The sequence below is a fragment of the Mycena indigotica genome (genome assembly GCF_014461135.1).
Source record: "Mycena indigotica strain 171206Taipei chromosome Unknown Mind.scaff0006, whole genome shotgun sequence".
In the NCBI taxonomy this organism is placed as follows: Eukaryota; Fungi; Basidiomycota; class Agaricomycetes; order Agaricales; family Mycenaceae; genus Mycena; species Mycena indigotica.
Window position 1 is genome coordinate 507,845 of NW_023503005.1, and position 69,584 is coordinate 577,428.

At 51.9% G+C, this 69,584-nt stretch overlaps 13 protein-coding genes across 13 annotated transcripts; 9 read left to right on the plus strand and 4 right to left on the minus strand.

Moving 5' to 3' along the window:
• Positions 1-3,992: 3,992 nt before the first annotated feature.
• MIND_00667200 (MPN domain-containing protein) lies at positions 3,993-6,499 on the plus strand (the record flags this gene model as incomplete). Its single annotated transcript, XM_037363390.1, has 8 exons — positions 3,993-4,304; positions 4,354-4,490; positions 4,542-5,234; positions 5,291-5,346; positions 5,393-6,057; positions 6,105-6,226; positions 6,275-6,377; positions 6,434-6,499. The coding sequence occupies 8 exons, from the start codon at positions 3,993-3,995 to the stop codon at positions 6,497-6,499; spliced, it is 2,154 nt and encodes a 717-aa protein (XP_037219034.1).
• Positions 6,500-20,220: 13,721 nt separating this feature from the next.
• MIND_00667300 (NAD-binding protein) lies at positions 20,221-20,787 on the plus strand (the record flags this gene model as incomplete). The annotated part of the gene is made up of 4 exons (XM_037363391.1): positions 20,221-20,291; positions 20,341-20,352; positions 20,393-20,592; positions 20,642-20,787. 4 exons carry the CDS (start codon positions 20,221-20,223, stop codon positions 20,785-20,787), a joined length of 429 nt encoding a protein of 142 aa, XP_037219035.1.
• An 894-nt stretch (positions 20,788-21,681) lies between these two features.
• Positions 21,682-22,920, minus strand: MIND_00667400 (Protein kinase; the record flags this gene model as incomplete). Its single annotated transcript, XM_037363392.1, has 1 exon — positions 21,682-22,920. Exon 1 carries the CDS (start codon positions 22,903-22,905, stop codon positions 21,682-21,684), a length of 1,224 nt encoding a protein of 407 aa, XP_037219036.1. The 5' UTR covers positions 22,906-22,920.
• A 791-nt stretch (positions 22,921-23,711) lies between these two features.
• MIND_00667500 (uncharacterized protein) lies at positions 23,712-25,231 on the minus strand (the record flags this gene model as incomplete). Its single annotated transcript, XM_037363393.1, has 5 exons — positions 23,712-23,764; positions 23,821-23,878; positions 23,929-23,973; positions 24,018-24,458; positions 24,512-25,231. 5 exons carry the CDS (start codon positions 25,229-25,231, stop codon positions 23,712-23,714), a joined length of 1,317 nt encoding a protein of 438 aa, XP_037219037.1.
• Positions 25,232-25,295: 64 nt separating this feature from the next.
• On the plus strand, positions 25,296-26,546 carry MIND_00667600 (uncharacterized protein; the record flags this gene model as incomplete). Its single annotated transcript, XM_037363394.1, has 3 exons — positions 25,296-25,660; positions 25,714-25,963; positions 26,010-26,546. The coding sequence occupies 3 exons, from the start codon at positions 25,296-25,298 to the stop codon at positions 26,544-26,546; spliced, it is 1,152 nt and encodes a 383-aa protein (XP_037219038.1).
• Positions 26,547-26,955: 409 nt separating this feature from the next.
• Positions 26,956-28,235, plus strand: MIND_00667700 (NAD-binding protein; the record flags this gene model as incomplete). Its single annotated transcript, XM_037363395.1, has 8 exons — positions 26,956-27,020; positions 27,071-27,122; positions 27,173-27,347; positions 27,401-27,416; positions 27,466-27,525; positions 27,569-27,659; positions 27,709-27,814; positions 27,859-28,235. 8 exons carry the CDS (start codon positions 26,956-26,958, stop codon positions 28,233-28,235), a joined length of 942 nt encoding a protein of 313 aa, XP_037219039.1.
• A 139-nt stretch (positions 28,236-28,374) lies between these two features.
• On the plus strand, positions 28,375-30,734 carry MIND_00667800 (Cytochrome P450; the record flags this gene model as incomplete). The annotated part of the gene is made up of 14 exons (XM_037363396.1): positions 28,375-28,719; positions 28,773-28,816; positions 28,873-28,954; positions 29,006-29,076; positions 29,121-29,135; positions 29,200-29,209; positions 29,258-29,555; positions 29,604-29,662; positions 29,714-29,774; positions 29,833-29,850; positions 29,901-29,911; positions 29,958-30,140; positions 30,192-30,468; positions 30,523-30,734. 14 exons carry the CDS (start codon positions 28,375-28,377, stop codon positions 30,732-30,734), a joined length of 1,686 nt encoding a protein of 561 aa, XP_037219040.1.
• A 12-nt stretch (positions 30,735-30,746) lies between these two features.
• On the plus strand, positions 30,747-31,720 carry MIND_00667900 (uncharacterized protein; the record flags this gene model as incomplete). Its single annotated transcript, XM_037363397.1, has 3 exons — positions 30,747-30,818; positions 30,869-31,097; positions 31,155-31,720. 3 exons carry the CDS (start codon positions 30,747-30,749, stop codon positions 31,718-31,720), a joined length of 867 nt encoding a protein of 288 aa, XP_037219041.1.
• Positions 31,721-32,943: 1,223 nt separating this feature from the next.
• On the plus strand, positions 32,944-34,787 carry MIND_00668000 (uncharacterized protein; the record flags this gene model as incomplete). Its single annotated transcript, XM_037363398.1, has 6 exons — positions 32,944-32,960; positions 33,010-33,782; positions 33,832-34,055; positions 34,113-34,129; positions 34,176-34,350; positions 34,398-34,787. 6 exons carry the CDS (start codon positions 32,944-32,946, stop codon positions 34,785-34,787), a joined length of 1,596 nt encoding a protein of 531 aa, XP_037219042.1.
• Positions 34,788-34,987: 200 nt separating this feature from the next.
• MIND_00668100 (uncharacterized protein) lies at positions 34,988-36,763 on the minus strand (the record flags this gene model as incomplete). The annotated part of the gene is made up of 7 exons (XM_037363399.1): positions 34,988-35,225; positions 35,283-35,601; positions 35,650-35,779; positions 35,836-36,075; positions 36,125-36,309; positions 36,356-36,461; positions 36,518-36,763. 7 exons carry the CDS (start codon positions 36,761-36,763, stop codon positions 34,988-34,990), a joined length of 1,464 nt encoding a protein of 487 aa, XP_037219043.1.
• Positions 36,764-37,653: 890 nt separating this feature from the next.
• On the plus strand, positions 37,654-39,135 carry MIND_00668200 (uncharacterized protein; the record flags this gene model as incomplete). Its single annotated transcript, XM_037363400.1, has 6 exons — positions 37,654-38,331; positions 38,381-38,461; positions 38,683-38,812; positions 38,858-38,902; positions 38,959-38,998; positions 39,045-39,135. The coding sequence occupies 6 exons, from the start codon at positions 37,654-37,656 to the stop codon at positions 39,133-39,135; spliced, it is 1,065 nt and encodes a 354-aa protein (XP_037219044.1).
• A 917-nt stretch (positions 39,136-40,052) lies between these two features.
• Positions 40,053-41,501, plus strand: MIND_00668300 (uncharacterized protein; the record flags this gene model as incomplete). The annotated part of the gene is made up of 6 exons (XM_037363401.1): positions 40,053-40,586; positions 40,635-41,066; positions 41,111-41,155; positions 41,203-41,243; positions 41,415-41,426; positions 41,483-41,501. 6 exons carry the CDS (start codon positions 40,053-40,055, stop codon positions 41,499-41,501), a joined length of 1,083 nt encoding a protein of 360 aa, XP_037219045.1.
• A 3,454-nt stretch (positions 41,502-44,955) lies between these two features.
• Positions 44,956-46,536, minus strand: MIND_00668500 (uncharacterized protein; the record flags this gene model as incomplete). Its single annotated transcript, XM_037363402.1, has 3 exons — positions 44,956-45,823; positions 45,870-45,962; positions 46,172-46,536. The coding sequence occupies 3 exons, from the start codon at positions 46,534-46,536 to the stop codon at positions 44,956-44,958; spliced, it is 1,326 nt and encodes a 441-aa protein (XP_037219046.1).
• Positions 46,537-69,584: the final 23,048 nt, after the last annotated feature.

Genomic DNA, 69,584 nt, shown 5'->3' on the forward strand with positions numbered 1-69,584 from the left:
AATCGAGTACCTCGGAGTCATCATCTCCCACAACCACGTCGAAATGGACCCCGTCAAGGTCGCAGGCGTCTCTGCTTGGCCGACTCCGGAAAACAAGAAGGACATTCAGCAGTTCCTTGGGTTCGCTAACTTCTACCGCAGGTTCATTCGGGACTTCTCGACCCTTGCGCGCCCTCTTTTCGTGCTCACCAAGAAGGACCAGCAATGGACTTGGGGCGACGCGGAGGCCTCCGGCGTTCCAAGCGATCAAGGACGCGGTCACCTCGGAACCGGTCCTGGCGATTCCGGACGACGCACGGCCTTTCCGACTTGAGGCGGACAGCTCTGATTATGCGACGGGGCGGTTCTTTCACAATCCGCCCCGGACGGGAAGTGGCACCCTGTAGCATTCTATTCCAAAAGCTTAAATGATGTCCAGCGCAACTCACGAAATCCACGACAAGGAGATGCTGGCGATCATCCGCGCACTCGAGGAGTATAGACACTTCCTCGAGGGCGCCGCGCATCCCGTCGAGATTTGGACTGACCATAAGAATCTGGAGTACTTCAGGAAGACGCAGCACCTCAACCGGAGACAGGCCCGCTGGTCCCTCTACCTCTCCCGGTTCGACTTCACGCTGCACCACAAGCCCGGCCGCGACATGGGCCGACCTGACGCCCTCTCTCGGAGACCCGACCACGGAATCGATTCCGACAACTCCGACGTCGTCCTTCTGCGGCCCGAACTCTTCCATGTCCGCGCTCTCGAAGGTGTTTCCGTTTCCGGCCCTGGTTCTGAACTCCTTCGCGACATCCGCGATGCCCTCTCCGGTGAGCCTGACTTAGAGGAGCCCGTCGCACTAGCGGCCCGGCAACTCCTAAGGGTCCAAGGTCAAGCTCGAGGCCCCCGCTCCTCGCGCTCCGACGAGTGGGCTGTCTCCGGTGGTCTTCTTCACTTTCGTGGGAAGATTGTCGTACCTAAGGATAAGGACCTCCCGGAGACGCATCATCGAGCTCTGCCACGACACTCGAGTTGCCGGACACGCTGGTCGCTTCAAGACCTTGGAGTTGGTCTCCCGGAACTACTGGTGGCCTCAGATGTCTCGCCATATTGGCCGGTACGTCGCGACCTGTGACTTGTGCTGTCGCACCAAAGCACTCCGGAGACTGCCCCACGGAGAGCTGCACCCGACGGAAACGCCCCCAGAGCGTTGGCATACCGTCTCCGTCGACTTCATCGTCGAGCTTCCGGAGGCCCATGGGTACGACGCGATCATGGTCGTCGTCGACACCCTTGGGAAGCGTGCCCACTTCTCGGAGTGTCACACCACGGTCGACGCAGTAGGGGCGGCTCGCCTCTACTACCGGAATGTCTGGCGCCATCACGGGACTCCGGAGAAGTACGTCTCCGACCGCGGCTCGCAGTTCATCGCGGACTTCACCCGAGAACTCTGGCGTCTAATCGGCATCAAGCCTGCCACGTCCACCGCGTACCACCCGCAGACAGACGGTCAAACAGAGCGCGTCAACCAGGAGCTGGAGCAGTACCTGCGGATCTTTACCAACTATCAGCAGGACGACTGGGATGAGCTGATTCCGGCCGCGGAGTTCGCCTACAACAACCACATTCACTCCTCCACGCAACAAGTCCCCTTCATGACGGACACGGGACGACTCCGCGCATGGGCTTCGAACCCGGAGTCCGTTCCGCTATGGAGTCCGTGAACGAGTTCCCGACCGGATTGCCACTGGTGTTGCCGAAGCCAAGGCCGCTCACTAAGGCCAAGGAGGAGTACAAGCGCTACTACGACCGGAGACGCACTCCGTCTCCGGAGTTTAAGGTTGGCGACCGTGTTTGGCTGGATGCCTCTGACATCAGGACGACTCGCCCCTCGGAGAAGTTCTCCCACCGCCGCCTCGGACCGTTCAAGATAGTCGCGGAGATCAGCAAAGGTGCCTACAAGCTCGACCTCCCTCCGCGCTACTCGAAGCTCCACCCGGTCTTCCCCGTCGTCAAGCTCGAGCTCGCCCAAGACGACCCCTTCGACGGACGCCCCGGCTACGACCAGCCCCCTCCGGACCTCGAGGACGGAGTCCCGGGTGGGAAGTAGAGGAAATCCTGGACGCAAGGGTGAGGTATAAACGGCTGAATTACCGTCAGATGGAAAGGCTACGACGCGTCGCCGCGACCAGTGGGTCCGCTTCGACCGCGTCTTCGCCCGGAGAAAATCGCGGAGTTCTATCGTAAGTACCCTGGCAAACCACGGCACATCGCCTCTGCAACCTTCGACTCGATTCCATTCCGGTCTATGCGTCGGGACGCCGCATTCAAAGGGGGGTGATGTCAGGGGAACCTCCCTTTCGGCCCCTCGGAGACGATTCCGATCCGGTCCGACTCCGGTTCCAACTCCGGTGATCGCATCACCGCCTCCGTCAGGCGCATCGCCGCCCCGCCTGGCGATCCCCCTGGGACCTGGCCTGCGACATGGCGCAGGCATACTGCACGGAGCAACGATCAACCTTGGCGCGTCAAGAGCGCAGTATATAGTTCCGCTACCTAGCAGGCGGACCCTTAGAGTTTCTTCTCTTTGGATCCTCCCCTGCTAGGTCAGCCTCACTTGTATTTGCTTACTTCTATTCACTCTTTGGATCCTCCCCTGCTAGGACCTTGATCTCAGGCCTCCGGGGTTGCCCTTACACCTCCTTCGGACCCTCCGAACGCATCCGAGGCGCATCCGACCGGCGCCCCCTCGGACGCTCCGACCCACCCCGACCATCGTCCACGGCCTCCTTCGCCCGCACAATCACCGATCCGTCAAGACCCTCCCAACGATCACCTTGGGACAGAGCCTGCGACGCCGCTCAGGCCTTCTGTGCCTCTACGTCGGCAGTTACGGACGACCAGTATATAGTTGGCGCCCTAGCAGGCGGACCCTTAGAGTTTCTTCTCTTTGGATCCTCCCCTGCTAGGTCGGTCCCTCCGTGTATTCCCGTAGCTTTTATTCACGCTTTGGATCCTCCCCTGCTAGGCTTTCGTCGGAGTCTCCAGGGTTGCCCTTACAATAAGATGATAACCCTTAACCTTATTAAGCCCTTAACATAAGATAATGATAAGCCCTTATCATGGACAAGATTTATGATAAGGCCCTTAATATGCTTAATGATCACATCACACCACTGAATTCTCACCCCCCACCGGTACTACTGTAGGTCAAAATCTGGCAAGCAAAATAACACTGTGCTTCCCAAACACCTCTACTGGGCTCCTGGCAACTCTTCACAAGCTCTTTTCCAAGAATACAGTCAATCCAATATAAACAGAGCAGGCTATGTGCTGCTGTGCAGCTCTTACACAGGAGGAGGGCTTATGGAACTGCTACAAGCTGAGTACAGTGGGAAGAAGCTTGACAATGGTGCACTTGGAGGATCTGGGGATGATTTTGATGGCTGTACATAGCTACACAAATAATATTTCCCAAATAGGAAATTACTTATTAACACCCTTAATTATGGTATCCTTATTAAGACTTATCTTGATATTAAGGCCTTACCTTGCAGGACTGCCCTTATTAATTGACAACACTGGATCATTCGAGACCAATACGACCGTCAATCGGTCATCGGGTCCGCCCAACCGAGGAGGCGCTTTGTGTACGTATGCCGTCGGCACGGAGTCACCAATGGTGCTGTAATCGTTGTTGCTTTTATATACTGTATAATAATATAGTTGGTTTCTAGTAGCATCTCTCTTCCAATGAACTTGTTTTCGGATTACAGTTGAGAGGCTCTTTTATCCTCGAACTGAACTGGCTTCATCCCAGCCGTATCAACCGATAAGATTGTGGCTGTTGTGCTGCGATATGCTGTGTTTGTGGGTATGTGTGACAGATCGTGACTCTCCAGAATTTGGCCACAACGGCGTTCGTCATTCCCAACTCAATCCACTCGCATGTTCCCAGACTCACAGCTTATTTCCGTGCTGTAGACGCGTGGTCACCTCACTCTTTTCATCCATGCCATCTATCCGACCTGCGACGATCGCTGAGCTTGCGGCAGTCTCTAAACCTTCCCCAGACAACTCGCAGCCGCTGAAATACTATCTGCGGCTTGCGGAGACCCACAAACGGGCGGGAAGGACACTTGCTTCTGCCGCCGGAACCGGCCCGACGACCACCAACCCGACGGGCAGCTACGATGTTGGTCTCGATCTTGAGAGGTCGTTTATCGAGTTTGCGAAGGCGGCGACGCTCATCGTGGACAATATCCCTGGCCACAGAGACTATGCCCAGGAGTTGACCGAGAAACAGAAGTCTAATTTAAGCGCGGTGAGTCGATTAGGTGGCGGTTTGATCTGTGGCGGCTAACGATGAGCAGAACGGGCAGGACCTACTCAACTTGCTTGGTCGTGTGAGGACTACACTAGTGGAGCGCTACGAGCGATGGAGTCAGAGTCCTGCAGCCAGTGCGCCTGACGCGAAAGACGCGGTACCTATGTTTAAGCTATACCCTTCGTGTGTTCTCACAATTTCTACCTTCGTTTCACATGCTAATAAGAGGGGCAGACCAGGGAGCGGACCACCACGACCAGCACCGCAAATGAAGGCCAGCCAGGAAGCCCATCTAGAGGCGCAACGACAAATGGCTGAGGAAGCTGCAATGTGGAAGGCCCAAAGGGAGGAAGCGACAAGGAAAGATGCGCAAGAAGGAATTGTTTATGAGGACATTGCGAGGCGGATGGGTGATGAGTCAAAGAGGAGGGCCCAGAGAGAGGAAGCGATCAGAAGAGATGTTCGAGAGGAAGCTATTCGAAGAGATGCCCAAGCATATTCCAACTCACCAACCAGCTCGGCTTCAAGCTACCGAGGATCGACATCAAGCTCATCGTATACCCAAGCCTCATCACAAACATCGATCTCAACACCACAATCCATGCCATTGCCGGTGTCTATGGCCTCTATGGGCGGACACCCTTCTACCACATCTCAGCCTGCGGCCCTACCCCCAAGTTTTGCTGCTCGACCATCAGTGTTGACGTCGTCAAATGGGAATTACCCATCAAGCGCTGGTGTCTCTTTCCCGCAACCACTTCACCAAAGTCCATCAACTCCGTCCTCCTCTACGTCGTATCCTTCAACACCAGCTTCTGCTACTATACCAACTCCAGGGCCCATGCCTTTGAGGCCACTATACGAATATGATGGTGAAAGCACGGATTCAGAAGGACCCAGCGGATGGAGAACAACAAGGACGAATGCGTGAGTGTTTTTCGGTATCGTGGGATGCATCTGACTCATCAATCGCCACCTTGCAGTCCCCAAATGCGACCAGGCCTACCCTCGCTCTCTAGTTTGAGCCTTTCGGATTCTAGTATGTGGTCCTTCCTTGTCGTTTCACTAGTGTTGACCCATGTCAGCCCGTTCCATTGACGGACTGCCTCCGAGTGTAAATCAGCATCTGAGCGTGACCTATCCTTCTCTGGCACGTTCCATGTCAACCCATCAACGTACGCAAGGCTACATTCCTGGTGCATCTGCTCCAACCGACAGTTTTGCTGGAATTGGTGCTTCAAATTGGGGCGCTAGTCAAGCTATTGAAGCTGCTCGGACAGCAGCAGCAAGACCGTCAGAGCTTCCTCCAGCGTCGTATTCGACTAGCTTTGCCCCGGTTTCGTCTCCAACGCAAACACAGCCCCAACAATATCCACAACAACAACAGCAGCAGCAGCAAAGACCCTCTCCTCCACGTGTACAACCCTCCGCTTCGCTAGACCGGCGGTCGTCACAATCGAGAAGGCCTTCTGATCCAAGTGCGCTCTCGACGAAGCTCAAAACTGTCGTTCTGCCGCAGACGATAATACCGCGCTTCCTCTCGATTGCGAGTGCGAATACTGCGAGGAACCTCGAGACATGTGGGCTGTTGCTTGGCCGCGAGGTCATCAGAGAGAACGACAAGGCGCGGTATATCGTGCAGACGCTGTTGATCCCGAAACAGCATGCCACGAGTGACACATGCACGATGGACGAGGAGGAGGCGGTGCTGGCGTTTACGGAAAGCAGGGACCTTATTACGCTTGGCTGGGTAGGCTTCTCTTCCCATCGAAACTATCGGCTCATTTAGGTGTTTAGATACACACCCACCCCTCACAGTCGTGTTTCATGTCTTCTGTCGACCTCCACACCCACGCGTCGTTCCAGTGCATGCTCCCCGAAAGCTTTGCTGTCGTCTGTGCTCCGAAATCCGAGCCCCGGTCTGCCGCCAATACCTCTTTACCTACTGCTTGCTGACCCAACGACAGATTTGGGATATTCCGCCTCACGGACCCGCCTGGGCTCAAGACCGTCCTGCAATGCACGGAGAAACAGGCCTTCCACCCGCATCCAGATCTGCCGATCTATACGGTGAGTTTTTTTACCGTCTTCTCTCATCGAATGTGGGGCTGATGGCCTGCGCCAAGGACGCGGACAAGGGGCATGTCCAGATGCGGGAGAGTGCGCCGCTGGAGATTGTTGATTTGAGGTAGGAGAAGGTGGTGTTTGGGATGTAATTTGTAACTGTACTTACTGGAGTATCCATTGCTGCAGGGTAGTGAAGAAAGCAGAAAATTCATTTTTGGAATCTTTATATGGAATGAGACGGCTAATAGAGCTTATTAGCAACTCCAAAAAAACGCTCGCTTAGCGTTTTTCTGGCCCTCTGATTGGTCGAGAGGCCTTAAGCGAGCCTAAGTGAGGGATTTTTTTGCGCTGCTAATAAGCTCTAATGTTGTTTGATGCTTTCCATTCAGATTGGAGCTCAAAAAGATACAAACCTGTAGAACCAAATAGAACGCAGCGTCATTGAAGCCAGCCTCCCAGGTGAGTTACCACTCGGCGAAAACACAATCCTAGGGAGAGAACACGTTGCCATATCACCGGGAGGATCGATAATCATAACCTATATAAGTATATGGAACCAACTTGTATTCTGAGTAATACATTTTATTGTACTCTCCTATCATCGCTCAGCAACTCACGCAGGAGTGCAATCTAATTGCCCCAGAATCCAATAACAGTTTTATGTGGCGGGGAGTGCAATGACCCCACCAGACGATAATTATAACCTGACAAATGGGAAAGTACAACCACATGTTGATGAGAGACAATTGATGGTGGGCCAAAATGACAACTTGGAAATGCAGGTTGTAACTCAGCTTATCAAAAGATACAGTGTTCAACTTACAAAGTTGCAACTTTTTAGTGACAACTTTTTGGTAGACAACTTCCACAGGGGAGACAACATTCAAGTTTTTGGGGGACAACTTGACATTTATCATCAATGAGATCAACGGGGAAGCAGTGACAATCAATCTATCAACATAAAGCCAGGCCTTTTCAAAAGTTGTACTTAGTACATTGAGGCTCCAATATAAATAGATTCCATCACAGTCTACTTTTCCAACATATAGTTGTTCTTTGAGATGTAAGTTGTCTCCCAAAAAGTTGTCCACCAATGGTAGTTGTACCCTATATGTTATCTCCACTTTCACAGTTGTACACAAAAAAAATGTAAAATGCAATATAAAAAACACATAACTTTTTTTCCAAATATGTACCAAATACTTTTTGCATAGTATGTCGCCCATAAATACTATAAGCAGCACATAATGAGAATATTGTTAGTGCCGGCAAGTGGTGGTCTCTGACCCTGTCATTCAACACACATACTACCACCAACTCATTCATTCAAGTTGAACAATAAATTCTTGGCCCTGAACTGATTCATTATGAAAATTACAGAAACCACTATGGACAGCGACTAGGCCCGTGGAAATTTCCCTACCCCCACACATACAGGCAGCTTCCTGTGGTCTGCCAAGTTGAATGGTATACAAGCACCTGTATGGCCCTTGTAGATGTTAATGGCAGCCACAAAACCAAAAAAGCAAGATCCACATTGGCACATACCTGTTTTATCTGGGTGAAGTGACCCAACTGCACCTATCATGCCCACTAAACCCCTCTAATTAGAGGCTAAGGGGGGGGTTAGCCTCTAACTGGAGGGGTTTAGGCCAGTGGCCGGTGTGCTCTTAGGATTCCCTATAAGTTAGTGGACATGGCTGCTCGCTGGGGGCCCAAGTCCACTGAAAGTTAGTGGTCCTTTCCTCTGCTCATCAAACCTCTTCTCAGTGTTGATCTCGACATTGCCCGACCTCCCGCCCACTGTCCCGATCTGATGGCGCATCAAAATATTAAAGTTTGGCATCTTGTCTAGATAATCTCAAATGTATAAGCGAAAATTGAAAATACATAATATTAAAGAAGATATGATATTTTTGATCTGATGATCTGGGATCAAAAAATTTAACTTGTAGAGAGAACCATTCTAGTCCATATGGTAAAGTAATGAAATGCATAGGTATACTCCTTAATAAGATATAGGCTAATGATGTATAATATTGCTGTCTATAGTCAGTGTCAGGGGATGAGGGTCCAGGTGCCTAGTTGATACCAAAGCCGGGGGAACAGCCCCACAGCCAACTACTTAAGTACAGGGCTATCTGCGCACGGACCAGTCACGTGATCAGTCACAGCTGTCACATCACATGCTCCCCTTACACCAACCCCTCCTCAAGATCCGTCGCCTCGACGGATAGGCGGAGTGTAGGGTTCTGCGAACTCATATTCGGGATCACCAGGGAAATAGAGGTTGTCGCCTATGACGCGATGACTGCGCAGGTACGCCCCTCGTCGGGCAGTCTGCCGGTTACGCGGCCGGGCGTGAGCTACGTCGATCTGCATAGGAGAGCCGATCGGGGTAGGTGACGCTGGTCAGCGCCGACGGAGTGGCCATAACCACCGAGGGTGCGAAGGGGAGTAGGGTAAGGCTGGGGGGTAGGAAGAGATGGTGCCGCGGCCTGCATAGGTGGGGTAGTGGCGGCGGCAGGTTGGCGGGGTAGAGAAGACGGGAAGAGGGGGGAAGACAGTCGCGAATGCCCAGCTGGCCCACCAGCGGCCGAGGCCCTCGGATAAGTGGCAGGTCGAACCGCAGTGGTGGCGCGGGGCACCTGAGACTGGGCGTGGATCACGGTGGACGAGCGGTGCAGAGGGGCACGGTCGACATCCATCTTCGTGGCACGTGGTACAGGCACAGGCGCGGCAGGAGGAGAGGGGGCAGGTCCCTCAGCAGACGGTGGCTGACGTTGCTTCTTCGCACGGACACGCTTGCGCATGAACCGTTTCCCAAGCGCGATAAGCGCTTCACCGATTTGCTGGTCGGTTCCCCGGATAGAGACCCGGCGCTCGCCAGGCGCAGCGCGATCAGAGTACGCGCGCAACTGAGCACCGGAAGTGTCGTGAGCTTGGTGGAGACCCTTGCCGCCGCGACCCACGATATGCCCGACAGCCGAGTCAGGCACCACAAGCGTACAAGAGAAGCGCGTGACAGTGTCGGGCGCAGTAGGGGGGAAGGTTTCGGCAAGTGGGATAGAAGTGTGGGCCGCAGCAATGACGGCAGGGGTAGGGGCCGGGATCGTTGGAAGAACCCAGCGACTGCCGTCCCAGACACCATGGAATGTAGGACCAGGGGAAGGGGGAGCAGGGGGTGGAGCAGGCGTACCATACTCAAGACGGTCGAGACGGTCGATGAGGCGAGTAATTTCGCTCTGCAGAAGCAGGCAGTACGAATACAGGTCAACAGAGACGCCGGGAGTCGTCATTGGAGGAGAGAAGGCAAGCACAGTAGGGTAAGGACGAATATAGGAGATAGAGAGGATCAACTGGGGCTAGAAGAGTGCCAGAGTCGATATAGAGGCTTTGGTATGCTGTCAGGGGATGAGGGTCCAGGTGCCTAGTTGATACCAAAGCCGGGGGAACAGCCCCACGGCCAACTACTTAAGTACAGGGCTATCTGCGCACGGACCAGTCACGTGATCAGTCACAGTTGTCACATCACATGCTCCCCTTACAGTCAGACTTATTGAATGTTCTTATTAATACAGGGAATTATACATAAGGTACGTCTAAGAAACTGTATGACCTCTATAGTGTACTAGCCACTAGCATAGCTGTATGGTTTATATGGTGTTCACTAACTTTCCTAGGTCCAAAGTTAGTGAACATCATCATAGTGAATGACCTCTATATATATACACTAATGTAGAGTCTGTATAGCCCTATATATCTCTCTAGAGTAGTTATGGTTATTGATATTTATATATTATCTAACTAGCACTATGTCCACTAACTTTGCTAGGTTCAAAGTTAGTGGACAGCTTACCTATATCAACCAATGGAACTGAGGGTATGTATCCACCCAGAGGGTCCATATACCACATATATAAAAGTATATACTAGTCCTGGACTCCACTGAGCTATGATCAGGATCTGGTGTAGATGTCCACTAACTTTGGTTCCCAGTGGACATCTTACCTGTATCAACTAGTGTAACTGAGGGTATGTAGCCACTCAGAGGGTCCATGTACTATGTACATAGAAGTATATACTAGTCCTAAACTCCACTAGACCATGATCAGGATCTGGTGTAGATGTCCACTAACTTTGCTAGGTCCAAAGTTAGTGGACATCTTCTCTATATCAACCAGTGGAACTGGGGGTATGTACCTACCCAGAGGGTTGTATACTATGTATATAAAAGTATGTACTAGTCCTAGGCTCCACTGGACCATGGTCAGGATCTGGTGTAGATGTCCACTAACTTTCAGGGAACCAAAGTTAGTGGACATTATACCTATATCAACTGGAGCAACTGGAGGTATATATCCACCCAGAGGGTCCATATACTATGTACATAAGAGTATGTAAAACATAATAGGACTTGGTCTATTTTTCTGAAAGATTTACACATAATCAGATGCTCTAAATGTCAGTGATGTCCACTAACTTGATGCATTTATCAATCTCAGTGATGTCCACTAACTCCCGAGTCGGTGCACATCAATTGCTTAATAACATGGGCAATACTGTAGCAAATAGGATGGGGTTTGTGGTATCCTTAATAGCACATATGCCCGAAGTTGTCTATCAATTTTGAGGCAATTCTGAGAGATTCATGAAAATTGGGGTGAACGAAATACACTATTGTAATCTATGTTCTAGTTCCAGGTAAAAACTGCACCTATTTTCTTAACAAAGTTAAAATTGATACACAAGTATATAGGATGCTTAGAGAATCAAGTTTCAGAGTTCAGATTATATTTGTGGTGATTAGTCATGCACTGATACTAAAGTGATGTCCACTAACTTTCCGAAATTGGTGTACATTGATTGCTCAACTGCAAGTCCAATACAGACTCAAATAAGATGAGGCTTGCTTTATGTATACTTGAAGATCTGCCCATGCTACCTACTCTTCTACTTTCATGAGACTTCAAGAGGTTTGTGAATATCATCCAAAATATACTCTGGGACTTGACATTCCAGTATCAGGTAATATGCTAAACTTATCTTGTGAATAAAGTGGAAATCAAGACTGGTATATCACTCTATATATATAGTAGATAGACCATGTGGGTGGGCACATACTGTCAGGGGAACCCCCGCTTCGGCCTCCTTCGGACCCTCCGAACGCATCCGAGGCGCATCCGACCGGCGCCCCCTCGGACGCTCCGACCCACCCCGACCATCGTCCACGGCCTCCTTCGCCCGCACAATCACCGATCCGTCAAGACCCTCCCAACGATCACCTTGGGACAGAGCCTGCGACGCCGCTCAGGCCTTCTGCGCTCTACGTCGGCAGTTACGGACGACCAGTATATAGTTGGCGCCCTAGCAGGCGGACCCTTAGAGTTTCTTCTCTTTGGATCCTCCCCTGCTAGGTCGGTCCCTCCGTGTATTTCCCGTAGCTTTTTATTCACGCTTTGGATCCTCCCCTGCTAGGCTTTCGTCGGAGTCTCCAGGGTTGCCCTTACAGCAGAAGAAACTCTCTACGGGATTAACCGGTCAAGATTGCCAGGTTTGGTGCTGACTCAGGCTCGGAGTACGAGTCCGTACCCCCCTCGTCACCGCCCCTGCCACTTGACCCCTCCTCCTCTGCTCTTGTCGTCTTTACGCCCGCTATGTCTACCGGAGCTGCTCCGGACGCTGACGCGCATGGACGCACTTGAGGCGAAACTAGACAACCTCACCAATCTCCTCACCCACCTTGCTTCCCAGGCTTCCGCTGCCGCACCACCTCCGGCAGCTCCCGAACCGCCCGGCATCTCCGAATGCCCCCGACGCGGATGCGTTATTTGGTGACATTACTGTCGCCTCAAAACTGGTCTTACGACCAAACCCCCCGTTTGCGTTTAACGGAGATCAAACGCGGCCGCGCCTTCCTATACGCGGTCAAAACCTACGCCGGCTTGCCCGGAGGCCTTCGTAGTTAACGGAGAGCCGAGCGAAGAAAAGGCCGTCCGCTACGCCATGTCCTATATGGCGGAGGGACCTGCTCAGCAATGGGCAGAGCGTCATGGGAGCAAAAACCCCTTCCCCTTCCCTCGGTGGAGCCAGTTCCTCTCCGAGTTTCGCCTTCGGTTCGTCGAGGAGAACGAACAGGACCTCGCTCGCTAAGTTGGAAAGCGCGGGTTATCACATGGGAACGCGGGATGTCTACGGATATACCGACGACTTCGAGGACTTGATGGACCTCGCTGGCTTCAAGACGCGTTGGTTAAGGTAACCAAGTACCGCCACGGACTTGACCCCTTGATCAACAACGGCATCACCTCTTCGAACGACCCCCCAGACCTCCGTGACTATCTGGGCTGGCGCACTCGGGCTTTCCGACAATATGAAGCCCTGGTGCGGCGAAGCTCATTAAGGGAACGGCTACCCCGCGGACCGCCGGGAGCTCGCGCGGCGCCTTCCCCATCACTCGTTCGGCAACTCCGTTCCCCATCCGCCCGGTGGCCGCACCTGCGCCACCCGGCCCGCGCCCCGTCCCGGTACCTCCGGCTCCCGTCCCTATGGAGTTGGATCGTACTAGGGCTCGGGCGCCCCTCGTCGAGCCTGCTTCAGGTGCGGCGACCCCAATCACTTGGCTCGGGACTGTCCGCTCCCCGCCGATGTTCGCCATATGGACATCCTCGACGAGGTGATCCAGCAACTTGGCGATGAGATGCTGGGAGAGCTACTTGCGCGGTTGTCCGACACCGCGGCCTTAGCAGAAGCGCATTCGGAGGCTCCGGCAGAGGATTTTGTCCCCGCGACGAGTGACTGGTGTGCCCTCGTTCGCGTCCATAAATCGTTTCACTTGTTTGTATGATGAATCAACTCCCTTGCCTTACAACGAGCCTGAAACGAAAGACGCACCCCCTGCCCCCTCCGAAGCCCCCGTTCGGATTCGCCGACTTGCCTGGGAGAAAAAGCTACCTGGCAGTTATACCATCTCTGCCGCTCCTGGCGTTAACTCGCTGCACCTCCCCCTTGAACTTGAGTCCACTGCGAACGCGCTCAAGCTCTCCCTCTCGGGTCTGGTCGACTGCGGAGCCACTTCGGACTTTATCGACACAGAATACGTCAACCGAAACAACGTGCCAGTCCGAAATCTCTCAGTACCCATACCGGTCTACAATGTCGACGGCACCCCCAATGATGCTGGGTCTATTCGCCAAATCGCGGACCTGGTCCTACGATACAACGGACACTCCGAACGCGTTCAGCTGGCTGTAACCCACCTTGGGAAACAGGACTTGATACTCGGGTACTCCTGGCTCAAAAAAGCATAACCCCGAGATCAACTGGGAAACAAAGGAGGTGAAAATGAGCCGCTGCCCCGAAGCTGCTCCACCTGCCGCGACGAGGAACGGACCGAGCGCGCTGAGGTTCGCCGCCTCCGACTCCTTAAATCGCTTACTTGCGGGCGCCTTCCCCACCGTTTGCGCTATCGATATCGCTGGCCCAGACGATGCCGACGACGAACTCGGAGCTCCTTCGGACCCTCCGGAGCGCTCACCAGACCTTGACGACGACGAGCATCTTGAAGACGGCGACCGCATCTTCTACACCTCCTTTCGCCCAATCGAGGAGATTCGCGCTGGGAGCACCGTGTCCCAACGCCTTGCAGAGGCCTTCGCCCGTAACTCGGCCCCCCCGCCTTCGGAGATTCCGGACTGGGCCAAGGAGTTCCAAGACGTCTTTGACAAGGAGTCCTTCGACACGTTACCAGAGCGGAGGGCTTGGGACCACGCTATCGAACTCGTCCCCGACGCGAAGCCCGCTAATTGCAAGGTGTATCCGATCTCCCCCTTGAACAGCGCGAACTTGACGAGTTCATCGAGGAGGGACTTGCCACAGGCCGTATCCGCCCTTCGAAATCTCCGATGGCTTCCCCCGTCTTCTTCGTTAAGAAAAAGGACGGAGGACTTGGTTTGTCCAGGACTACCGCGCCCTCAACGCAATGACGATTAAGAACCGGTACCCCCTCCCGTTGATTAATGACCTTATCAACAGGCTTAAGGGCGCCCGTTACTTCACCAAACTCGGCGTTCGCTGGGGCTTTAATAACGTCCGGATTAAAGAAGGAGACGAGTGGAAGGCGGCCTTTCGGACCAACCGAGGGTTGTTCGAACCTTTGGTGATGTATTTTGGCCTGACGAACTCCCCGCGACTTTCCAAACGATGATGAATGACATTTTCCAGGATCTCATTCTCTCAGGAGACGTCATGATCTACCTCGACGATATCCTTATCGCGCATTCGGACCTCCGTAAGCACCGCGAGATCGTCCCTGAAGTCCTTCGGCGACTCCGAATGCACAAGCTGTACCTTCGCAAGGAGAAGTGCGACTTGAGAAATCGTCAATCGAGTACCTGGGGGTTATCATCTCTCACAACCACGTCGAAATGGATCCCGTTAAGGTTGCCGGAGTCTCCGCATGGCCTCCGCCCGAGAACAAGAAGGACGTCCAGCAGTTCCTGGGGTTTGCTAATTTCTACCGCAGGTTCATTCGGGATTTCTCGGCCCTAGCGCAACCCCTCTTGCGCTCACCAAGAAAGACCAGAAATGGGCCTGGGGAGACGCCCGAAGCCGCCGCCTTTCAAGCTATCAAAGACGCGGTCGTCTCAGAGCCCGTCTTAGCGATCCCGGACGACTCCCGGCCTTTCCGACTTGAAGCAGACAGCTCAGATTATGCGACGGGGCGGTTCTTTCACAACAATCCGCCCCGGACGGGAAGTGGCACCCTGTAGCGTTCTATTCCAAAAGCTTAAATGATGTCCAGCGCAACTACGAGATTCACGACAAGGAGATGCTCGCGATCATCCGCGCACTCGAGGAGTATCGGCATTTCCTCGAGGGCGCCGCGCATCCGGTCGAGATCTGGACTGACCATAAGAATTTGGAGTATTTCCGAAAGGCACAGCACCTTAACCGTCGGCAAGCCCGATGGTCGTTGTACCTTTCCAGGTTTGACTTTACGCTGCACCACGTCCCAGGTCGCCAGATGGGCCGTCCCGATGCTCTCTCTCGCCGGCCCGACCACGGTATCTCCGACGACAACTCGGATGTCACCCTCTTACGCCCCGAACTGTTCCACGTTCGCGCGCTTGAGGCCGTCACCGTCTCTGGGCCTGGCTCCGAACTTGTCCGCGACATCAAGGAAGCGCTATCCGGTGAGCCTGACCTAGAGGAGCCCGTCGCACTTGCGGCCCGGCAACTCTTGAAGGTCCGAGGTCAAGTTCGGGGCCCCCGCTCATCACGTTCGGACGAGTGGGCCGTCTCCGGCGACCTCCTGTACTTCCGCGGCAAGGTTGTAGTCCCTAAAGACAAGGACCTAAGGAGGCGCATCATCGAGCTCTGCCACGATACGCGAGTCGCCGGACACGCCGGGCGGTTCAAGACCTTAGAGTTGGTTTCGCGCAACTACTGGTGGCCGCAGATGTCTCGCCATATCGGACGCTACGTCGCGACCTGCGACTTATGCTGCCGCACGAAGGCCCTCCGAAGGCTTCCGCATGGAGAGCTCCATCCGACCGAAGTCCCGCCCGAACGTTGGCACACTGTCACTGTAGACTTCATTGTCGAGCTGCCCGAGGCCCATGGGTATGACGCGGTTATGGTAGTGGTCGACGCCCTCGGAAAGCGCGCCCACTTCACTGAGTGCCATACGACAATAGACGCGGTCGGAGCTGCCCGCTTGTACTATCGGAACGTCTGGAGGCACCACGGAACCCCCGAGAAGTACATTTCGGACCGTGGCTCGCAGTTCATCGCTGACTTCACGCGCGAACTCTGGCGCTTAATTGGCGTCAAACCGGCTACCTCCACGGCTTACCACCCGCAAACCGACGGACAAACCGAGCGCGTTAACCAAGAGCTCGAGCAGTACATCCGGATCTTCACCAACTACCAACAAGACGACTGGGACGAGCTTATCCCTGCCGCTGAGTTCGCCTATAACAACCACGTTCACTCCTCCACTCAACAGGTACCCTTTATGACGGACACTGGCCGGCTTCCCGAATGGGTTTCGAGCCAGGCGCCCGCTCAGAGTTGGAGTCGGTAAACGAGTTTCACGATCGGATAGCTAACGGCGTCTCCGAGGCAAAGGCCGCACTCGTTAAAGCCAAAGACGAGTATAAACGGTACTACGATCGGAAACGTTCGGACGCTCCGAATATTCAAGTTGGTGATAAGGTTTGGTTGGACGCCTCTGACATTAGAACGACTCGGCCCTCCGAGAAGTTCTCCCACAAGCGCCTTGGACCGTTCAAGGTGCTCGCAGAGGTTAGCAAAGGTGCCTACAAGCTAGACCTCCCCCGCGTTACTCCAAGCTCCACCCCGTCTTCCCCGTTGTTAAGCTCGAGCCCGCTCAGGACGACCCCCTTCGATGGACGACCCGGCTACGACGAACCGCCCCCGAACTAGAGGACGGAGTTCCCGAATGGGAAGTCGAGGAAATCTTGGATGCCAGGATAAGGTATAAGCGTCTTAACTATTTCGTCAGGTGGAAAGGCTACGATGCTTCACACGACTCGTGGGTTCGGTTCGACCGTGTCTTTGCGCCAGACAAGATTGCGGACTTCTATCGGAGATACCCGGGTAAACCACGGCACATCGCCTCAGCAACCTTCGACTCGCTGCCCTTCCGTATTATGCGTCGGGACGCCGCATTCAAAGGGGGGTGATGTCAGGGGAACCCCCGCCTGGCCTCCTTCGGACCCTCCGAACGCATCCGAGGCGCATCCGACCGGCGCCCCCTCGGACGCTCCGACCCACCCCGACCATCGTCCACGGCCTCCTTCGCCCGCACAATCACCGATCCGTCAAGACCCTCCCAACGATCACCTTGGGACAGAGCCTGCGACGCCGCTCAGGCCTTCTGCGCTCTACGTCGGCAGTTACGGACGACCAGTATATAGTTGGCGCCCTAGCAGGCGGACCCTTAGAGTTTCTTCTCTTTGGATCCTCCCCTGCTAGGTCGGTCCCTCCGTGTATTTCCCGTAGCTTTTTATTCACGCTTTGGATCCTCCCCTGCTAGGCTTTCGTCGGAGTCTCCAGGGTTGCCCTTACACATACCTTAGTTACACTGGTTAATATAGGCAAGATGTCCGCTAACTTTGATTCTCTGAAAGTTAGTGGACATCTACATCAGATCCTGGCTATGGTCCAGTGGAGTCCAGGACTGGTATATACTTCTACGTACATAGTATATGGACCCTCTGAGTGGGTATATACCCCCAGTTACACTGGTTGATATAGGTAAGACGTCCACTAACTTTGGTTCCCTGAAAGTTAGTGGACATCTGGGGAACCAAAGTTAGTGGACAGCTACACCAGATCCTGATCATAGTCCGGTGGGGTTCAGGACTAGTACATACTTCTACATAGAGGGTACATGGACCCTCTGGGTGGGTAGATACCTCCAGTTACACCAGTTGATATAGAGAAGATGTCCACTAACTTTGGACCTAGCAAAGTTAGTGGACATCTACACCAGATCCTGATCATGGTCTAGTGGAGTTTAGGACTGGTATATACTTCTATGTACATAGTACATGGACCCTCTGAGTGGCTACATACCCTCAGTTACACTAGTTGATACAGGTAAGATGTCCACTGGGAACCAAAGTTAGTGGACATCTACACCAGATCCTGATCATAGCTCAGTGGAGTCCAGGACTAGTATATACTTTTATATATGTGGTATATGGACCCTCTGGGTGGATACATACCCTCAGTTCCATTGGTTGATATAGGTAAGCTGTCCACTAACTTTGAACCTAGCAAAGTTAGTGGACATAGTGCTAGTTAGATAATATATAAATATCAATAACCATAACTACTCTAGAGAGATATATAGGGCTATACAGACTCTACATTAGTGTATATATATAGAGGTCATTCACTATGATGATGTTCACTAACTTTGGACCTAGGAAAGTTAGTGAACACCATATAAACCATACAGCTATGCTAGTGGCTAGTACACTATAGAGGTCATACAGTTTCTTAGACGTACCTTATGTATAATTCCCTGTATTAATAAGAACATTCAATAAGTCTGACTATAGACAGCAATATTATACATCATTAGCCTATATCTTATTAAGGAGTATACCTATGCATTTCATTACTTTACCATATGGACTAGAATGGTTCTCTCTACAAGTTAAATTTTTTGATCCCAGATCATCAGATCAAAAATATCATATCTTCTTTAATATTATGTATTTTCAATTTTCGCTTGTACATTTGAGATTATCTAGACAAGATGCCAAACTTTGATATTTTGATGCGCCATCAGATCGGGACAGTGGGCGGGAGGTCGGGCAATGTCGAGATCAACACTGAGAAGAGGTTTGATGAGCAGAGGAAAGGACCATTAACTTTCAGTGGACTTGGGCCCCCAGCGAGCAGCCATGTCCACTAACTTGTAGGGAATCCTAAGAGCACACCGGCCGCTGGCCTAAACCCCTCTAGTTAGAGGCTAACTCCCCGCCTCTAATTAGAGGGGTTTAGTGGGCATGACAGGTGCCCAACTGACCAATTGAAACCGGTAAAATTCACTGTAGGCAGACAGACAGAGCTATTGGATACAATTGGGAATGTAGTTGAAGATAGTAGACTAGAGACTGACAACTGTAAAGATTAGCAACACAGAATAACTAACACAGAAACTTATCTGCAGTTCATTTATGGAACTTGCACCATCCAATTGAGGAGCAAGATTTGGTGCAAAAAGTGGCTTACCCAGCTCAGTTTCTGCCTTCAAAGGTGTTTCAATTTATTCATGCTTTTCCGACACAAGAGGGATCAAGACAACTTGAGGGGTGGAATTCTACATAGAAGAATATCAGAGTTGGCAGAACAATCAAGCTTATGATCTGACAGAACCCTACTCTGTTCCAGAGTTGTAGATCAACAAACACACACTTGTGACTTGACATGTGTTGGCCACAACTGGCTGCAGTGCTTGCGCTAGGGCCAGCGTCTAGTGAGCCAGGTTTCTGGCCTTACCACAACATGAACTGGGGTCTGCAGCATGCGAGACAGTGCGCGCATTTTGAGAGGTGAGGCTTATTTGCGGATAGTAGGTGGTGCACTGGCACAAGTATCTGCATCTGCCAATACTGTACCGCACACACACACACATATACCACTGCTTATTTGTGTTTATAATTATGGGTATATGTGTGTGTGTGATACAGCATCAGCAGATGCGGATACTCACGGTGTTCATGTTACTATCCACAAATAAGCCTTACCTCTCAAAATGTGGGCTGTCTTGCATGCCGCAGACGGCAGTTCACATTGCGGAAAGGCCAGAAGCCTGGCTCACCAGACGCTGGCCTAGTGCAAGCACCGCAGCCAGTCGTGGCCAACACACATGCGCTGCCCCGTTCACTGTCGCCTTTACCCATCGCTTGGTTTCTGCCTTTAGCCCCTGCAGCAAGTTGTCGCAGTAAGCAGAGTCGATGTTCTGGAGCGAGCACAGTCGATCCAACTTGAACCCTGGCATCTCGTGGGTGAGAGCCTCGATGGCCAGCGCCAGGTCACCCATCATGGATACCGACCCTTGCGACGTAGTTTGTCCGCTTCCTGAAGGGCCTTTTATATGCGAGATGCGTGTGTGGGAGTGAAATCAGTACCGGAGGTAAGTACCGGACAGCGAGCGAACCACCAGTGGATACACACCGAGTTCCGAGTAAAGCTCCGCTACATAGTACCCGAGGATGCGACGGAATAGTCTTGTTGCATGTGTCTCTTGTATATTTTTGGTTGACTGTACTATACATGGACGACATCTTTCCCTCCCTCCCTCATGTTGATTTCTGAAGACGATCCGCTCGACCTGCACGGAAAAGTCGCTTTGGTTACTGGGGGAAAGCCTGAGTGCGTTGCACCATTGACAATGCCTATAACGAAGCTCAACCCTTGTAAGTACAGGAATCGGGTATGCGACGATCCAGATGCTTGCGCGGAAGGGCGCTAAGGTACTGTCGTCAACTGTTGAGTGGCTCTAAACATAGCATGTTGGCAGGTCTATGTGGCCGCTCCCGGGCAATCAAGGATGGGAGTGTGCATTGGCTGAAGCTCGACCTTTCGGACCCACGTTTGGCTGTGAGCGCAGCGAAGGAGCTCATGGAAAAGGAGGACTCGGAAAGACTGGATATCATTGGTGCTCTTCCATATGGTTGGCAAAACACTCATCGACAACCAAAATAGTCAACAACGCCGCTCAGTAAGCTATTCAATTCTGGCACGTTTCCGAGCCGAAAGTAACCGTATCAGTGCACTCCCTAAAGACGGCTTGCTCGATATTATGGTCATCAAATTCAGCTCCGGCAGACTCCCCTGCACACTTCTTGCGCCACCTCGAGCACTTTGAATTCGCCTCATTGGTGGCAAATGAAAAGCTGCTCTCCTTTTCTTCCGAACGGGTTGGAGTCTCTTTCGCTAAGGCGCTAGCGCTCAGGCTACCCGCTTCGTAATCAGAGTCAAGACGTTTACCAACCAATAGTTTCTTGCTCGCAACTCAACGCGATGCTGGCTGAAGCGGACTTTCCGTCGCTTGGAGCTTTCATAGTGTGGTATGTGATCACGACGGAAGACGATCATGATTTTACTTGGAGGATTCATTGCTCGAGAGCATACCACGGAAATTCCCACTGCTCGAGAACCTCGTCAACAGGCTCTGGCACCACACGTCACTCGCCGTGGAAGACTCGGATCGTTGGGATGCACGCCGCGCCGAAGTCTCCCACCTTTTCGCTAATCTTTCTGACAGGCCCGGTTCAGTGCGGAGATGAAGGAGACAGTCGCTGCACTCAACTTGAAGGTGAAGGCAGCGGCATGATTCAAGTTCAACGGCTCGCGACGCTGAAAACTCCGCCTCGCATCCAACGTCGCGTTCGCTTTGCAGAAACGAATCAGATCCGAACTGGGGGTCTGCTCGCAGCAGAGATCTGAGACATATGCAAAGTGGGCCGTCCTCTAAGATCAGGTTTTCATTTCAATGATTTCATTTACTTCAATGTAGAATAAATTCGAAGCATGTAGTAGCAAAAGTGTAGTTCTCGTAGTAGTAGTAGTAGTGTAGTAGAAATGTGAATATTGTAGCGTTATCTGTGCAAAGTCATGCCAGCTCTGCTCAAAAAGATTCTGGGAACGGAACTGACAAGCCTCATGATCATGTCACGCACCGCCATCTGTCCAAGGAGCCCGGCACTGCGAAGGAAATCAACAACACCATAGGTACTTGAATGTACAAACCTGCCTATTTTTAACAATACTCGACCACAAATGTGCTCGCTGGGCCCATCTGAGGGACACAATACCTCTGCACCCACTCGCTCTCAACGACCTGTTCTGCAGTGATCCGCGCCTGTTCATCGTAGTTGACCATGGACCTCAACAACGCCTCCAGCGCTGTTCGTTCTCCCTCATCTGGTATGAATGCAATGCGGAACTTGAGGAAGCGCGGGGCAGCGCCATTTTTGGGATGTCCGTCGTCGTTGAAAGCGTCCCTACCCGCCCAACTCGACCACAACGGCTCTGGGAGTTTACCGAGGTTCAACACCATGTCGCGTAGCATCCTGTCGTTGTCTTCGTTGAAGAACAGCCCACAATTGCCGCAAAAGAGCATATGACACAGAACAGCGAGCGCCCAAATATCGGTTTTGATGGTGGGATGCTTCGCAAAGCCGAGGAGGGCATCGGGTGGACAGAGCATGAGCGGAGAAGCGAGGCGGGGAGGGTCGGTGAGGGAGGGCATGTTCGACTCGCTAAAGTCGCAAATTTTGATGTGCGGATTATTCTCGAAGCAGCGTTTCAGTAGGGCATGGTTGTTCTGAATGCCCGGGACAAGATATCGTGGCTGGTGTGGGGAAGGGTTGATTACGCCATAGGCACACTCCTCAGGTTTCCTGATGTCCATGTCGACTTCTGCAGGAGATGTCCATGCCATTGGGAGGCGGAGGAGAATGTTTGCCGGGTGAAGATCGCCGTGGGCTACGCCGCGGCGGTGCAGATATGTGACACCCAGAGCAATTTGGCCAAATAATCGCCTGACCATGTCCGGAGGGTAACAGTCGTTGTCCCAGAAGCAGCCGATGTAAGACGCAAGAGTCGGGCCGAGCACTTCGCCGACAATGCACTGATGCCGCCCGTTTGGCCCCTCATGAACAAAATGGTCCAGCATCTGACCAACGTGGTTGCTGCCCTCCTCCTGTCCGCTGAAATTGGCTTCCAAGTGCTGGAGAACCGGGAGCTCAGTCACAGATTTCCATGCGGCTATTATCTTGAGCGACTTGTAGGTGCTTGTCTGTGTGTCAAGGACAAGCCAGATTGTCGAGGAGAGGCCGTGGCCCAGCTTGTGGACCACCTGATAGCGTCCGTCGGCAAAAGAGTCGCCGAGATGCACGGGGTGAAAGCCGTTAGGCTCGTAGTTATAAGGACTCTCGGCGTCTATGACGAATTGGAGGTCTGGAGATTCAGAGGTGCTCATGGTGGCGACATAACACTGGCAAGGCTGATGACTAAAGCATAACTCGTAAGCCGCAGACCTGTAATGCAGAACCGTTTTATTGCAAAAAGGGCACTAATACAAACAAACGCAGTCGCAGAGCACCATTGGTAACTTTACAACAATATCAACATCATGAGTCAACGAAGAGTGTCTTTTCCCGAGCTAATTCCCTTCTCTTCTCCTCTCCCACAACGGTCGGTCCACCGATTCTCAATCGGGGAGTTCATACATCGCAAGTATCGACGGTCGAGCTAGCTGATCGCGGGGCTTGAATACGCCTTCGTTCGTCGCCGTGTCGATTCTCCATCGATTCTTGCTGCTGCTGTCGCGCGTCCCAAGGGTCGGTGTGCCGATTCTCGCTTGCTCCGCGCTGAGCCTTGAACTCCTCCAACGGTCGATGGCCCGATTCTCGATTGTGGGACTGGTGACGATTCTCGCTCCAAAAATGGTGTCGTCCTCCAACGGTCGGTCTCCGGTTCTCGATTGGGGTCTCCTTGAAGGGTCGTCACTCCCGATTCTCGCTCGTCCGCTCAGTGGTCCTATGCCCGTTTGTGGGGACAATGCGGGCCACAGTGTTGATGGGTTTGATTCTTGGGTTCTCGATTCCAAAGAGCGTCGTGTCGGTATTCCATGTAGGTGGGAGAAGAATGGAAGGCCACACTTCGTCTTGGTACAGTTCCGAAAGCACAAGCCCGAGCTTGGGCAGGTAACCAGGCCACGAGTTGGAGACATGAATGAGAGTAGTCGGGCGTCCCCAACGTCCTCCATCCTTGCCACCATTGAATCTAATCGTGTTCGTGGAACGGCTTGGTAACCTGCCGAATCTGGATGCGGAGCACTGATAGCATTTCGTCAACAATACCGCCTTTTCGAAGAAATGCAAATAGCACGTACATCTTCGCTGACGAGGGCCACTGGTTATCACAGCGCGGCTTCGTCGTACAAGCGGAATCTGTGAATTGAAATCAGGCGTGGACAGGAAGAGCACAAGACGTGACTTACTACATGATATTTCGCATAGAAAACGATGACTGGCGCCACAATGACCTGGGAATGGTGAGAATTTGGAATAGCCATTGAATCAGACTCACCAGTCGCTGTGCGAAGCAGAGGGCGTGCCAAATATCCCAGGCAATGCCTGCTCGATCAACAATGGCCACCCACAGCTCATGTTTCGCAGCTGCCAACTCGAGAGACTGGGCTGTTTGCCATATTTGGAACCCTCTGGTTGCATGGAGCAGTTCAGGCGGGGGATTCACGAGTGCGAACTGAGAAAGAACGAAACGCAACAGACGCTGCCCAAACGCCATAAGTGAATGATCCATCGAGTATACCACAGACACGAGGACGAGCGTCACAGAGCACAGAAGCCAGATGAATCCACGATAGAGTAGGCTGATGATGATGTTCAGGATGAGCGCATCCCAGTTGTAGAGAATGCGTAGGGCAAAGACCGGAATATGTGTAACAACATACGAGGCAGAAGCGATGGCAAGAACTAAAGCGTGAAGGCTGGCTGGGCCTGTGATCATCTGAAAAAATAGAGCATAAGCGAAACCCTACCTAATGAAGAAACAGTACACACAGCAATATCACTTGTTGTCCATGTGCTTGGGAAAGGTTGGAACACACCCAGTCGCCCAAAACTCGTAGAAATGTTGCGGATTGGCTGTGTACTATCCACATAACACATCAGCCACATCAAGCGACGGTACGACGAGGCATCAAACAACGCGGGCAAGACCAGGGCCGCAAGAATGAAAAGAATCAAGGAAGGCTGGATCTTTTGGAAGATCCTTGACCCACGAATGAGTAGAGGAGCAGCCGTCAGCCAGCACGCATGGCTCAGCACCGCAAACCCTATCATGCGAACATAGCCCAAACCATGAAGGAGAATATGGGCGTAGAAGAAAACAAAGCCGCTTAGACCAGCCGGCCAGGCACGAGTGGCAGCATATTCAGCCACGAGGAAGGCATTTCCTAGCACGGATAGAGGCGAAATGCAGGCCCAGATGCCACTCCCAAACACAGTGGCAACGATGGCCACCCACAATAAGCAAAACACAGAAACTGTATTGCAACACCTTCTCAAAGCCAGGACTGGAATGCAGATGGCTGTGAGGAAGGCAAATGAAAGGGCAAACAGACTGGGGAGGGAAGGAGTCTGGATGAAGAGGGAGGTGGCGGATGGAGGTAAGACGACGTTCGTTGTCGGGGTTGAAACAAGCTTCGAGGAAGCAAGGCCGAGCGGAATGAAAGACTTGGTACCGAGCGCAGCGAAGGACCCAATGATTGTCGAGAACATGGAGGGCAAAGGTCGAAAGACAAGATCTCACTGTCACCACCGTCACACTCCCTACAACATCACAATGATCACCGAGAGAAATGGCGTGCTGAATCTACCGAAGCCCAAGGCGTCTCTGCCCCCCAGCGGGATCGTGGTCGTCCATCCCGCGTACCCAAGGCTTCGTGCCATTATCACTATTCTATGCTTCGCTGCAGCAGACGACCCACCCGGCACCCCGCCTTACGCCTACTACAACATGGTCCTCGACCTGGTCAGCGTGATTGCGTGCAATGCTTCTGGGCTTCTGCGCCGTGTTACCAATCATCCCTCCAACAAACTCCTTGAAGAAGTTGACCTCGAACCCACACAACCACGCCCAGACGGAGCTGTCATTCAAGCCGGTGCCTTCTACGCCTTCGTTATCGAGTCAAAGCCACTAAGTTACCGGTATAACGCCGTCCGTTAGCGCAGATACTGCGTGACTGAACCCCCCCAGCTAGCTATCCACTGAGAAGAAATTTCCTTTCGTGGCACCCACCGGTCCATCTACCGCCACACTGGCCATCTCGAAATGCACCTTTTGACTTTTTGTGCCGCCCCAATCGCCACAAGTTTTCGCTAAAATGTCCCAGTGTGGAATCTCTGATGCAAGACCAGCAAGACAATGGTTGCGTTGTCACGAAGAGGAGCGACCGCAATGCCCTGCAACCGGCGCACATCGTCCCTCATGATCCCGACACTAAGATCTGGGTATGTTCAATATTGTTCCTTATGCGGCTGTCTCATACTTCGCAAGTGGAAGAAACACGCATTGGCGACTGTGGACGATTCGAGAATCGACGGACCGGCCAATATCATTCTACTTGTCGACCACCTCTATGGCCAGGGACTCGATGCAGGCGAATTTTGCTTCTTCCCTGCCCCTGGGTCCACACAGTTTCTCACTATCTTCACCGGGGGTTGTTTGGCTGAGGATGCACTACAATTCAACTTCTCCTGTGCTGACATTCCACCTCGGACACCAACACGGCTCCTATTCTTTGCCTTCGCACGAACGGCATTCATGCTAGCCCACACACATCTGCACGATAGCCTTGTCTTTAAATTCCGGGGCCCTGACAAAGACGACGAGGGCAATGCGTGGGTAGATGCGAGTGAGAATATGCAAGATGACGAGGACAAGAACAATGGCGGTGGCTATAATGAAGCTGGAAATAACGAAGATGGGAGCAATGAAGAGGGCCGAGGCAATGGTGGCGACAAAGACACGACCATCTTCCTTACCATCTGCGGCAACAACTGGGAGGTGGTGATATTCAGATGGGTGATGTGACTTGGCTTGAGGAGTGTGCATCGGCGGGGAGAGGACCGGTTGGCTTGGTCTACTCGACAGTAGTCCCTCACAAGGCGAGAATTGGAGGCGACAGGATCGAGAAGGAGAATGTGGCGGTTCTTCGAAAAGCCGATGGAGGAAACGCTTTGCAGAAGGGTCTAAGGGTCGCAGCTTTCGTCTAGTCAGCCTTGGCGAAAGTCACGGTATATGTGTATTGTATTCCTACTGTGCTTGTAGGTACTAGGTGTAGAGTAAGACTCGTCATATATTTGTACCAATTGATGGCTTGGATGCAATCAACCAACTCGAAGTCTTCACAAGCCACTCCACCGGTCTCAAGCGGTCCTCACCCAGGCACACAGGCTGTCAACGAAGAGCACGATGGACGGCATCTTTCCCTCCCTCCCTCATGTCGATTTCTGAAGACGATCTGCTCGACCTGCACGGAAAAGTTGCTTTGGTTACTGGGGGAAAGTGCGTTGCACCATTGACAATGCCTATAACGAAGCTCAATCCAGTTTTAGTACAGGAATCGGGTATGCGACGATCCAGATGCTTGCGCGGAAGGGCGCTAAGGTACTGTCGTCAACTATTGTTGAATGGCTCTAAACATAGCATGTTGGCAGGTCTATATGGCCGCTCGAGACGAAGGCCGGGCAATCGAGGCCATAAAGAAGCTGGAGGCGGAGAACATCAACGATGGGAGTGTGCATTGGCTGAAACTCGACCTTTCGGACCCACGTTTGACCGTGGGCGCAGCGAAAGAGCTCATGGAGAAGGAGGAAAGGCTGGATATCATTGGTGCGTTGCTCTTCCATATGGTTGGCAAAACGCTCATCGAAAACTTGAAATAGTCAACAACGCTGCTCGGTACATAAGCTATCCTGGCACATTTCTGAGCCGAAACTAACCGCCTCAGAGCACTCCCTGGGCCATACCAGCTGAATAAGGACGGCCTGCTCGATATTATGGTCACCAAGTGCGTCTGCACCGTCATTACTTCCTATCTCAACATGCTCTAGCCATATTTCACACTTTGCCTTGACGCAAACCCTCCTACCCTTATTAGAAGAAACTTCAAAGAGAGACGGCGCAGATGTCAGGATTGTGAACGTGCGTCGTGGCCCAAATCATTATTCTACTCAACTCAAATTGGCCACAGGTCTCGTCTTCTGCTCATGGAATGGTACAACCCTCTTCATTCACATCTTTGGACACGTTCAACAAGGACTATGGGATCTCGGTCACCAACTCGTTGCGAACATATGGTGAGTTTGTCGAATAACCAACTCGATTTATTCTGATTCTGCAGGCAACTCGAAACTTGCCAATGTCCTCTACATGAAGGAGCTGCAGCGCCGCTTAAAGGAAAAGTCGATTGCTATTACCTGCATATCGGCCCACCCTGGAGCCATACGCACAATTGGGTCAGACGGCTTCAGCGAGCTAATTCCAATCATCGGCGGACTGCTCAAGAGATTTTACTTCAAGCCACCACGGATGGGAGCGATGACGGTTGCGTTTGCAGCGGCTGGGGCGAAAGTGGCTGAAGAGAGGTCGAAATATGAAGGCGCTTACCTCGTTCCGATCGCGAAACTTGCCACACCGTCGCCCTCAGCTCAAGACCAGCGCCTACAAAGAGAGCTTTTCGAGGCGACAGAGAAGATTATCGCCGATTTGTCGTCGTAACATGCAATTTTTATTCGTGCTCGGGCCATTGGTCCGTTGTTCACATCATTCACGCCGCGCATCAAGTCAGCATCGGGACAGCCTGAGAGGAGACCAACAATGAATATAAGAGCGAAGCATCAAATTACACAGTCTCCAGATGTCTCAATCCTCTTCCTATATCGGCGCCGCGGTTGTCGTCTCGCTTTGGCTTTGTTCGCGGTACTTTGCATCATCCCACAACAAAGTCACCACCACCAAACTCAATGGGCCTTCGAGCTCCAACTGGCTTCTCGGTCTTTCGCGTTTGATCAGTCAGTCTCCCGACGTTGGTGCCGTTTACGAGGAATGGGCTGCGCAGTATGGCTCCGTCTTTCAGTTCCCCTTCACATTCGGTGAAAAGAAGATTGTCCTCACCGACCCGAAAGCGTTGGTTCACTTCTACACCTCCGAGCGCTCTATTTACGTGAAGACGGAGAACGACCGGTATTTCATTGGGAAAATCGTATGTCTGTTTCAAGCTGGTGTTATTCATGCGTTTTTCAAGCTGCAATCTAGTTTGGACGGGGAGTTCTGTGGGCGGAAGGAGAGATGCACAAAAGGTCTGTCGGCCCTCTTACGTGCTGCATATTACGAGCCGCTCATACTCCGTGTGAAGACAGCGCAAAGCACTCACACCGGCATTCAGCAATGCAGCCATCCGGCGGTTGACTGCTGTCTTCTATGATTCAGCCTACAAGGTGCGTGTCGCGTCTGCCATTTGCGACCAATCACAAACAGCATTTCGGCAGGTCAAGTCGTTGTGGGACGCCACCCTAGAGGCCTCTCCAGAGTCGAGCGCGGTGATTGATGTCCAGGATTGGTTCGCTAGTTTATCTCGCTGCTTTCCCACGCTCACGTCATCAGGATGAATCGTGTCGCGTGAGCCCAACATCTCTGCAATCTCCAATCGAGCCGAAGCTGATCTCGACAATCGCATTTTTAGGCTGGATTCCGTACGCAGCCCTCAGTCCCCTTTTAGACCCTGCTGATCCGTTGTGCAGATCGGTATTGCTGGCTTCTCGCACGATTTTGAGTACATCGCGGGCCAGTCATCGCCGGTAACGCGCGCATTCGAATCCTTCCAGACTATGCCGACGTCGTTCCTCTCGGACATGGTCTTCATTCTCAGCATGAAGTTTCCGTTCATATTGAGTCTTCCGACGGAGCGCATGCGGCTCTTTTGGGAGCTCAACCGGAGCGTCACCGTCATCGCCCAGAAGTTGCTTGCCAGTACGAGGCGGGAGAAAGAGAGCAATGTTGCAGAAGAGTTCACGGACAAGTCGGTCATCGGTTTATTGCGTGAGTTGCGTATCCGTAGAAGGAAATGTGTACTGATTTGTTCCTCAGTCAAATCGGAGATGGCTGCCGGTCAGCTGCATATGACGCAGGAGGAAATTGTGGCACAGGTGAGTCTCTCCCATCCAATAAGTGTCGTGATAAATCAATATTCAAAACAGATGGTGCGTGAAGTTCTGGTGTTTAGCCTTGTCTTATTTGTTCTGCAAAGAACGTTCTTCTGTTAGCAGGTGATGCTCTCCCTTCCTGTACACATCGGTATGTTAACTTGTCACTACAGGCTATGAAACGACTTCAGGTACGTCTGCATGTCGCTACTCTATCACTCTTTCTGATAGTCGTTTCTAGTCAGCCTTACGGTATGCCGACTCTTATTGATTCCATTGTGCCTATACCTTTGCACAGTGGGCCCTTATTGAGCTGTGCAAACACACGGATATTCAAGACAAGCTTCGCAAGGAATTGTCGCGCTTCAACACCAGCGACCCCACGTGGGACCAGCTCATGTCTTCCGAACTGCCATATCTCGATGCTGTGGTGCAAGAGACCCTTCGCCTTCATCCATCTGTCGTTGAGACTCTTCGTGTGGTAAGCTGTTTTTTGGACTCGTTTCCTATCACTCGTCAACTGTTTCATCAGGCTTCCTGTGACGATGTCATCCCGCTGAGTACACCTATTGTCGATGCGGCGGGCAACACCGTAGCGAGTATCACCGTCGCGAAGGGCACCCCCATTCTTGCTCCGATTCGCTCGGTCAATCGCTCTGAAGCTCTGTGGGGTAAAGACGCGAAGGAGTTCATTCCAGAACGGTGGTTCTCAAATATCGATGTACCTGCGAAAGAACTGCAAGGGTATCGCCATTTGCTGACGTTCCATGATGGGCCGAGAACCTGTTTGGGCAAAGCATTTGCATTGGGTATGTGTTATCGTGTTGCTGGGACAAGTTAAAGCTAAACGAACGGTCTGATAGCTGAATTCAAGGCTTGTCTTCCCCCATTTATGTGTGTGTTTATTGCTAATTTTTGTGCGCAGTCGGTTCTTTCGGTTCTGGTCCGTAACTACGTCTTCGAGTTCGAGTCTCCGGATGTTGTGATTGAGAACCACGTCGCGATTGTCCCGCGTCCGAGGATTGCAGGGGAAACTGGAACGAGGGTGCCTCTTCGGGTGAAGAGAGCGGAGTAAGACTCAGGCTGGATGATATGGCATACCCTTTTGTCTACCACCCACGAGGAAATCGATCGAATGCGTTCTACCAATCGCTGCACTGTCCGTTGCACTGCCAAAATGTCGGACCACTAACCGAGACCTATATATAGCAGCTTATAGCAGTGACCGAGCTCTCTTTTCCCCCAAACTTCTATAACCGTTATTCGATGCCACAACTCGCTCCCTTCCTCTCCCTGGCCGATGCCGCGGTCTTCCCAGGCTTCCTAGACGTGGGCAACGGTCAACAGGTCCCACACCTTGATGCACGCATGACCACGAGCAGTTTCGACAACGAGTCTTGGGACCCAATAGTCATTCGCCTTTTTATCGCGATGATTCGTGCGTATGCAACCAAGAAGCAGCTTCCCCAACTGACAACTTCCGTCTTCTCTCAAGTGTTTAGCGCTATCCTCCAGCTCGTGGTTATCGTCGTTGGCGCCGCATTCGAGGGTCAGCCTACTAACCGTCGCCGCCTCAGACGCCAGTACAATCTCCCCGCTTCGGTATCGTCTGGACTACAGGTCATGAGCGCATCGGTTTCACAATGGCGTTATCGAGCTCCTCCCCCAGCTATCGAAATCACTCTTCCCATCCATATAACACGGGCACAACGTGAAGCTCAAGTTGAAACCAACGACTTGGGGATTTCAAACGGACTTCATAACCCATCTGAAGATGTCCCATTCGACGATAACGCTCCCCCCACCGCGCTCGACCCGAATTTCAGGGAGGCGGCGGTTTCCGCAGCTGCTGTCACGGTGTTCGGCGGTGGCGACGGCGACGGCGGCTCGGGCCGGACCGAAAATCACCCCCCAGGAGAAGCAGATTTGTCGGATATGCAGGCTACCGAAGTGGACTGGGAGGAAGAATATGACCGCGAGACGCTCTATCCGATCTCCATGCACTCCAGCACGTCCACTTTCTGCCCGGTTACTTCTCGGTTTCCCGTTCCTAGAGCTTGATCGGTGTTTCCTTGTCTGGTCTTCTGGCTCCGTATACCTTTGGCCCACTCCTCACCGTATACCACTTTCTTTGGCCCACACGGACACTCATCGGTATCCAACAATCGCATACTAATGACTTTACACAAAAACTGTATGAATTAAGTACTTACTTGACCCAGAGACTACGTAGAATCTGGATCTGTCCATGTATTTTTTAGATATCTTATGGGTACTTATGCCTTGAATTTCCGGGCTCGTCTTCCCGGCGCTTGTCTTAATTTTTTTGCTCATTTTCGAGCTCCAGTAGGTGCATTCAAAGGCCGAGGTTATCGGATCTATCGGTCACATCGGGGATCAGGCCATCATGATGTCAACGTCTTCACAGCTCTTCCCGACGACGAGCAGACAACGAGGAAATTCACGGCCACTCTGGGAACTGGGGCTCTTGTCGTGCTCCTTCTGTGCCTTGCAGGTCAAGGTGCGTATAGGTCTTCTCTCTCTCTAACCAAGTTGCTGAGCCATGAATGATCTCATAGAGATGCAGTGTTTAAATCCAAGTTGCAATGGTCATCTGGCGGTGGCCACTTGGATTATGAGCTCGACGGGCCTCATAGATCGTTTCCTGCCCCGCGCCTCAACTAGGAACAACGGACAAGGAGTAGTGAGTCGCATCATGCATCTAGTGGTATAAGCCCATAACGCGCTACTTCGAGACCTCCACTCGAACTGCTCTAGAGTACTTTCGATGGCCAGCTGGGGTACCCAATCCAGAATGCCGCACTATCCCAAAGAAGACTTAGCTTCATTGAATCGGTGGGAGGGATCAGTCGCGGAGATTGAACCTGGGCTGATTTCTCCATAACAGCTACTGCACCAAATCGACAGCGGCGTTGATTCTGATATGGACTGTTTACCCGTAATGCTGGGAGCTGTTCCTTTATACTCGGCCCGACTCCGAGCTTAGCTGGCTGTTGTGCTCAGGCTGTTCTCTCAACTATAAGTTTTGGTGAGCCTTCCGCGTTTGCCTGTCTCAAAATAAGAGTTGTTCAGGCTTTGTGCGGGAATGAACCTGCTATGAAAGGGTCGCCACGGATGCCAAGAACAAATATAGTCCACCATTCAGGAAGTTGCTGTCAGGAGAACGAGTTGCGAGGTAAAGATAGACCCACCGCTTTCGTACTACCTCGACGTATAAGCTTAGGCAGGCGCCTCTTCGTTCCTGCTTTCCCTCACACCATCCAATGGTCTCGGCGTTTCCGTGCGTGAATCCTGACCCAACATTGCGCTGATCTATATGTCGAAGATAGCGGCTGGACAACGTGGAACACACTCGCAGCTACTCCATATTACACCCGTTTTTCGCCCGTTCTCAGCCAGAACGAAGGGGAAGAGGGAAGCGCGGCTGTCCGACTCGAACCTCCCAACCGACCGCTGTTGGTCGTTGATGATGTCCGGCTGTGTACCCTGGCAGAGAAGGGCGTACAATCAACATATTCTTCAGACGAGATCCACGTGCTCCAATCTGGTATTTCTCTCCTCGTCTTCCACTCGTCACAGACGGCCTTTTACTGGAATCGACCTCGCGAGAGTGCAAGGAAAAAACGGACGTTGTATTGGCGGTACATTGCGACCCACAATGCACACCCAGCACGCATTTTTTCCGAGAAGCTCCCGCAGACTTGGAAGCTTGCCTCGGTGTACCTCAAGTGGTGCTCTTTAGGTGCTAAATTTTCCCTTCGTCCCGTCATTGCTGACAAATTACGTCAAGGAGCGCTAACTTCATTGAACTCCAAAGTCAAGATACCGTATTCACTCAGGCATAGCCAAGAACTCACCAGCCTGCTTGATTCTCTTGGAGAGCCGCGGCCTTCATCGCAAATGCACTCGGATTGGGAGCGACTGGCTGAGGACACGAGGGACCCGATCGCGGAGAGCAGTCTGCGGTTGTGGAATCAACAGTCGCCAGGAATAGAAAGAAGCGCGGAAGAGACGGGCGAGGACATCATCCTCGCGGAGAACGCTGATGAGGAGACGCGCAAACTGCAGATTTCCATCATTGCTAGCGTGCTCGTCGAGAAATGTATGCCCCACTCGATTCTTGTCGCAGTCGGCTCATAAGCTACCCCAAGATACCCACCAGGCCGCCGAAGAGACTATTTCGGAAGCGTATTCATCGCCTGCAAGATCGAAAGTCATGAATGGGCTTTTTTGGACCTTAAATTATCTTACTCTGGGGGCATTCCTCCGATATCACCATCGACTGGCAGAAGTGCGGTCAGCTATAATCACGGACGAACAGTGGCGGAGTCATATCTTACAACTGGTCAAGGAGTGGGAGGAGTTCAATCTCATCGTGAGTTTCTAAGTTCCGTGTTTTACTGCCAAGCACAACCTCATCAGTTTGTCGCAGTCCACGGTGCTACTTTCGTGAGTCGCAACAACCCACCAAGTCCATTCAACTGACACGCTGTAGAGCATCAGCGGGAATTCTCGCGCTTCCTAGCGTTCAAGGGGTCCCAAGAACCGCAATATTAATATCAATTCTTGGCTCATTCGCAAGTGTCACAAGCGGGTTATACTGCATTTCCATGTACCAGGTCCGCACCAAGGACGAGCGCTCAAACGAGCGCACTAATGACATGGACAAGGTACGTGGTAAAACATTCAGTTCCTTCAAAAAAGTTGACCATTCTAGTTCAACTACAGCGAATACACCTCCGACAACAAGACTGTTTCGCTCGTGCTTGGTCTACCCATGGCATTCCTCGTCTGGGCGCTTGTCGCCTTCACCGTTGGCATCTTGTCGTACAACGTCGTCGCCACCAAAACGGCCGGGCGTGTTTCGGATGTCGCCTATGCAGTTATAGCGGTCGCGATCGTGATGCTGATCCTGCTTGTACTCGCATTGTACAGCCTTTCGAGCCTGTGGGGCGTTATTGATGGGCATTCTCGTGCTCGAAGGTTTTTCCGATTTGTGTTGGGGAGGCGGGCAGGCAAAGGGGGAGCGGGCAAGCTGGATGAGTCGAGTAGGGAAGGTCTGGAGATAGTGAGGGCGGTTTCGCCGAAAGTCAGGGTTCCTGTTTGATGTGGGCGAGGGACTATATTGCTATTCGCTTTCGTTTTGCTTTCGTTTTTCGTTCTGCTTTCGTTACCAGAGCATTAAAATCGATGTGCTCAAGCCGCTGACATGAAATAGAGATTAATCTTATTAAGTTTCTCCAGTTACCAAATCCAGAAGGTATACTAGTAGTAGTAGGGAAGAAGAGTGTACATGGCTGAAAAAAATCAACGACTACTCATGCGAGAGATTTGATTGTCTGAATGAGAGCCCAAACTGCTATACCCAGTGCTGGATGCTGGTGGCTGGTCAGCGGAGAAGTCGCGACCAGGGACGAAAATCTGGTGGTGGAAAGTTTGCAGTCGCGGGTCATTAGAAGGGAGCGTTGCCACGCCGTGTGCCGTCCAGCCATCCAGGGACAGCCATTCCTCCGTGTTGGGCGAAATAAGGGACATGACTGATGCTCTGGTGATTTGTGAGTCAGAAGTCTCGCTTTTACCAAGTGAAAAGAAGGTAGTTTACTTGTGCCGTGGAAGGGGAATAACCTCATCGGTGCTCCTCAGGTTGCCCAGCAGCGTTGCGAGGATGAATGTCTTCCCCCCATCTTTCTCCACCAAATAGAGGTCTGAATCCGAGCCATCATTTGCAGGCCCGCCATCCCACTGGACGTAGACGTGGGAGTCGGAGCGGCGGGCAAGGGCTATTTGCGAGACGACGAAGGTCCGCGTGACCTGGGCATGGGAGGTTGAGGTGTATAACAGCGGCAGTTTATCTGGCTTCAAAGCACGGCCACTCGGGACACACCAATACCTGATGAGAATGTCTAGGTGCCCCAGCGAATCTCGTATTCAACTAAATCAAAAGTCTTGCACTCAGAATAAAGCCATACCTGGCACAAAATGAATAATGCGACGAAGACCAGACGGCTGCCGGATCGTCCGAAATTTGAGGGGTCCATAGATTGAGCTGAAACGCTGTTCGTCCATTTCTGCCACTGCGATATTCTCGTCGACATAGTTCTGTTGCGCGGGTAATCAGACAACAACTCAAATTGTGTATATTATACTCGTCAGACCTTGAAGAAGCGCATCAGCTTTGAAAGCGAATTAAAGGGGATGGTGGTGTCGATGGTGGATCCATTCGAGTTCGAGTCTGGTTCGCTGGGAAACGTGGCGAGACTAATGATCTCTGTATCTTCACTGGCAGAGCTCAAAAACTTGTCGAGAAGTTTGCCGCATACGATATATTGAGCGATCTGACGGACTTGTGCGTTATTGGGAAGCGATGCGGAGTTGGCAATGGTGACAATCTCTGGCTTAATGAAACAAGTTAAGTTGCCTCTGAAAAAGCTCGTAGTCGCGTACAATTAGTTTGAGCATAGTCTTCATGGGAGACCGTCCCCGAACTTTGGCAAGGTATCCAGACTGCGACTGGAAATCGGTAATCGCTCTTTTGATTTTCTGGTTGGTCTCAGCTACGTCTTTCTGGCGGGCTTCTGCAATAAGTTGAGATAGCTTCGCGTGCGAGAGCGAGTTTCGTAGTTGGCTGCCTGGGCCATCATTAATGCCTGTGCGACCGCGAGAGACTGGACTCACCAAGCAGCTCTAGGATAATTTGGAGCTCCTTCTGACTTTCTGCGTACTTGTACCACGCTGCAAGATGCCCGCAATAAAGTGTCCGCTGTAAAATTTGCACGTTTCGCTGGCAAATCGTCAACTACAAGTACCTTCCACAAACCACGAGAGTTTCAAGCTTACATCTGCCTGCTCGATCTGGGCGAAGAATTCGTCTTGCTCCCAAGCCGTGAGCTCTTTTCTTTGGATTCGCGGGATTCCCTCCGTTTTTAGCTCCGTCAGCAGCTCGGACATGAGCTTGGCTTGTTTGGGGTGATAGCGGTGGATGTTCTTCACCGCATCGCACTCGGGATTTGCGAGCAGCTTGAGCAGGTCGCTGGTGGTGCGGAGCTCCTTCGCGTTGGTGACCTCGTAGGGACCGAGGTCCATCGTTTGAGAAAGGCGCTGAGACTGAAGCCGAACCCGCTGGTTATAAACGCCCGCGCGTCTGTTGCCATTCAGGAATGGGTGGCTTCTTGTCGCACAAGTGTCCAACTGCCAGATCGGTGACCAACAAGAACTGTGAGGAGCATCAAAAAATCGGATTCATTGCATGTGCTCTACCGACTCGGCCACTAACAAGCGGAATGTGGGGGGGAGATTGGAGCGGAGACTGAGCGGAGAGGGTGAAGCTCACGTCGCAGGATTCTGATCGGAGTACAGTAGTCAGACCAATCATTTAAAGTGACGGTACATGTAACTTACTACAGGAAGCAGGTCGGGTGCCAATAGCGGCCGTTAAGCGCCCAGTTCGAGTGAATGTAGTGGGGGGAATGTAAGTGATAGCTGTTGAGGTGATTTTGGAACGGGACGCCACTGGCACGTAGCCAAACAAGCCGGACTCCAAGATGTTTACTTGGGTCCACGAAGATTCAAGTTGTGGTGAACGAACTATTTCACGTTGATATTTCCTGAAGAGCAGAGCCAGGGACATGAAGCACAGACCGACAACTGTAAAGCGTTAATAATAAGCCAGGTCCACCCAAACAATAAGTTACGCGCCAAAATTGAAAATTGTAATTCTTTGTAATTTCAGTTGCTGTTAAGGTGGTGCAAAGCTGTATCCGTCAAAGTAAGATGCTCTCTATCCATAGTATATCGCCGGAGTTTCTACAGGACTTGAGAGACTTCGAACACACAGAAACTTGGAATGAGAGGTGTGTGACAGCGCCTGTGACGTTGTGTGACATCCCCCCCGATGTCACATCAACGTTCCTCGCTTGCACTCATGAACAGGTGTCAACTCTTCAATCCACAACCCCCGATTTTCGCCACTTTCCATGCCTTTTGGGATTGAAAAAGTTTTCCGTCGCAGCCAGCCTTCCGAGGGCATCTTGGACAAGCACAACGCCACTCGTAATGTTCCACAGTGGACCAAGACAGCCAACCCCGAATTCTTTCCTACTTCGTGCTCCGTCTCTGTCATTGAACCCGTCATCTCGAATACCATTGTTCTCGGCTATCTACTTCTTACTATCGTTTGCGTGTGGCTCAGTCTGGCACCGCACAACTTCAAGAGAAGGCGACGTGGGTGGAGTGTATATGCTGTCCTGGCCGTATCCGCCGTAATCAGGATGTGTCCGCTTGACTGGACTGCCCCATCCCTTTCCAGCATCCTCAGCTATGCATTTAGTGTGGTGCCCCAGCTCTGCACCCATGAACTCTTTTTCGGACTCACAAGCCATCTTTTGTGTTTCCTGTGTGCTCAACTCGTGTTCCATTTGCACCAACGACTTCCGCCCACCCATCCCGACACTGTTTTTGTACATATGTTGATCTGGGTCATCCCACTCGCCATCAATATGACCAGCGCTAATTTGAATCGGACTTTCTGGCTACTCTATCAAACGGGATGTAACATCAGGACATTACCCACCGTCAGCCAGCTTCGTTATGGCATTCTTCGTTTGCACGAACTTTGTGTCCTTCCATCAACGCTCGGTCAAGCAAATAAAACGGTATGATTACCTTGTCCGGCTCGGGAGTCCTTTAATAACACATTTGCAGATCATCCATGGGTCTCTACTCGCCAATCTTCTCATATTTGGCATCTGCCTTGCGCTCTCCAACCTTCACAGAGCAGCACGCGTAATGACCGCCGCCTACAAGTTACTTCGGCGAAATCCGACTCGTTGCTTGATCCTCTGTTCCTTCTCAACCATCGCATGGTGCCTCGTCTTTGGGGTGACTTGTGCCTTACAGTTGGCAAATGCGAGGCGTCCAAGTCATATAGCGCTGGTGAAAAGTATCCTATTTCGGCCCACATCGCACGCGCAGACAAGAGCCATCTGGAATGACATAATGGGCAGGCTAGAAGCATTCAGAATTGTGCAACGATGGGACTTGGACTACCTGATCCTGGAACGAAGGCGAGCAGTTTTGGCGTGTTTGGGCGGTTGCTATGCGGACTGGAGCACCCTAGCGTGGACACACAAACTCGTCAGTCTTTTGTCTCTCTGATAGTATTAACTAACCGGTCAGCAGATTGTAACTCTGCCGGCGGTGGTCTTCTATGGCCAAGCATATCTTGTTCGTTCTCTCTTTGGCATTGACAATTCCCCATACTTATCATCATTGTGTTGTAGCTCCCATTGATTCAGCACCGTCGCAGACGGCAGAGAGCATGTGCGTTGTTTGTTTTTCTATGGTTTGTATCCTCATTGTCTCACAGAAATCGACATGATGTAGTCTCGACGAAAACAGCAACGAACGACAGTATCATTCGGAATCGCGCAGGACCCCATTCTGCCAAGTTTTTTTGACGACGGAACGATACAGCAAATGAGCCTGTTGGGGACGCCCACTTTTTCTCAATCCAGCTGGACTCGAGCCGTCTCTGAAACTCTGGAGCAATTCCTGCTCTTTTCTGATATGCTGCGCGATTGCGTCTTTCGTCAAACAACCCATACACATCAAGAGCAACAAGTGTTTCTTTACGCCTTCCTCTCTCTCTCTCTCTCTCTTTCTTTTTGCCGTCTCTCTCTCTCTCTCTTCCAGTTTTTTTCGGTCTGGCTCAGTATGGTTGCCAGGGGTATGTTCGTCTCCAATTTGATGCTTCCGTCTCAACAATGAACCAGTGTCCATATGTCAACCGAGATGCGAGAATACCGACCAGCACCATCCTACAATCGAGAATATGCCACCAACCGTTGGAGGAGTTCAAGTCAAAGTGCGGATCGGAAAACCGACCCTTGGGAAGCGACAGCAGCAAGTTTCGATTGAGAATCGACACGGCGACGAACAAAGGCGTATTACTCATGCCCCGTACGAACTCCCCCGATTGAGAATTGGTGGACCGACCATTGTAGGAGGGAAGAGCAGGTTTGTGCTCTGTCTTGAATCGGAAAGAGCAGGTTGCACTGCTCTTTTGCGAAAATTTGACATCGACTGAGAATGAGGGTCACCAATGGTGCTCTCCGACAATCGATGTCGGTGTATAGTAGAGTTTGTCGTAGTTTTTTCTCCTTTTGGAATCAATGACCGTTCTCTGAAAACAATTGCGCTTGGAGGCGTGCGACTGGCTTGTGACTAAGTGTGTGACTCCAGCGTGTCACACGACTCTACTAGACGTCGACCCAAACAGTGAAGGCCCGACTCCCCACTCTCCCAAGCACTACTCATAGCATTAGGGATTGGAGCGGCTTCTTTAAACCAGATCGTCAAGGCAACGAGGACATGTATGATGCAGGCCACGACCGCCATACTCAGCTATCTTTTCTTCACGATGTTTGGCGTGTGGCTCAGCCTTAAACCACACAAGGGCGGGCGACGCGGCTGGAGCTTGGGTGCTGTGATTGCCACATATACCGTCATCAAGAGATTCCCAATTGAATTCGATTTCCCCTCAATTCCCCGCACGCTCAGCTCCGTGTTCAGTCTGTTCCGCGAGGACGCGTTCTCCGAGCTGCGCGAAACGGCTGGTCCAGACCCCGTACTACTGGGACTCGCGAGCCATCTCGTGTGCTTCATGGTGGCTCACTTTTCGCGCCGTGTTTATCGTTCCATGCACCTTCAATTTGATGTCCACGTATCGGTTTGGGTCATCCCCCTCGCTGTCAACCTATCGCACGCTCGTTTGAATGGGACCTTCTGGCTGCTCTATCAAGTGGGATGCGTTGGTCGATTTTTTCCTTCCGTCAGACAACTGCGTCGTGGCATTCTCTATATCGGCCAGCTCTCTATTGCGCCCACGGTCGGTGAGGCCAACGCAAAGGTAGGCGCTCCCAATCATTATGGGACACTTTTTAACAGCAGCCTACAGGTTATAGCTGGGTCGATACTGGCCAACACCATTGTATTCGGCATCGACAGCGTTGTCCGCGTGTCGCGGATATTGCCAGTCGCCTCCCCTCACCTCTTTCGTCTGTATCCGCTCGTTGAATGCATGGCCCTTTGCGCGTTTTTCACTGGCGCATGGTGTATTTTCTTTCCAGTTTTCTGCGCCATGCAGCTGTCGGTCTCGCCCCACCCAAGCCACCAAGCCCTCTTCCGGCACCTCATGTCTCGGCCAACGCTAGCGTGGCATGCGCGGACGAGAGACCTCTGGGGGCATGTCATGAGCGACCTAGATGCGTTTCAAATTGTGCAGAGATGGGACTTCGACTACCTGCTGCTGGAGCGGCGGCGCGTGTTTGCGGCGTGGCTGGAGAGTTTGCCCGTCCAATGGTCTGCTTTACCCGGGACACACAAATTGGTCGGTTCGCTGCTCCGCTGAGTGTCGCGCTAACATGATTAAAGGTCGTCATTTTACCAGCGGTGGTGTTCCATGCCACACCATACATTGTTATTCCGCCTCTTTTCGACTCCCATGATACTTAGGAACTTTTCAGATGCCCATGATCGGACACATGCCAGGGGAAAACGAGATAAAGTATGCTCGCTGACTCAACATTCGCAATAACATCAAACCCGGGCCATGGAAGTTGCCATGATGTGGTTGCGGTATCCACGAAGCAATTGCAAACGAAAGTGTTATCCGAATTTAGGGAACCCTTTCCCCAAGTTAGGCTCAGTTAGCTGGATCGAAGGCATATATTCAAAGTTTGGGGAGCAGGTTTGTGGTTCGCATCTTGCAAAGCCTTCATTTAACTCTGACTGCGTGTTTTGTAGACGTGTTTCAGAATTGTGAGATAACAAGTCCGGTTTCTGCTTCTTGTACACTGGCAACTCCGAAGTCGATGGAAGTTCAAGGGTTAGAGTCACCAATGGCACCCATGCTTGATTCAAGTTGTACTTGTCGGTGCACCAGAGTTTATCACGGTTTTGGTTCAAATACAATATATTGTGGCTGGAAACGATCTGGCTCCGATAAGCAAAAGGAGAGATCTTAAAAGAATCGCGAGTAGCAGTCGAATCTCAGCTTCCAGTCACGTGATCGCAACTTGATTAGATTAGATTAAGTATTTTATTTAAATCTATTGAGCAGAAATTTAAAGAGTGTGGTTCGTGTATGACAAGCGGCGGGCCCCCTTCTACTCCACCCTCCTCACGCGGAGCGGTATCTGTGTACCCGGTAGGCCGACGACCTTTGGCCGGAGGACAATCGCGACGTGGTTTTCGATGACAACGTTTGGATCGTCGAACTCAAAGGTGTAGTTGCGGACAAGGACGGAGAGGACGGACTGTAAGAAGGTGGTTCAGCCGGTATAATCGGGAAAAACGGAGAAGAACGAGCCTTGAATTCAGCTACAGACAATTAGTCAGCTTGACCCGTCTACCAAATGGGGTATGTGCACGTACCCAATGCGAACGCCTTGCCCAGACATATGCGCGGGCCGTCGTGGAAGGTGAGCAGGTGGCGGTGCCCCTGCAGCTCTTTCGCGGGCACGTCGATCTCGGAAAACCACCGCTCGGGGATGAACTCCTTTGCGTCTTTGCCCCACAGCGCTTCAGAGCGGTTGAGCGTCCGGATCGGCGCGAGGATGTGTGTGCCCTTGGCCACGGTGATGCTCGTTATCGTTTTACCAGACGCGTCGACGATGGGTGTGCCGAGGGGGATTACATCGTCGCATTGGGCCTGGAGAAACTTTTCAGCGAGGCTACGAGAAAAAACAAGCGGCTTACCACGCGGAGCGTCTCGATGATGGACGGGTGGACGCGGAGTGTCTCTTGCGCCACGGCGTCGAGGTAGGGCAGCTCCGTCGCTGACGTGAGCTGATCCCAAGTCGGGTCGCTGGTGTTAAAGCGCGACAGTTCTTCCCGTAGCTTGTTCTGGATTTCCGGGTGGAGCGCAAGTTCAATGAGGGCCCACTGCAAAGGGTTAGTGGAGCGCATGATCAGCTGGGGCGGCGTACCGTAAGGCTGACTGCAGCGCAGTGTTACTCAAGTCAATAATAACTTGGAGACATACCTGAGGTCGTTTCATAGCCTACAACACGGTCAGACGATCACAATTGCAACGACGGAGAGCATACCCGCTAACAGAAGCACGTTCTGATAAAAGATAAGCAAGTTCAAATGGTAAGACTAGGACGCACCATCTGCGCCAAAACCTCGTCCTGCTCCAGATGCAGCTGGCCAGTCGCCATCTCCGACTTGACTGTTGAAAAGAGTCAGCCTGCGACTACTCATGGATTGCCACGCACGCAGAAGTCCGATGACCGATTTGTCGGTAAACTCTTCGGCCACATTGCTCTCCTTCTCTTTCCGCGTGCTCTCGTATAACTTGTTGGCAATGACACTCATGCTCCGGTTGAGGTCCCAGAAGAGGCGCATCCGCTCCGTCGGGAGGCTCAGCAGGAACGGGAACTTCATGCTGACAACCGTGACTATGTCGGCGAGAAGCGAGACCGGCATCGTCGAGAACGACTCCAGCACGTCCGTGACGGGCGAGGACTTGCTCGCAAGGTACTCGAAGTCATGAGAAAAGCCAGCGATACCAATCTGTTTGACAGATTAGCACAAATTGGAAAAACTAAATGAAGGGAGATTTGCGCACGGAATCAAGTCTAGAAAGCAGGCCGTCGACATCAGCTCCGGCGCGATTGTAGCTTGGCTGCTCACGCGACACGGTTCATCCTGTGATGCTGATGTAAGCGGAGGCAAAAAAAAAAGTGAAATGGCGGACCAATTTTGTACTTCGATCACAGTGCTCGAATCTGAAGATGATTCGAGTTCCGCGTCCCAGAACGATTTGAGCTGGTGGAGTCGCGTTTGTGATTTGTCCCGAATAGCAGGCTTGACACACACCTTGTAAGCTGAATCATAGAACACGGAGGTCAGCCGCCTGATGGCTGCATTGCTGAACGCCGGCGTGAGTGCCTTGCGTTGTCTTCATAACAGAAAATCAATGACTGATGATATTTAGGGCCGGACATACCTTTTGTGCGTCTCTCCTTCCGCCCACAGAACGCCCCGCCCGAACTAAATGCACGTGAGGAGAGGCAGGTAAGCCAAGAGCACCATACCAGCTTCCCGACGAAGTACCGGTCGCCCTCCGGCCTGACATATACCGTGCGCTCGGAGGTGTAGAAGTGGACAAGCGCTTTCGGGTCGGTGAGGACAATCTTCTTGTCGCCAAATGTCACGGGAAACTGGAAGACGGCCCCAAAGCGGGAGGCCCACTCCTCGTAGAGCGCACCGACATCGGGAGATTGGCCCACAAGATGCGAAACACCCAGCAGCCAGCTGGTCCCCGCGGGCCCGTTGAGCTTGGTGGTTTTGACTTTGCTGGACGACAGGTAGCGCGAGCAGAGCCAGAGGGAGACGATTACTGCGGCGCCGATGTAGGTAGAGGATGGAGACATTATAGAGGGTTTCTGATGCTTTTGGCTCTTATAATCCAGCACGTTCTCCTCTCAGGCTGTCGGCATAGCGTATCGATGCTGACGCGCCGCGCGCCGTGGACAGTTGGGGACTGCTTGCGGGCGAGTAAGCACGGTTGATATCCGAGTGTCGAGAAGAAGAAGCCCAGCGACGATCCTTCCCGGAACCGCAGAAAGAGCTTCTATATGACGGCGTTGGTCTTCAGTCTTCAGCAGCTGCAGCTATCGCCTAATTGACACCAAGTAGCAATCGAACTGTGCACCTTCGTGTTGTGTCCTCTCTCCAGCGAAATGCCGCGGACGTAATTGTTGTGGCCCAGTTTTCGGGAGAAGATAGTTTGAGCCAATGTACCGATGATCGGCGCTGGAGCATCGAAACCGTCAGAGTCGCAGCCCCCAAGATCTATGATTGAAGGCGCCAGGCGCAAGCCAAGCCGAGTGGACTGCGAGAGGGTATGCCACATCGTGAAACCCAGCTTCCGTTGTGAATTTTGAGTGATTAAAGTGATCCGGAGGAATGTCGACAAATGACCGTACAATAGACTTGAGAGATAAATTGGAGCGGGACACGCTTGTCGACCAGAAGGAATGCGGTCATACTGGCCACCTGGGAAAGGATAACGAGGGAGGCTCTCTCCCGTCGAAGTCAACGAGCCGTGACACGTAATCCCGCCGGCACATGATCAAATCAGACGAACGTCAGCATCCCGCCACGATACGTAGCGCTGGCTGATGTCCATGGTTCAAAGGAGCTCTGCAGTTGCTCTGGAGACGACCAAAGAGTAGAGACATTGATTGTGATGACGATGAACTGATATTCTACAGCTCAGACCTTGTCGATGCATCATGTTGTCGTCTTTCCGGCTCCGAGTCGTCGGCATCGTCCTGATGAGTAGGCAACTGCAAGCAATCCATCGTCCCGATTTGGGCATTCCCCGGGTCACGCACACTCGGATGCGCCACGGCCCAATCGTGTTTTTGTTGCATAGCATGCTCGAATCCTGGGTACCACCTCTCGGCAACAAAGTACCCTCTTTTTCGCAGCGCCTCCACACGCCGCGCCAGCTCATAGTACTCCCGAAGACCCTCCTTCGTGAACACAGAGTCAAGGTCGGAGTCAGACATATCTGTGTCCAGGGCCGATTGATTTTTCTTATTCGGCCGCTCCCCCCGGGCCTGCTGAGACGTTTCCCGTTTCCGCTTGGCTGGTTTGCTGTCTTTGTCGCCACCATTGCCTCGGCCCTCTTCATTGCTCCCATCTTCGTTATTTCCAGCTTCATTATAGCCACCGCCATTGTTCTTGTCCTCGTCATCTTGCATATTCTCACTCGCATCTACCCACGCATTGCCCTCGTCGTCTTTGTCAGGGCCCCGGAATTTAAAGACAAGGCTATCGTGCAGATGTGTGTGAGCCAGCATGAATGCCGTTCGTGCAAAGGCAAAGAAAAGGAGTCGTGTTGGTGTCCGAGGTGGGAAGTCAGCAGAGGAGAAGTTGAATTGCAGTGCGTCCTCAGCCAAACAACCCCCGGTGAAGATAGTGAGAAACTGTGTGGACCCAGGGGCAGGGAAGAAGCAAAATTCGCCTGCATCGAGTCCCTGGCCATAAGAGGTGGTCGACAAGTAGAATGATATTGGCCGGTCCGTCGATTCTCGAATCGTCCACAGTCGCCAATGCGTGTTTCTTCCACTTGCGAAGTATGAGACAGCCGCATAAGGGACAATATTGAACATACCCAGATCTTAGTGTCGGGATCATGAGGGACGATGTGCGCCGGTTGCAGGGCATTGCGGTCGCTCCTCTTTGTGACAACGCAACCATTGTCTTGCTGGTCTTGCATCAGAGATTCCACACTGGGACATTTTAGCGAAAACTTGTGGCGATTGGGGCGCCATAAAAAGTCAAAAGGTGCATTTCGAGATGGCCAGTGTGGCGGTAGATGGACCGGTGGATGCCACGAAAGGAAATTTCTTCTCAGTGGATACCTAGCTGGAGGGTTCAGTCACGCAGTAAATGCGCTAACTGACGGCGTTATACCGGTGACTTAGTGGCTTTGACTCGATAACGAAGGCGTAGAAGGCACCGGCTTGAATGACAGCTCCGTCCGGGCGTGGTTGTGCGGGTTCGAGGTCAAGTTCTTCAAGGAGTTTGTTGGAGGGATGATTAGTCACACGACGCAGAACCCCAGAAGCATTGCACGCAATCACGCTGACCAGGTCGAGGACCATGTTGTAGTAGGCGTAAGGCGGGGTGCCGGGTGGGTCGTCTGCTGCGGCGAAGCATGGAATAGTGATAATGGCACGAAGCCTTGGGTACGCGGGATGGACGACCACGATCCCGCTGGGGGGCAGAGACGCCTTGGGCTTCGGTAGATTCAGCACGCCATTTCTCTCGGTGATCATCGTGATGTTGCAGGGAGTGTGACTGTGACTGTGACTTGTCTTTCGACTTTGCCCTCCATGTTCTCGATAATCATTGGGTCCTTTGCTGCGCTCGGTACCAAGTGCTTCATTCCGCTCGGCCTTGCTTCCTCGAAGCTTGTTCCAACCCCGACAACGAACGTCGTCTTACCTCCATCCGCCACTTCCCTCTTCATCCAGACTCCTTCCCTCCCCAGTCTGTTTGCCCTTTCATTTGCCTTCCTCACAGCCATCTGCATTCCAGTCCTGGCTTTGAGAAGGTGTTGCAATACAGTTTCTGTGTTTTGCTTATTGTGGGTGGCCATCGTTGCCACTGTGTTTGGGAGTGGCATCTGGGCCTGCATTTCGCCTCTATCCGTGCTAGGAAATGCCTTCCTCGTGGCTGAATATGCTGCCACTCGTGCCTGGCCGGCTGGTCTAAGCGGCTTTGTTTTCTTCTACGCCCATATTCTCCTTCATGGTTTGGGCTATGTTCGCATGATAGGGTTTGCGGTGCTGAGCCATGCGTGCTGGCTGACGGCTGCTCCTCTACTCATTCGTGGGTCAAGGATCTTCCAAAAGATCCAGCCTTCCTTGATTCTTTTCATTCTTGCGGCCCTGGTCTTACCCGCGTTGTTTGATGCCTCGTCGTACCGTCGCTTGATGTGGCTGATGTGTTATGTGGATAGTACACAGCCAATCCGCAACATTTCTACGAGTTTTGGGCAACTGGGTGTGTTCCAACCTTTCCCAAGCACATGGACAACAAGTGATATTGCTGTGTGTACTGTTTCTTCATTAGCTAGGGTTTCGCTTATGCTCTATTTTTTCAGATGATCACAGGCCCAGCCAGCCTTCACGCTTTAGTTCTTGCCATCGCTTCTGCCTCGTATGTTGTTACACATATTCCGGTCTTTGCCCTACGCATTCTCTACAACTGGGATGCGCTCATCCTGAACATCATCATCGGCCTACTCTATCGTGGATTCATCCGGCTTCTGTGCTCTGTGACGCTCGTCCTCGTGTCTGTGGTATACTCGATGGATCATTCACTTATGGCGTTTGGGCAGCGTCTGTTGCGTTTCGTTCTTTCTCAGTTCGCACTCGTGAATCCCCCGCCTGAACTGCTCCATGCAACCAGAGGGTTCCAAATATGGCAAACAGCCCAGTCTCTCGAGTTGGCAGCTGCGAAACATGAGCTGTGGGTGGCCATTGTTGATCGAGCAGGCATTGCCTGGGATATTTGGCACGCCCTCTGCTTCGCACAGCGACTGGTGAGTCTGGTTCAATGGCTATTCTACATTCTCACCATTCCCAGGTCATTGTGGCGCCAGTTGTCGTGTTCTACACGAAATATCATGGAGTAAGTCACGTCTTGTGCTCTGCCCCGGGCCGTCCACGCCTGATTTCAATTTACAGATTCCGCTTGTACGACGAAGCCGCCGCTGTGATAACCAGTGGCCCTCGCCAGCGAAGATGTACGTGCTATTTGCATTTCTTCGAAAAAGCGGTATTGTTGACGAAATGCTATCAGTGCTCCGCATCCAGATTCGGCAGGTTACCAAGCCGTTCCACGAACACGATTAGATTCAATGGTGGCAGGGATGGATGACGTTGGGGACGCCCGACTACTCTCATTCGTGTCTCCAAGCAAAACAAACTCACGGCGAGACCCTAATCGAGATTCGGACAACGACCGTTGGAGGACGAAGCCGTTTTTCTGGAGCGAGAATTGTAGACAACACCAAGCCCTTTTGTCTCCCCAGTCCCACTGTCCCACAATCGAGAATCGGGCCATCGACCGTTGGAGGAGTTCAAGGCTCAGCGCGGAGCGAGCGAGAATCGGAATACCGACCCTTGGGACGCACGACAGCAGCAGCAAGTTTCGATCGAGAATCGACACGGCAACGAACGAAGGTTTAGGGCTATTCAAGCCCCGCGATCAGCGGACTGGACCGTCGATACTTGCGATGCACGAGCTCCCCGATTGAGGATCGGTGGGCCGAGCACGACCGTTGTGGGAGAGAGAGGAGAGAGTGGTAGAAGAGTGGGAGTTCCAGGATTGGCCCGGGAGGAGACGCTGCTCGCTCCATATATGTATTGAGAGTCGTAGAGTACCAATGGTGCTCTGCGACTGCGAAGTTGCTTTTGTTTAGCTTGTGGTAGTCTTACTAGTAGTGCCCTCTTTCGCAATATACTTGTTTCAAATCACACCTTGGGCAAGCGGTCGGGTATAGCGCAGCTTTGCTCACGGGTGGAGCTCGCCGTTTACCTCCAGTACCTGATTACAAGTTCACTCCCACACACGCATCTCCTGTGCTCCATCGACTCTGCTTACTGCGACGGTGAACCTCTGCCCGCCTGCGCCCTCCTCCTCCGCCGCTGACATGGGACCTGCGCCGAGATCGCCGGATCATGATGCCTATGAAGCTGGACAACGTGCTCCTGTGGCCACTGCCATCTGATTGACTATGCGCGCACCGAGGCGTTCACCGCAGCCTACCGTGTGCGAAGAACGCGCACGCGGGTTACGTCACACCCGCGCGGTGACTCATCAACAACCACGACCGACAACAACACTGGCCGCAACACTCTCAAGCCGCGATAAGCTGTTACTGCACTACTGGCTATACTACGACGGCTCACCTTCAAGTTGTCCGGCAACACACACCAGCCGGTCTGCGACGGGTACCAACTAGCCACTCAACTCCCTTCACCAACGGCGAAGCCAGCCACTGCAATAACGGTGAGCCTCAAATTATACCACTAGAAATACAGCAGATTGTGATGGGACGACGCCCTTCGTTAGAGCAGGCTGCAGCCCGCGTCTTTAGCGCGGTTTTGGCAACCACTGGAAGTCATGCGCGTTAGCCCAAAGCACGGCACGAACGCTAACCCGCGCTATCTCGGACGGTCACCGTTGTTGATTCTGTCTTCGTCACAGACATCAACGACGAGCTCGCTACTCCAACGCCGAGCTGACAGCTCCACCAGCAAACTCTTCCGCCAACTTTGGCATGGTGGTGCCGACTTCGAGAATGACAACCCCGGCGGCGGCAACAACTAGGCCAACCTGCCCGGAGCTCAAGCAGGGCCGTGCGCGGGAGGTGGACAACAGGCAAGCCAGAGGGCGGGCCTGACAAAGCACATGGCCCGCGTGCGCCAAACCTGACCGGCGGAATGACTCAAACCATGAACAGGCTCTCTTGCGACAACAACCTGACTATTCCCGCCAACAACCACTCCACACGCAGCTTGCGGCAATCACCAGCCCTGCATCCCCCCTCCTCCTTCCCCCGCGCGGCAATTCGGCACAACACATGCCTCCGACTCGAATGCGTTGCCGGCGTCGGGATCGCTGGCCAACACGACGAATCAGCACGGCAACAACTTGAAGAGGCGCAAGAACTCGACGCACCGCGGCCAACACGATGCGGCAACGCGACTGCTGACACGGATGGGTACAGCCAGAGGGCGGGCGTGACAAAGCACGTGGCCCGCGCCCGGCAAGCCTGACCCGCGCAATCAACCAAACCAAGAACAGGCTCTCTTGGCCATAACCGCGACAACCTGACTATTCCCGCCAACAACTGCTCTCAAACTGACTCCAGCGGCAACCACCAGCCCTGCATCCCTCCTCCCGGCACAACACATGCCTCCGACCTGAATGCGGTGCCGGCGTCGGGATCCCGAGCTGGCCAACATAAGGCAACAACTTGAAGAGGCGCAAGAACGCGACTCGCCTCGGCCAACACGATGCGGCAACTCAACTGCTGACGCGGATGGCCAGCGGAGCCGCTCCCGTTCCTTCTTTCCATTGACAGCGACCACGGCCGGAGACGACAGCCCGCAGCGCAACACCAACTCCACGCGGGCGGGCCTGTGAGCGGGGGACCGGGTGCCCAGTTTGACGACGAGCGCAACGAGGGCTGTCCAGGGGTAAGCGTGCTGTGGATATATTCCGAATTGATGCTCACCAAGAAACAACGCGCGGTCTTAGCAGTCGGCAAGCCCATCCCTCGCGCGGCAACTCCGCAACTACTGGTCAGGTCACGCGAGCGGCAGCGCGAGAGAACTCGCCCATAACTTGGCGCGGCCAACTTGCATGCGTTGCCGGCCGCACGGCAGAGCTGGCGACGGCGGCAAATCAGCAAGGGAAGGAGAACACAACTCAGCTGCTGACACGGATGGGCGGCCAGCGCAGATCTGCAAGGGAAGAAGAGCTGCTGACACGGATGGGCGGCTTGCTTCGGCCCGAGGCCGTAGCCTCGGCCGACGACATCGCGTTCGACAGGACATCGGGCTATTGCGTCGAGCATGTGCCGCGTGGACTTGGGATGGTGCGGACACTGGCAATGACGAGGTCGCTGGCGGCAACTGCCACATGTGAGTCCCGTTCTAGGATGTCGACGATCAGCTTACCTTGGAGTTCCCAAGCCTGTCGCGGACAACGGCGGAGGAGACAGCGTGCTGGGGTTGATGTCGGAGATGGCGCACGGCTGGGGCGGACGCGGAAAGATGTTAGCGCGCATACTAATCTAATCATAATCAGCAAGACAAGAAGAGGATCAAGATGCCGACTCACCTCTGTAAGACCGATCCGGCGATTCGGATGGGTACGGCGTTTGCCCTCCCCCGTTCCTGCTTTCCAACGGCGACCCACGGCCGGGGACGCGACCGATAGAGCCGACAGCGATCGATTGCTTGCGCAACACAGCGAGCGCGAGGGTGTCTGACAAGAGGTAAGTGGGCCGCGAATAGATGCCAAGTTGATATCCACCAAGAACAGGCTCTCGGCGACAGCAACCACGACGACAAGCCCAACTCGGGGCCCGAACTGGCGGCGACTTTGACAACGACCAAGGCGGCGGGAGCGGAAGCAACGTGGTCCCGGCGTCCTCTCTCAACTCCAGCGTTACACCGACAAGGTCGTTGTAGTTGACTGTGAAAGGTGAGTGCTGTTGCAGCATCATCGACGATGCTTACCTCGAATAGCTCAAGACAACGAGGAGGGAAACACAGTAGTGTTAGTGGAGAAGACTGTCGCAGACGACGGCGAGGAGAGCAACGCGCTCGCGTGGTCATCGGAGGGAGATGATGGTTGGGGCGGACGCGGAGAGTTGCATAATCTAATCCCAAGTTAGTCAGAGATGTGTGGATGCAAAACAACATTGGCAAACAACCCACCAGCGATAAGCATGGACTCGATGACAATGCCGAGCACGACGCCCTCGAAGGGGAAGAGAGAAGAGGAAAGTGTGGGAGAGGGAAAGAGGGAGAGAGGGGAATGAGATGACGGGACGGATGGGCCTGGGTTTTATACCCAAGCCCCGGCGGCGCCCAGCGCAAGCGAGTGACAGGCATCCACCGGATGCACGGATGGCCTACAGCGCGACCCGGCGAACGCGCCACTTGTCAGAATATCCGAGAAGGCCTAGAAACCGGTTTTGCGCGGTTTCCCCTGCAGTCTGTGGGCCTGCTGAGGCGGGACCGCACAAGGAACTTGGTACCATGATTGCACAGTGTGTGGGTAACGTTTTGGCCGCAACTGCGGCACTCTACCACGCCCACAGCGCAGAATATGCTCGGGGGACAAAATGCAAAAGTGCGATATTCTCGCACGACGGAGCGCCCAGGGGTCTACGCGAGTGACACGAGGGATGATGGTGACAGCACGGGCGCTGTTCCTCATGTCTCCGCTCCGCGATCGTGCGACTGTAGCGGTTAAAGGCCCAAAATCACATCTCGCACAAGTAGGCAATATACCCTGGGAATATGACATGTCTGAGGAGCTATGCCAGCAGGGATGGTATGTCACGTGACATTCCCAAAATTTCAGCCCAATCGGACAACGGCGCACAACAGAATCGTAAAATTTGCTCAAACGGGACATTCTCAAAGGTCCCTATTTTCCACGCGATTTCCACGCGTTTCATCACTCTAACCGACGGGGACATGACGTGGGAGCCTCCCCTGAAAATTTCAGCGAAATCGGCCCACATTTGGCCACAGCGCACCACATAACTTGAAATTTCCGTTTTTGGCCACTGGCGTTGTTGGCGGATATCAGTCACGTGACCGGCTTCCGGCGCATCTGGAAGGTCAAAAATCTCTCAATGGCTGTCATCACTGTGCTACAGTAGGAATGACTAAACTTGGCAGAGGCTCAAGTTTTCCATTTTGTGCTATTGACTGTGGTACTAGATATAAGTCACGTGACAGACTTCCGGGCCCTCAGGACAGCCAGTTTTGACATCCAAGATCCGACAATGTTCTGCTTAAATGTGAGTATCAGTTTTAAGTTGTATTGTCTAAGATTGCTTATCAGCTCTGACATTTTACTTCAGCTGCAACTCAAAATATAATCATGTCATATGTCTGTTTTGGGCCACTGGTGTTGTTGCCAGATATCGATCACGTGACCGGCTTCTAGCGCATCTAGAAGGTCAGGATTGAGTCAGAATCTCTCAATGACCATTATCAGTCTGATGGTATTTGGCTTTAACTCAGAATTTTACATTTGAGGCGGAACTTTTGTCTTTTGTACCATGCCAGAAGCCTGTTACCAGTCACCTGACCATCTTCCAGAGAATTGTCTGACAAGTTGCCTCTGAGTCAGATCCATTCAAAAATTGCATTTGACTTCAGCCTGAATAATTCCTTTTTAGGCCATTGGTGGCAGTGGTATGTCAGGTCATGTGACCTACTTCCTAAGTGCAAATATTGACATCAGTGGACTACAGATCAGAAACCAAATACTTACTTTTGTCATCTTAAAAGACAGGTTTTTCTTTTAAAGACTATTGTCTGGGGAACCCTGCCTTGGCATCTGTCCATCACATCTCAGCATCAGACACCTGCCCATCAATTACCTACATGATCGACAAGCGACCGACATTCTGTCCACTGATAGGAATCAATGTAGGTAATTTCATCAGGATCTGCAAGAAGACCTGACATGTACAGGCATATTGCATAGAGCAACAATCATTCTTAGTGCATCAAGACCATGGTATATAGTTGGCTGCCTGGCAGGTGGAACCTCAGAGTTTCTTCTCTTTGCATCTATTTTTGTTTTCTCCTTAAATAAAACCTAACTTTGCTCTGATTTTGCAAACCTGATTTTCACCACACTCTTACTTTTTGTTCAGAGCCCTTTATGTCTATCAACTTGACTTTTATGACTTTAACCTGATTTCAATATCAACTTAATTTTTATCTTACTCTTACTTTGTGTTATTGTGACATATACTGTCTTTATAATCTTGTCTTGTCAAGGTTTTCTTGTGACACATGATTTCAACCCGATTTTGCAAACATGATTTTTTACCATACTTCTCATTTTTTTGGTTTGAAGCCTTTTATTGTGCTATTTTTCCAGGTTTTCCTGTGAGAAATTGCCTTATTGGGATGCTCAGAGTGTGATTTAGATCCAATTTATGAAAATGTCATTTTTACCACACTTTTGTTCAGACCTTATGGGTTGATTCTCATATAATTTTAAACCTGATTTGTGCAAATTTGATTTTTACCATACTTTTACTTTTGTCCAGGACTTGATACCCAGACCCTGTATTCTACACAAATTGCCTTATTGGGATACTCCTATTGTGATTTGGAGCTGATGTTGCAACTTTTATTTATACCACACTTTATATTTTTTGACAAATTGCCAGGTTTTCCTGTGATAAATTACCTTATGGGGATGAATCCTTGTGTGATTTAGTCCCAATTTGTGGAAATTTGATTTGTTTTACTTTTAGTCCAAGCCTCAACTATAGCTTGATTATGACAGATGTGTTGAGACCAATACTGTGACCAAATTGGCTCAATGTGATGCTTGATTTATGGAAATTTGATTTTTACCACACTTTTACTTTTGTTCAGAGCCTTATTATCTTTTGTCTATAATTTTTGAGAGAAATTTCCATAGACCAATACTGTGAATGTGATGCTCAATTTATGGAAATTTGATTTTTACCACACTTTTACTTTTGTTCAGAGCCTTATTATCTTTTGTCTATAATAGATGCTGTATTTTTGAGAGAAATTTCCATATCAGGATGTTCTTAATGTTCCAAGCTGTACCATAGTTTTACTGTGACAAATTACCTTATTAGAATATGTTGCTATCACCATCCAGAAATGCCTCATTTCAATGTGATGTAATTGCAGATTCACTGTGATTTAGATCTGAACTTGAAATTGAATTTTCTGTGTTGTCTGTTGCTGATGTGGAGGTGAATGAGAGCTTGACCATCAAAGATTTCAACTGGCGAAAAGAATTGGGATATATATTCCATGCCGGGACTGTGACTTTAAGCAGACTTGATTTTCTTGGCTTAATTTTGACTCTGAGCAATTTACCTTCACCTGATGAGCGGGCAGCACTCCGAGCATGGGAATACATGTCCGCCATTATCAAAGATTCCCTAACATTGATGGACTCTTGGCATTCTACTCCGTTGTGAACATCTACTCCGGACATGGGAAGATGACTTTAATCTTCCTACACTTGTGTTTTTGTTCCAACCCTTGTCTATAGCCATTAGTTTCAACTTTGGTTAGATTCAATTTTATGATTATCTTTGAGATTGAATGTTAGGTTCTCATGAGTTCTGCCAATCATCTATCCGCCATCATCAATTGAAAGATTTCCTAACATTGATGGACTCTTGGCATTCCACTCCGGACATGGGAACATGACTTTTATCAGTCACACCATTTTTTTTCCTTCCTTTCTCCCCCATCCCCCGTCCGTCCTTTGCTGCAGCGTTGTCCTGCTACCTTCGGGAGGGGGAAACTCTGCATGGCTGAAAACTCTACTTTTGAGCCAGCTATGCGGAGGGACGTCACTATCCCTTAATTAACGCGTTTTTGGGGACACCTCGGTGTTTCCCCAGCCAAGCGGTCCAGCAATGAGAGTGAAAATTTAAGCAAAGTCCTGTTATTTCCGATCACGTGACCGTGTAGCCGGCCGGCCGGGCGGGGACGCGGCGGCAGGTACGATAGTGTCAGTCACGCAGTATCTGCGCTAACGGACGGCGTTATACCGGTAACTTAGTGGCTTTGACTCGATAACGAAGGCGTAGAAGGCAGGCCCAGCCAGCCTTCACGCTTTAGTTCTTGCCATTGCTTCTGCCTCATACACATATTCCGGTCTTTGCCCTACGCATTCTCTACAACTGGGATGCGCTCATTCTGAACATCATCATCGGCCTACTCTATCGTGGATTCATCCGGCTTCTGTGCTCTGTGACGCTCGTCCTCGTGTCTGTGGTATACTCGATGGATCATTCACTTATGGCGTTTGGGCAGCGTCTGTTGCGTTTCGTTCTTTCTCAGTTCGCACTCGTGAATCCCCCCGCCTGAACTGCTCCATGCAACCAGAGGGTTCCAAATATGGCAAACAGCCCAGTCTCTCGAGTTGGCAGCTGCGAAACATGAGCTGTGGGTGGCCATTGTTGATCGAGCAGGCATTGCCTGGGATATTTGGCATGCCCTCTGCTTCGCACAGTGACTGGTGAGTCTGATTCAATGGCTATTCTACATTCTCACCATTCCCAGGTCATTGTGGCGCCAGTTGTCGTGTTCTACACGAAATATCATGGAGTAAGTCACGTCTTGTGCTCTGCCCCGGGCCGTCCACGCCTGATTTCAATTCACAGATTCCGCTTGTACGACGAAGCCCGCGCTGTGATAATCAGTGGCCCTCGCCAGCGCAGATGTACGTGCTATTTGCATTTCTTCGAAAAAGCGGTATTGTTGACGGAATGCTATCAGTGCTCCGCATCCAGATTCGGCAGGTTACCAAGCCGTTCCACGAACACGATTAGATTCAATGGTGGCAGGGATGGAGGACGTTGGGGACGCCCGACTACTCTCATTCATGCCAGTGTCTCCAAGCAAAACAAACTCACGGCGAGACCCTAATCGAGATTCGGACAACGACCGTTGGAGGACGAAGCCGTTTGTCTGGAGCGAGAATTGTGGACAACACCAAGCCCAGTCCCACAATCGAGAATCGGACCATCGACCGTTGGAGGAGTTCAAGGCTCAGCGCGGAGCGAGCGAGAATCGGAATACCGACCCTTGGGGCCACGACAGCAGCAGCAAGTTTCGATCGAGAATCGACACGGCAACGAACGAAGGTTTAGGGCTATTCAAGCCCCGCGATCAGCGGACTGGACCGTCGATACTTGCGATGCACGAGCTCCCGATTGAGGATCGGTGGGCCGAGCACGACCGTTGTGGGAGAGAGAGGAGAGAGTGGTAGAAGAGTGGGAGTTCCAGGATTGGCCCGGGAGGAGACGCTGCTCGCTCCATATATGTATTGAGAGTCGTAGAGTACCAATGGTGCTCTGCGACTGCGAAGCTGCTTTTGTTTAGCTTGTGGTAGTCTTACTAGTAGTGCCCTCTTTCGCAATATACTTGTTTCAAATCACACCTTGGGCAAGCGGTCGGGTATAGCGCAGCTTTACTTAGAACTTACCTCCAGTACCTGATTACAAGTTCACTCCCACACACGCATCTCCTGTGCTCCATCGACTCTGCTTACTGCGACGGTGAACCTCTGCCCGCCTGCGCCCTCCTCCTCCACCGTTGACATGGGACCTGCGCCGAGATCGCCGGATCATGATGCCTATGAAGCTGGACAACGTGCTCCTGTGGCCACTGCCATCTGATCGACTATGCGCGCACCGAGGCGTTCACCGCAGCCTACCGTGGGCGAAGAACGCGCACGCGGGTTACGTCACACCCGCGCGGTGACTCATCAACAACCACGACCTGGCGGCAACAACATTGGCCGCAACACTCTCAAGCCGCGATAAGCTGTTACTGCACTACTGGCTATACTACGACGGCTCACCTTCAAGTTGTCCGGCAACACACACCAGCCGGCCCGGGTCTGCGACCAACTCCCTTCACAGCCTGCAACAACGACAAAGCCAGCCAGCCCACGTCTGCGACGGTGAGCCTCAAATTATACCACTAGAAATACAACTCACCGTTGAGCAGATTGTGATGGGACGACACCCTTCGTTAGAGCAGGCTGCAGCCCGCGTCTTTAGCGCGGTTTTGGCAACCACTGGAAGTCATGCCCGTTAGCCCAAAGCACGGCACGAACGCTAACCCGCGCTATCTCGGACGGTCACCGTTGTTGATTCTGTCTTCGTCACAGACATCAACGACGAGCTCGCTACTCCAACGCCGAGCTGACAGCTCCACCAGCAAACTCTTCCGCCAACTTTGGCATGGTGGTGCCGACTTCGAGAATGACAACCGATGCGGCGCGCGGCAGCAACTAGGCCAAGCTCACGAAGGGCTGTGCACGGGAGGTGGAGATGTGCATGCGGGCAAGCCAGAGGGCGGGCCTGACAAAGCACATGACCCGCGTGCGCCAAACCTGACCGGCGGAATGACTCAAACCATGAACAGGCTCTCTTGCGACAACAACCTGACTATTCCCGCCAACAACCACTCCACACGCAGCTTGCGGCAATCACCAGCCCTGCATCCCCCCTCCTCCTTCCCCCGCGCGGCAATTCGGCACAACACATGCCTCCGACTTGAATGCGTTGCCGGCGTCGGGATCCCGCGCTGGCCAACACGACGAATCAGCACGGCAAGAATTTGAAGAGGCGCAAGAACTCGACGCACCATGCGGCAACTCAACTGCTGACACGGACCGGCGCCCGCTCCTTCTTTCCAGCGACCAAGGCCGGAGACGGCAGGCTGCCAGTGACAGGGCCCGCAGCGCAACACCGACTCCACGCGGGCGCCGGGCGGGCCTGTGAGCGGGGGACTGGGTGCCCGGTTTGACATGTCCAACGAGGGCTGTCCAGGGGTAAGCGTGCTGTGAATATATTCTGAATTGATGCTCACCGAGGACCTACGCGCAGCTTTCAGCAGTCGGCAAGCCCATCCCTCGCGCGGCAACTCGGCGCAACTACTGGTCAGGTCACGCGAGCGGCAGCGCGAGAGAACTCGCCCATAACTCGGCGCTCCGAACTTGCATGCGTTGCCGGCCTCTGGGTCTCTAGCACGGCAGAGCTGGCGACGGCGGCAGATCTGCAAGGGAAGAAGAGCTGCTGACACGGATGGGCGGCTTGCTTCGGCCCGAGGCCGTAGACTCGGCCGACGACATCGCGTTCGACAGGACATCGGGCTATTCCGTCGAGCATGTGCCGGGTGGACTGGGGATGGTGCGGACACTGGCAATGACGCGGTCGCTGGCGGCAACTGCCACATGTGACTCCCGTTCTATGATGTCGACGATCAGCTTACCTTGGAGTCTCCAAGACTGTCGCGGACAACGGCGGAGGGGACAGCGTGCTGGGGTTGATGTCGGAGATGGCGCACGGCTGGGGCGGACGCGGAAAGATGTTAGCGCGCATACTAATCTAATCATAATCAGCAAGACAAGAAGAGGATCAAGATGCCGACTCACCTCTGTAAGACCGATCCGGCGATTCGGATGGGTACGGCGTTTGCCCTCCCCGTTCCTGCTTTCCAACGGCGACCCACGGCCGGGGACGCGACCGATAGAGCCGACAGCGATCGATTGCTTGCGCAACACAGCGAGCGCGAGGGTGTCTGACAAGAGGTAAGTGGGCCGCGAATAGATGCCAAGTTGATATCCACCAAGAACAGGCTCTCGGCGACAACTACCACGACGACAAGCCCAACTCGGGGCCCGAACTGGCGGCGACTTTGACAACGAGCAAGGCGGCGGGAGCGGAAGCAACGTGGTCCCGGCGTCCTCTCTCAACTCCAGCGTTACACCGACAAGGTCGTTGTAGTTGACTGTCCAAGGTGAGTGCTGTTGCAGCATCATCGACGATGCTTACCTCGAATACCTCAAGACAACGAGGAGGGAAAGTTAGTGGAGAAGACTGTCGCAGACGACGGCGAGGAGAGCAACGCGCTCGCGTGGTCATCGGAGGGAGATGATGGTTGGGGCGGACGCGGAGAGTTGCATAATCTAATCACAAGTTAGTCAGAGATGTGTGAATGCAAAACAACATTGGCAAACAACCCACCAGCGATAAGCATGGACTCGATGACAATGCCGAGCACGACGCCCTCGAAGGGGAAGAGAGAAGAGGAAAGTGTGGGAGAGGGAAAGAGGGAGAGAGGGGAATGAGATGACGGGACGGATGGGCCTGGGTTTTATACCCAAGCCCCGGCGGCGCCCAGGATAAGCGAGTGACAAGCATCCACCGGATGCACGGATGGCCTACAGCGCGACCCGGCGAACGCGCCACTTGTCAGAATATTTTACAGTGTGTGGGTTACGTTCTGGCCGCAGCTGCAGCACTCTAACACGCCCACAGCGCAGAATATGCTCGGGGGACAAAATGCAAAAGTGCGATATTCTCGCACGACGGAGCGCCCAGGGGTCTACGCGAGTGACACGAGGGATGATGGTGACAGCACGGGCGCTGTTCCCCATGTCTCCGCTCCGCGATCGTGCGACTGTAGCGGTTAAAGGCCCAAAATCACATCTCGCAAAGGTACGCAATATACCCTGGGAATATGACCTATCTGAGGAGCTATACCAGCAGGGATATTATGTCACGTGACATTCCCAAAATTCCAGCCCAATCGGACACCGGCGCACAACAGAATCGCAAAATTCGCTCAAACGGGACCTTCTCAAAGGTCCCTATCTTCCACGCGATTTTCACGCGTTTCATCACTCTAGCCGACGGGGACATGACGTGGGAGCCTCCCCTGAAAATTACAGCGAAATCGGCCCACATTTGGCCGCAGCGCACCACAGAACTTGAAATTTCCGTTTTTGGCCACTGGCGTTGTTGGCGGATATCAGTCACGTGACCGGCTTCCGGCGCATCTGGAAGGTCAAAAATCTCTCAATGGCTGTCATCACTGTGCTAGGAATGACTAAACTTGGCAGAGGCTCAAGTTTTCCATTTTGTGCTATTGACTGTGGTACTAGATATAAGTCACGTGACAGACTTCCGGGCCCTCAGGACAGCCAGTTTTGACATCCAAGATCCGACAATGTTCTGCTTAAATGTGAGTATCAGTTTTAAGTTGTATTGTCTAAGATTGCTTATCAGCTCTGACATTTTACTTCGGCTGCAACTCAAAATATAATCATGTCATATGTCTGTTTTGGGCCACTGGTGTTGTTGCCAGATATCGATCACGTGACCGGCTTCTAGCGCATCTAGAAGGTCAGGATTGAGTCAGAATCTCTCAATGACCATTATCAGTCTGATGGTATTTGGCTTTAACTCAGAATTTTACATTTGAGGCGGAACTTTTGTCTTTTGTACCATGCCAGAAGCCTGTTACCAGTCACCTGACCATCTTCCAGAGAATTGTCTGACAAGTTGCCTCTGAGTCAGATCCATTCAAAAATTGCATTTGACTTCAGCCTGAATAATTCCTTTTTAGGCCATTGGTGGCAGTGGTATGTCAGGTCATGTGACCTACTTCCCAAGTGCAATTTTGACATCAGTGGACAACAGATCAGAAACCAAATGCTTACTTTTGTCATCTTAAAAGACAGGTTTTTCTTTTAAAGACTATTGTCTGGGGAACCCTGCCTTGGCATCTGTCCATCACATCTCAGCATCAGACACCTGCCCATCAATTACCTACATGATCGACAAGCGACCGACATTCTGTCCACTGATAGGAATCAATGTAGGTAATTTCATCAGGATCTGCAAGAAGACCTGACATGTACAGGCATATTGCATAGAGCAACAATCATTCTTAGTGCATCAAGACCATGGTATATAGTTGGCTGCCTGGCAGGTGGAACCTCAGAGTTTCTTCTCTTTGCATCTATTTTTGTTTTCTCCTTAAATAAAACCTAACTTTGCTCTGATTTTGCAAACCTGATTTTCACCACACTCTTACTTTTTGTTCAGAGCCCTTTATGTCTATCAACTTGACTTTTATGACTTTAACCTGATTTCAATATCAACTTAATTTTTATCTTACTCTTACTTTGTGTTATTGTGACATATACTGTCTTTATAATCTTGTCTTGTCAAGGTTTTCTTGTGACACATGATTTCAACCCGATTTTGCAAACATGATTTTTTACCATACTTTTACTTTTTTTTTGGTTTGAAGCCTTTTATTGTGCTATTTTTCCAGGTTTTCCTGTGAGAAATTGCCTTATTGGGATGCTCAGAGTGTGATTTAGATCCAATTTATGAAAATGTCATTTTTACCACACTTTTGTTCAGACCTTATGGGTTGATTCTCATATAATTTTAAACCTGATTTGTGCAAATTTGATTTTTACCATACTTTTACTTTTGTCCAGGACTTGATACCCAGACCCTGTATTCTACACAAATTGCCTTATTGGGATACTCCTATTGTGATTTGGAGCTGATGTTGCAACTTTTATTTATACCACACTTTATATTTTTTGACAAATTGCCAGGTTTTCCTGTGATAAATTACCTTATGGGGATGAATCCTTGTGTGATTTAGTCCCAATTTGTGGAAATTTGATTTGTTTTACTTTTAGTCCAAGCCTCAACTATAGCTTGATTATGACAGATGTGTTGAGACCAATACTGTGACCAAATTGGCTCAATGTGATGCTTGATTTATGGAAATTTGATTTTTACCACACTTTTACTTTTGTTCAGAGCCTTATTATCTTTTGTCTATAATTTTTGAGAGAAATTTCCATAGACCAATACTGTGAATGTGATGCTCAATTTATGGAAATTTGATTTTTACCACACTTTTACTTTTGTTCAGAGCCTTATTATCTTTTGTCTATAATAGATGCTGTATTTTTGAGAGAAATTTCCATATCAGGATGTTCTTAATGTTCCAAGCTGTACCATAGTTTTACTGTGACAAATTACCTTATTAGAATATGTTGCTATCACCATCCAGAAATGCCTCATTTCAATGTGATGTAATTGCAGATTCACTGTGATTTAGATCTGAACTTGAAATTGAATTTTCTGTGTTGTCTGTTGCTGATGTGGAGGTGAATGAGAGCTTGACCATCAAAGATTTCAACTGGCGAAAAGAATTGGGATATATATTCCATGCCGGGACTGTGACTTTAAGCAGACTTGATTTTCTTGGCTTAATTTTGACTCTGAGCAATTTACCTTCACCTGATGAGCGGGCAGCACTCCGAGCATGGGAATACATGTCCGCCATTATCAAAGATTCCCTAACATTGATGGACTCTTGGCATTCTACTCCGTTGTGAACATCTACTCCGGACATGGGAAGATGACTTTAATCTTCCTACACTTGTGTTTTTGTTCCAACCCTTGTCTATAGCCATTAGTTTCAACTTTGGTTAGATTCAATTTTATGATTATCTTTGAGATTGAATGTTAGGTTCTCATGAGTTCTGCCAATCATCTATCCGCCATCATCAATTGAAAGATTTCCTAACATTGATGGACTCTTGGCATTCCACTCCGGACATGGGAACATGACTTTTATCAGTCACACCATTTTTTTTCCTTCCTTTCTCCCCCATCCCCCGTCCGTCCTTTGCTGCAGCGTTGTCCTGCTACCTTCGGGAGGGGAAACTCTGCATGGCTGAAAACTCTACTTTTGAGCCAGCTATGCGGAGGACGCGTCACTATCCCTTAATTAACGCGTTTTTGGGGACACCTCGGTGTTTCCCCAGCCAAGCGGTCCAGCAATGAGAGTGAAAATTTAAGCAAAGTCCTGTTATTTCCGATCACGTGACCGTGTAGCCGGCCGGCCGGGCGGGGACGCGGCGGCAGGTACGATAGTGTCAGTCACGCAGTATCTGCGCTAACGGACGGCGTTATACCGGTAACTTAGTGGCTTTGACTCGATAACGAAGGCGTAGAAGGCAGGCCCAGCCAGCCTTCACGCTTTAGTTCTTGCCATTGCTTCTGCCTCATACACATATTCCGGTCTTTGCCCTACGCATTCTCTACAACTGGGATGCGCTCATTCTGAACATCATCATCGGCCTACTCTATCGTGGATTCATCCGGCTTCTGTGCTCTGTGACGCCTCGTCCTCGTGTCTGTGGTATACTCGATGGATCATTCACTTATGGCGTTTGGGCAGCGTCTGTTGCGTTTCGTTCTTTCTCAGTTCGCACTCGTGAATCCCCCGCCTGAACTGCTCCATGCAACCAGAGGGTTCCAAATATGGCAAACAGCCCAGTCTCTCGAGTTGGCAGCTGCGAAACATGAGCTGTGGGTGGCCATTGTTGATCGAGCAGGCATTGCCTGGGATATTTGGCATGCCCTCTGCTTCGCACAGTGACTGGTGAGTCTGATTCAATGGCTATTCTACATTCTCACCATTCCCAGGTCATTGTGGCGCCAGTGTTGTCGTGTTCTACACGAAATATCATGGAGTAAGTCACGTCTTGTGCTCTGCCCCGGGCCGTCCACGCCTGATTTCAATTCACAGATTCCGCATGACGACGAAGCCGCGCTGTGATAATCAGTGGCCCTCGCCAGCGCAGATGTACGTGCTATTTGCATTTCTTCGAAAAGCGGTATTGTTGACGGAATGCTATCAGTGCTCCGCATCCAGATTCGGCAGGTTACCAAGCCGTTCCACGAACACGATTAGATTCAATGGTGGCAGGGATGGAGGACGTTGGGGACGCCCGACTACTCTCATTCATGCCAGTGTCTCCAAGCAAAACAAACTCACGGCGAGACCCTAATCGAGATTCGGACAACGACCGTTGGAGGACGAAGCCGTTTGTCTGGAGCGAGAATTGTGGACAACACCAAGCCCAGTCCCACAATCGAGAATCGGACCATCGACCGTTGGAGGAGTTCAAGGCTCAGCGCGGAGCGAGCGAGAATCGGAATACCGACCCTTGGGACGCACGACAGCAGCAGCAAGTTTCGATCGAGAATCGACACGGCAACGAACGAAGGTTTAGGGCTATTCAAGCCCCGCGATCAGCGGACTGGACCGTCGATACTTGCGATGCACGAGCTCCCCGATTGAGGATCGGTGGGCCGAGCACGACCGTTGTGGGAGAGAGAGGAGAGAGTGGTAGAAGAGTGGGAGTTCCAGGATTGGCCCGGGAGGAGACGCTGCTCGCTCCATATATGTATTGAGAGTCGTAGAGTACCAATGGTGCTCTGCGACTGCGAAGCTGCTTTTGTTTAGCTTGTGGTAGTCTTACTAGTAGTGCCCTCTTTCGCAATATACTTGTTTCAAATCACACCTTGGGCAAGCGGTCGGGTATAGCGCAGCTTTACTTAGAACTTACCTCCAGTACCTGATTACAAGTTCACTCCCACACACGCATCTCCTGTGCTCCATCGACTCTGCTTACTGCGACGGTGAACCTCTGCCCGCCTGCGCCCTCCTCCTCCACCGTTGACATGGGACCTGCGCCGAGATCGCCGGATCATGATGCCTATGAAGCTGGACAACGTGCTCCTGTGGCCACTGCCATCTGATCGACTATGCGCGCACCGAGGCGTTCACCGCAGCCTACCGTGGGCGAAGAACGCGCACGCGGGTTACGTCACACCCGCGCGGTGACTCATCAACAACCACGACCTGGCGGCAACAACATTGGCCGCAACACTCTCAAGCCGCGATAAGCTGTTACTGCACTACTGGCTATACTACGACGGCTCACCTTCAAGTTGTCCGGCAACACACACCAGCCGGCCCGGGTCTGCGACCAACTCCCTTCACAGCCTGCAACAACGACAAAGCCAGCCAGCCCACGTCTGCGACGGTGAGCCTCAAATTATACCACTAGAAATACAACTCACCGTTGAGCAGATTGTGATGGGACGACACCCTTCGTTAGAGCAGGCTGCAGCCCGCGTCTTTAGCGCGGTTTTGGCAACCACTGGAAGTCATGCCCGTTAGCCCAAAGCACGGCACGAACGCTAACCCGCGCTATCTCGGACGGTCACCGTTGTTGATTCTGTCTTCGTCACAGACATCAACGACGAGCTCGCTACTCCAACGCCGAGCTGACAGCTCCACCAGCAAACTCTTCCGCCAACTTTGGCATGGTGGTGCCGACTTCGAGAATGACAACCGATGCGGCGCGCGGCAGCAACTAGGCCAAGCTCACGAAGGGCTGTGCACGGGAGGTGGAGATGTGCATGCGGGCAAGCCAGAGGGCGGGCCTGACAAAGCACATGACCCGCGTGCGCCAAACCTGACCGGCGGAATGACTCAAACCATGAACAGGCTCTCTTGCGACAACAACCTGACTATTCCCGCCAACAACCACTCCACACGCAGCTTGCGGCAATCACCAGCCCTGCATCCCCCTCCTCCTTCCCCCGCGCGGCAATTCGGCACAACACATGCCTCCGACTTGAATGCGTTGCCGGCGTCGGGATCCCGCGCTGGCCAACACGACGAATCAGCACGGCAAGAATTTGAAGAGGCGCAAGAACTCGACGCACCATGCGGCAACTCAACTGCTGACACGGACCGGCGCCCGCTCCTTCTTTCCAGCGACCAAGGCCGGAGACGGCAGGCTGCCAGTGACAGGGCCCGCAGCGCAACACCGACTCCACGCGGGCGCCGGGCGGGCCTGTGAGCGGGGGACTGGGTGCCCGGTTTGACATGTCCAACGAGGGCTGTCCAGGGGTAAGCGTGCTGTGAATATATTCTGAATTGATGCTCACCGAGGACCTACGCGCAGCTTTCAGCAGTCGGCAAGCCCATCCCTCGCGCGGCAACTCGGCGCAACTACTGGTCAGGTCACGCGAGCGGCAGCGCGAGAGAACTCGCCCATAACTCGGCGCTCCGAACTTGCATGCGTTGCCGGCCTCTGGGTCTCTAGCACGGCAGAGCTGGCGACGGCGGCAGATCTGCAAGGGAAGAAGAGCTGCTGACACGGATGGGCGGCTTGCTTCGGCCCGAGGCCGTAGACTCGGCCGACGACATCGCGTTCGACAGGACATCGGGCTATTCCGTCGAGCATGTGCCGGGTGGACTGGGGATGGTGCGGACACTGGCAATGACGCGGTCGCTGGCGGCAACTGCCACATGTGACTCCCGTTCTATGATGTCGACGATCAGCTTACCTTGGAGTCTCCAAGACTGTCGCGGACAACGGCGGAGGGGACAGCGTGCTGGGGTTGATGTCGGAGATGGCGCACGGCTGGGGCGGACGCGGAAAGATGTTAGCGCGCATACTAATCTAATCATAATCAGCAAGACAAGAAGAGGATCAAGATGCCGACTCACCTCTGTAAGACCGATCCGGCGATTCGGATGGGTACGGCGTTTGCCCTCCCCCGTTCCTGCTTTCCAACGGCGACCCACGGCCGGGGACGCGACCGATAGAGCCGACAGCGATCGATTGCTTGCGCAACACAGCGAGCGCGAGGGTGTCTGACAAGAGGTAAGTGGGCCGCGAATAGATGCCAAGTTGATATCCACCAAGAACAGGCTCTCGGCGACAACTACCACGACGACAAGCCCAACTCGGGGCCCGAACTGGCGGCGACTTTGACAACGAGCAAGGCGGCGGGAGCGGAAGCAACGTGGTCCCGGCGTCCTCTCTCAACTCCAGCGTTACACCGACAAGGTCGTTGTAGTTGACTGTCCAAGGTGAGTGCTGTTGCAGCATCATCGACGATGCTTACCTCGAATACCTCAAGACAACGAGGAGGGAAAGTTAGTGGAGAAGACTGTCGCAGACGACGGCGAGGAGAGCAACGCGCTCGCGTGGTCATCGGAGGGAGATGATGGTTGGGGCGGACGCGGAGAGTTGCATAATCTAATCACAAGTTAGTCAGAGATGTGTGAATGCAAAACAACATTGGCAAACAACCCACCAGCGATAAGCATGGACTCGATGACAATGCCGAGCACGACGCCCTCGAAGGGGAAGAGAGAAGAGGAAAGTGTGGGAGAGGGAAAGAGGGAGAGAGGGGAATGAGATGACGGGACGGATGGGCCTGGGTTTTATACCCAAGCCCCGGCGGCGCCCAGGATAAGGAGTGACAAGCATCCACCGGATGCACGGATGGCCTACAGCGCGACCCGGCGAACGCGCCACTTGTCAGAATATTTTACAGTGTGTGGGTTACGTTCTGGCCGCAGCTGCAGCACTCTAACACGCCCACAGCGCAGAATATGCTCGGGGGACAAAATGCAAAAGTGCGATATTCTCGCACGACGGAGCGCCCAGGGGTCTACGCGAGTGACACGAGGGATGATGGTGACAGCACGGGCGCTGTTCCCCATGTCTCCGCTCCGCGATCGTGCGACTGTAGCGGTTAAAGGCCCAAAATCACATCTCGCAAAGGTACGCAATATACCCTGGGAATATGACCTATCTGAGGAGCTATACCAGCAGGGATATTATGTCACGTGACATTCCCAAAATTCCAGCCCAATCGGACACCGGCGCACAACAGAATCGCAAAATTCGCTCAAACGGGACCTTCTCAAAGGTCCCTATCTTCCACGCGATTTTCACGCGTTTCATCACTCTAGCCGACGGGGACATGACGTGGGAGCCTCCCCTGAAAATTACAGCGAAATCGGCCCACATTTGGCCGCAGCGCACCACAGAACTTGAAATTTCCGTTTTTGGCCACTGGCGTTGTTGGCGGATATCAGTCACGTGACCGGCTTCCGGCGCATCTGGAAGGTCAAAAATCTCTCAATGGCTGTCATCACTGTGCTAGGAATGACTAAACTTGGCAGAGGCTCAAGTTTTCCATTTTGTGCTATTGACTGTGGTACTAGATATAAGTCACGTGACAGACTTCCGGGCCCTCAGGACAGCCAGTTTTGACATCCAAGATCCGACAATGTTCTGCTTAAATGTGAGTATCAGTTTTAAGTTGTATTGTCTAAGATTGCTTATCAGCTCTGACATTTTACTTGGCTGCAACTCAAAATATAATCATGTCATATGTCTGTTTTGGGCCACTGGTGTTGTTGCCAGATATCGATCACGTGACCGGCTTCTAGCGCATCTAGAAGGTCAGGATTGAGTCAGAATCTCTCAATGACCATTATCAGTCTGATGGTATTTGGCTTTAACTCAGAATTTTACATTTGAGGCGGAACTTTTGTCTTTTGTACCATGCCAGAAGCCTGTTACCAGTCACCTGACCATCTTCCAGAGAATTGTCTGACAAGTTGCCTCTGAGTCAGATCCATTCAAAAATTGCATTTGACTTCAGCCTGAATAATTCCTTTTTAGGCCATTGGTGGCAGTGGTATGTCAGGTCATGTGACCTACTTCCCAAGTGCAATTTTGACATCAGTGGACAACAGATCAGAAACCAAATGCTTACTTTTGTCATCTTAAAAGACAGGTTTTTCTTTTAAAGACTATTGTCTGGGGAACCCTGCCTTGGCATCTGTCCATCACATCTCAGCATCAGACACCTGCCCATCAATTACCTACATGATTGACAAGCGACCGTCGTTCTGTCCACTGATAGGAATCAATGTAGGTAATTTCATCAGGATCTGCAAGAAGACCTGACATGTACAGGCATATTGCATAGAGCAACAATCATTCTTAGTGCATCAAGACCATGGTATATAGTTGGCTGCCTGGCAGGTGGAACCTCAGAGTTTCTTCTCTTTGCATCTATTTTTGTTTTCTCCTTAAATAAAACCTAACTTTGCTCTGATTTTGCAAACCTGATTTTCACCACACTCTTACTACTTTTGTTCAGAGCCCTTTATGTCTATCAACTTGACTTTTATGACTTTAACCTGATTTCAATATCAACTTAATTTTTATCTTACTCTTACTTTGTGTTATTGTGACATATACTGTCTTTATAATCTTGTCTTGTCAAGGTTTTCTTGTGACACATGATTTCAACCCGATTTTGCAAACATGATTTTTTACCATACTTTTACTTTTTTTTGGTTTGAAGCCTTTTATTGTGCTATTTTTCCAGGTTTTCCTGTGAGAAATTGCCTTATTGGGATGCTCAGAGTGTGATTTAGATCCAATTTATGAAAATGTCATTTTTACCACACTTTTGTTCAGACCTTATGGGTTGATTCTCATATAATTTTAAACCTGATTTGTGCAAATTTGATTTTTA